We start from the raw sequence: 62,443 nt of genomic DNA, 5'->3' as shown, positions 1-62,443 counted from the left end.
CGGCAGACACACGAGTGCTGGTGTGTCACATGCTCATCCTTTTTTTTGTGCTCCAGTTGTGACCATCCCGTGTGTGTATGTAGCGCCCATGAAGGGACTCATGGGCGCCACATACACTACATTCATTTTAATTTGCGAAGCGTCGACTGGGAGCGACTGCAAGGAACAAGCAAATTCAACAAAAATATGAATATTGTCTTTGATATTATGCGGACTCATGACCGGGTTCAAATTGTCAAACAGCCCACTCGCATCCAGGGTTGATCTTGCTCCATGTTAGATTTGGCCTTTATAAACCGGGATTTTAGTGAATACACTGTCATAGTTGAAGAAGGTTTATCAGACCACTGTCTTGCATATATGTCAATTCCTCTAGTGAATTTTGCTTCTAATGAAACTAGTAGCATACGCTACGTTAGAGATTACGAAAGAGCTGATGATCCTTCTGTGATTGCACATATGGAAAATTGCCTGAAAAATTTTTACTGAAGAGCATCATAATGTATGTGTGCTATGGAAAAAGTTTGCAGAAATGTCCAATTATTGTTTGAATAAGTTCGTACCAAACAAACGAAAGAAAATGCATAAACGTACACCTTGGGTAACGCGAAAAATCATTCATTTCAAACGGAAACTAAAACGGGCTAAAAGGTCTACTCCCAATCCTATTATCATTATTGGTATCAAAAACCATCTCACACGTGCAAGTCACGAGTCTAAGGACTTCTTTTACACAACAACTTTGCCCAATTTTATGAATAATGAACCAAGAAAATTTTGGGATTACTTGAGCGATGCTGACAGGCACGTGACGCAGGCTTCGGTTGATGGCATCTCTATTACAGATCCACAAGTCATCGCCGAGTATTTTAATACTTATTTTACTCGAGTGTGTTCAAAAACAAATACAACCATGAATCTGCCTCACGGGGCGTTTTTAGCATCCCAGGTTGATTTTATTTCATATCATGGTGTAGTCGCAACGCTGTTAAATCTGAAAACAAAATCGACTTGCGGTCCTGATGGTTTGCCCAATATTTTTCTTCGTCGTTATGCCGAAACTATAGCTAAACTTCTTGTGATCTTGTTTCGATTTCCACTATTAAATGCGACGCTACCGATGAAGGGAAGACAGCTCAAGTTATACCCATCTATAAATAAGGTGACCGTTTGATATTCGAAAATTATCGCCCAATATCCTTAACATCTTGTTGTTGTAAATTATTGGAACACATTGTAGCAAAACGCATCACTCAATTTCTTGAGGAAATCTCTATACTCTCAAGCTTCCAACGCGGATTTAGAAAAACTTTCTCTGCTGCAACACAATTGGTCACTATAGTACATTCATTGGCAGCATGCATAGATAATTGTGGACAAATTGACGCGATATTCTTAGATTTTAGTAAAGCATTTGACAGAGTTATTCTTGATAAATTGCTCAATAAACTCGTCGATATTAACCTTCCCGACATTTTGGTCTCTTTGGTTTCCGGTTACTTACATAACCGAATGCCGTTTGTTTCAATTGACGGTTTTGATTTCTGCAGTCTTCCTATAACATCAAGTGTGCCTCAAGAAAGTGTTCTTGGACCCTTGCTGTTTCTTTTATATATAAATGACATTGTCTCCGTAATTACTCCTGGAACTCAAATTAGGTTATTTGCAGATGATGTTTTATTTCGTGAAATCAGAGGTGTACGTGATCAGGTTGAGTTTAATTCTAATCTCATTAATTTATCTGATTGGTGCACAGATTTTGGCATGACTGTTAACACCGATAAAACTGTTTATCTTTGTGTAACGCTTAAGAAAACTCCTCTAAAATATATTTATAACCTGAAATCTCTTCCTTTCAAACAGGTTACCAGTTACAAGTACCTAGGAGTGACAATCACTAGTAACCTCTCTTGAAATCTGCACTTTGATAAGATTTGTTCTTCAGGTTTCCGCAAACTTTGTTACTTAAGACATAAACTTCGTAATTCTCCTCCTAATATCCAATTTTTTAGCTATTTCACATTCATTCGACCTAAGCTTGAATATTGCTCTATTGTTTGGGATCCTTATACTAAGCTTAACATTAAGAAGTTAGAAAGGATTCAGCGAAAAGCTGTCAGGTTTATCTACTCCAAATTCAAGTATACTGATTCTCCTTCTGAGCTCATGAAAGCTAACAACATCGAACTACTTGAATCGAGAAGAAACAAATGGATTTTGAATTTTTTAAACTTACTTCTTAACGGTAAAATGGCTATTGATCGGACACAGTTTCTTTCCCCTTTGCCCACAAGAGCTACGCAACATTACCAAACACACTTTCTAACCCCTTACTTTGCAAGAACAGACATTTATAAGTGATCCTTTTTTTCCGCGTTCTGTATCCGACTGGAATAGCCTAACAGAACCTTATGACGCAATGTATGACTAGATGATTATGTATTTTTGTGTTCTTTCCTCTGGTACTATCATGTTTCTTTTCTTGTTGTTGTTCTCCTTTTGTGTAACACAAATATTTTGTAACTTGTATTGCCCGGTATGCAGACCACAAGAGCTCATTGCGTGGAGGAGCGCAGACCTCACCACCGATCACCAATGAAACTTTTGGTGATGGCGTCGAAGAGAACTCGCCTTTGGGTTCCAAAAAATCGAATTTGTACTTGGCAATAACAAATTACTCATGATACAAATTGAATGAATATCAGGAAAATTTTAATCTCCGGTAGAGAACAAAAAGAATAAGAAACTACAAAATTTTTTGCCGAGTATTTTAGTTGATTTGGAACGCTGCTTCAAGAGAAACCATCGGAAACGGTTTCTGAGAACCACTAACCTCAACAAATCGCTTCGTGAGCGAAGAACTACCTTAAATCTGTCAACTTCATGTTTTGCCATACATTACAGATGCCAAAATCTACGATGGTGAAATAAAGGAAAACGCCTTACTGACGTGTGACATTTTTTTATTATCTCAATACTTGTAATGTGCAATCATTACCAAGATTTCATTGCTGGCGCAGATCTTACTTGTTGACAGCGAAGTGAAATAGTTGGAAGTAGAATAGAGTTGCAAGTTTGTCGCCAGACCTGAAACTACGCAGTTAAATAATTTTTGAAGAGGCAGCTCTAGTTAGGCTGTGCTAAATCATGATGTAGCACTTATTCTTGTTCCTTAAGTTGTTCTCCATTTCATTGCCTTCCACCCTAGCGCAGCGTCCTTCAGTACATTCTGTCGCCTCCGAAATGACAAGTGGAATAGAATCACACACGGAATTCAAAGCAAAACAACAGAAAAACGGGTAGGAGGAGGATTGTACTTCATTATTATGCACAAATATCATGATGATGATGATGTACAATTACCGTAATTGTGCACTTTTCAACGACAGTGGTAGGATCCCAGTCAGTAATTGGCATTACCTGTCATTGCGGTCCAACGCATGTTTATCTTGTAAATTCTCATTTTCAGGGTATTTTCATTTTCATTCTCATGTTTATCTTGTTATCTCATTTTCAGGGTACGCTGTGAGTTATTCACCTATGCAAACGTACTCCTGGACATATACTAGAGGCTGACTGGCAATCATGAATTCATGCTTCCTTGCCAGGATTTTCTCCATTAGGTTTGTCTTCTGCATAATAATCTTCAACCCTGCTCTTACACGCTCCCGCTTAAGGTCCTCTAGTATTTGTTGCAATTCATTCCCAGTGTGGCTGAACTGAATAATGTTGTGGGTCATGCATGATCGATGTTTCAAGTGTACGTGTGACCTCAAGACAGCCATTGGAGTAAGTGGTTTATACAAAGGCTCGAAAGAAATGGTACGCATCTCTGCGAAGCGTGCGTAATGTATTTTCTCTCTCACGGTTTTATTAAAACCGAGTTTTATTTAGTGGAGATCGGAGGGGCGTTATTGGTCTGTTGTTATCGGTGTTTGTCAAAGCGTGCCAAGTATGGGATTTCATCATCTTTCGATGCGCTATCAGCACCTCCTTTCAATATTGCTTTGGTTTCATGGAAGATCTACATGTGGCGACGAGTTATGTTCTCCGGGTATCTGCGCCTTCTTATTGCTGATGAGCGGTGAAATGTTTAAGAGTGCAGCTTAATTACAACGAATCTTAGCATTAGCAATCTTAGCAAAGAATCTTAACATTGTAAGGAGAGTGAAATAAACGATATAAACCCCAAGAAATAAAGTGCCTGCCCGATAAAGGTGCACAAAGAGCCTCTTGCATTATAAGCCTCATGCGGACAAAGATGTGCATTGTTTTGTATTTTCTATGATGGTTTTTAAATAATTCTTGTAACTACGCAGACAAATCCCTTTCGCAAAGTGCCTGGCATTGACGACGATGGGTTTGTCGTTTACGAAAAATGAGCCTCTAGAGGTGGCGGAACAGTACCTCATACGCGGCAGTTAGATTGGTGTTAAAAATGCGATTGCGGCTCTATTGAGATTACATTGACATCTGAAACTGACAGTTTCCTTATACAATGAAGCGGTATTGCGTTCGCAACCACGCTACTGAGTGCTATTCTTTTAGCGGGAACTCTTAGGAAGTACGAGCCTGATGTTAACTACATCAATTTTCCGGCCATATCAGGGGCACTCGTTGGCACTTGTCCCCACTGCCACTTGCTCGTTCGTTATTCCATTCGCATTGAAGTGGAGTGCGCCGACATAGCGGGGGGGGGGGGGGGGGGGAGCAAATTTAGTGTAAATAGATCATTCAAAGGCACGACATGTCCAGTGCGACAATGCTCTCTTCCTTATTTATTTCTTCAGTGCGGCAAAAATCTGTAAATCGAGCAGCCATCGCAGCGCGATTGTTACTCGGTTATTACGATGGCTACTACTTATTCATTAAATTTTCGGGTATTAGTTGGCAGACAAGTGTGGCAATGGCATTACTACAACGGGGTGCAGCCGAAGCCTATATTAGTTTGCGTGGTTTGGTATTGCGATATTCACCGACAAAAATTTGGCCTATCGCGCCGGAAGCGGTTTTTACAGCGCCGTTAAGGGCTAGTTACCGCACTATCGTGTCCGCGTGCAGAAAATATCCCGAATCTCTGGAGTCTCTTGATGGTTTTGCTCAGGTCTTAAATGTTTCACCCGCTTTAAAGGTTTTTTCTTGTGCTCAAACCTTGTTCTGTGCGCAAGTTCCTTGTTTTCATTGTGGTTTTTTTTCCTGCATAGCGACTTCTCCTTAGCCTTAAGAGGAAGCTTTAGCTCGGGTGCTCCTATCTAAATACATGTAAAAGGAGAATTCGTTTTTCTCGGCAACCACTGCACTAAATTTGACGGGATTTGCTGCATTTAAAAGAAAACTTTAAAATCTAGTGACTGTTCGTTTCGAATTTTCGATTTAGGTTGTCAAATTTTTATAAAAATTTGGCAAAAATATCAAATTTTCAGAAAACGAAACTATCACGTTTACAACTCCGTAACTCAGGAAGAAAAAATGATATCGCAATTCTGTGAGTTGTACCTGATAGCACATCTAAAGCGGACAAAATTGATATGTCACACATGAACCTCAAAAAATGGAGTAATGTGTAATTACAACTTTTGCAGAACCTTCGTAAACAAAGTAACAAATTCACGTAAGATGTAAAATGACATATCAAATTTGTCCGCTTTGAATGGTCTAATGGATGCCGTTTACAGAATCGCGATATCTGTTCTTGATGCAGAGCTATTAGCTTGTAAACTTCGTGCTTCTATTTTTTTAAAACGTATGAATTTCTGAAAATCCTTTTAGCAAACTTCAAGCCCTAAATCAAAATTCCGCTTCCAACAGTCACTAGAATTTAACTTTCTCTCTCACATGCAACAAATTTCATTAAAATCGGTCTAGGGGTTATCTCAGAAAAACGTTTTTGCGTTTTTACATGTATTTGAATAGGCCGCGTCGGAGTTGGGCCCGAGCTAAAGCTTCCTCTTAAGCATAGAGATACCTGGCGCTGGCAAACTATGTCCGTTGAACATATCTTGTTCTTACTGCTTCCACAGATTTAGTAACCTGTTCCTAAGTGTTTTCGGTATCTTTTTTTTTTTGTTGATCATATATGACGATATCTGTGATAAATGCGATGTTACATGGCAAGCCTTGTGCGCATAAATAGGCCACTCCCGGTGCAAATAAAACCAGTTGTTAGTCTGCGCTTCCGATGCCGTTGTTGTTTCTTTGTCTCCATCCCAGTCGCGATGCGCTTTTTTATAGCCATCAAATAACTCACCCAAATCAGTTTTACTGCAATACTTTTCACACTTGTTCATAAATATTTCATGGTGCAGAAAAAATGCACCTGCGTCATCTGTCTCTGCCGATTGAAAGGCTAAATGTCGGTGAAGATACTCAACTTCTCCATGAGTCTTAATGTCAGTGGGGCTAAGGAATCGTCGATAGAAATAAAAAAAAAGTATTTTAACGCGTAAGAAATCATACACATCCTACCAAACTGTGCGAATCGGCGTAACGAAAGCTTTTATGAAGCCGGCAAGACAATATGGCGCATCACGTTAAGATGTGCGCAGCGAAACAGGCATTGAGCTGCTGCTGCTGCAGAACTTCGGGCTTGTTGCGCTGGGCGAATCGGATTCAACATCAACGATGAGGCGTAATTTTCGTGTTTTATTGGGCAACAGATCCATACTCAAGAAGACAGCCGACGACAACGAGGACGCTCCTAATTGCTAAGAGGCAGGCAACGAAAGCCTCTCTTTAAAACCGGCATCTGTCATTCGGGAAACTTGCTTATTATACTAACAGATAAACAGCAGCGACCTTTCGCGACCATCTAAACGCCCATTCAAAAGTCATGCACGTCTGACGCACTGGGCGAATCTATGTAAATTAAGCTTTCATGAGGCGACATAAGAAAACGGCAAAATATGGTGAAAGACGCAATGCGCATTTCTGTGACAAATTCATCCCGTAACTGTCACCATCCGCGATGGCACACGTTGAAGGGAAAAGGTAGGTTCCATTAAGGAGGCGATACTCTCGAGCGTTCTCATTCGGTGATACCATCAGTTGCCCAGATTTAGCGCTACTGTTCTCCAGACGCGTCCACGTACACGGCCAATGGCGTACCTGACACTGTGCGAAGAAAGCGAGCCTGGCAATAGCGCCAGAAACGCTGTAGCCGCCATGCCAAGTCCGGTGCTGAGTCAAGTGAAATCTCGCGAACGTAATGGTGTCACAGATAGCGAGGGCTTCGCGATACAGCCTCAAGGAAAGCTTCCCTCGAAATACAATCACACAAAGCAGTGCAGAAATAGCTGAGGCGTGGTTCTCGTCTGCCGGCGATCTAATAAAGGTGTCGTAGGAAAAGATATCGCATCCGCACTCGCCTTTACCAAAAGGCGTGGTAAGGGTACTTGCTTCGGATAATACGGCAGTGCCGACTGCGCTGGCTTATCTTTGCGCGCCGGACTTATCGCTGGAGAGACCGAACATCGTCGAGTGACGGACCATTCTACGAGGTTTTCAGGCGATGTAAAGCGAGGTTTTCTTCGCATGCGTTTTGGCAGCGATAAAATTGCTTTGCTTTCTTGTCGGCGTGAGTAACAGCGGAGCCTTCTTAACTTCAAAGCTACCGCCTGCACTTGAGGCCATTAGCGCAGGGTGATCTTTGAAACGCATCTCAAAAAACGCTATGCCTAAAGAATTTCTCAGACAAAACGACTATCAGTAGCAGATGACGTCACAGCATATGCATTCGTGTTGTCTTGACGATGCGGAACGCTATAAAAGCCTAATGTTCACTGCATTATAAATTTGCTACCACGCTCTAGCCGGCTACGTAATGATGGTAGTGAGCAAACGCCAAGTAGACGCTGAGAAGACGCTGTGGCGCATTTGAACATGTGTAAGGGCATTTTCGGTACTACTTGCTGAGGAGGTTACCAAGTTTACAAAACGATAGGTTTAAGAGAAGTTAAAGAAAAAAATCTTCTGGAGGCACTTTCGTGCACTGGCTCTTTTAGCAGCGTACCGGAGGGAAACGTCAATAATGTTTGAGTAAACCCTACAGAGTGATGTCTGTGCTCAGTACTGCGGGTGCAAAACATTTTTTTGAGTATCTTAATGAACACCAAACAAAAGGTTTGTCAGCTGTATTGGTGACATCCACTCCTTTTCAAGTAATAACAATATTACTATTATTAGGAAAGTTATTGTAAAGGCAGAAGTAACATCAACAAAATTGTTTGATGACATTTAGTGTCTCAGCGTGTATGAGAAACGCCGTATTGCAAATATTCTTGTAGATTTTGGCAAAGTAGCAAATAATACCAAAGAAGAAAAAAAAACATGTAAGTTTCACCCGTAAGGCGAAGCATTGATATCGATTGCAAATTAGTGCACAGCGATACGAAGTAAGGGTAACAATTTTATCGGACGTATAAAGTTGGAAACATTTGCTTACTAACTGAATTAACAAGCATATGGTGTCAGCATGCACGAGCAAACATGAACACATCAGACTCGTTGGGCGCGGACATTCGCTTTCAAAACGCCGGTGTGGGCAATGCGGCAGCAGCAGCGAGTGAAGCGAACTTCATGCGGTGTACCACTTAAACGCAAGTGTGGCGAGCACACAGCCGCACAAAGGTATGCGCAGTTTGTAGATCATATTCAATATACGGCGCGTGCGACCGCGCGTGTCCGTGCAAAGTGCACTCGTACACACCTGTTGGCGCTGCCTCGCCGCTTGCCTCGATATCTGGAGCGCGAGATTGAGCCGCGATGATTAGTTAGTGACCCTTGCGCCCGTTAGCGAACTGCGCAGTTGCTGCCAGAGCTCTATGCCGCCCCTCTCCCTTCCTCCCTCTTATTCCACCACAGCCTTTCGCGCGACGAAAACAACTCATTTGCTCTCTGCTTTCTTCGTTCGCGCACGTCAGAATGAGTCGCGATCATCGGCCGCCCTCGTGTGCTGTCACTCGCACATAAAGTACAGCACACGACGCGCGGCGACGGCGTTATCGGCCTTGGACTTTGTACGGAACATCACGGCGACAGCTACGCCGACAGTGACGGCAAAAATGCGCTTGGAGTGTCCATGTAGTTACTACCACAATAAAACTCCAAAAGAGGTGAGTGTTTTAATGCAAGACGTAAAATATAATGCCCACCATAGTGATCTGGTCCCATTTGATTGTTTCACAATCTTGCCGAACTCAGTAGAATTGTTCGAAGATTTAGTTGGAAACACATAAATATATATAACGAGAAACTACCTAATGTTATATGACTTTTACCAGACGAACGAAGCCAAGTACAGGGGTGCTATGCAGGATACGCTGAGTTTGGCGAAACTCTGGATCTTCACGAGCTCTGGCGACACCCCAAAATGAAAGCACAAATGGTACCCAGACACAGTTTATCCTTCGGCAAGTTTCTAGTTTCTTTGGTTTATCTAGATTCTCAGGGTGGCTATCATTCCTTGGGCGTTGCCTTCTGGGCGGTCGACAAACTGAGGCTCACGTGATCATACCGTAGGTGCATAGTCGTGCCTTCTTTCACTTGTTTGTCGTTCCACCAAGTGCATTACATGCAGAAGCAAGTTATAAAACAAATGTATTTAGTACATAATTATCAGTTACTTTAACGTGGTTTAGAAGCATTTTAAAAGTTATAAGATGTACACTGAATGTGTATTAGACTAATTTGCAATTTAGTACGCTTCGGATTATACCATGAGGGAACGCTGTGGTGGCGTCATCACATCCATTCACGGGGCGAGCATGCTGGCTGAACATCAAGGAGGCCCAGTATAAACGAACTCGTACAACGAGCTTGCAGTGCGCGACATAGTGATCAGGCTCGACGATGACCACTATTTCTTCGATAGTTCTGTTCCTCCGTGAGCAATCTTTTCGTTCACCACGTAAGACTGCCCATTGCTTCTGCGATTTTACAGATCGCAACGCGCACCTACCGTTCATGGCGTAATGCTGAAGAAACAACTTGTCCGCTGATGCTTCTGTGAGTGCGCTGAGTTCCTCCACACTCCGTGGCTGCGAGCGTCACGAATATCAAGAAAGGAAGGCATCCTATATAGCTACGATGCGACAAGGAGCTGGTGCCGCGACGATGGATCTCGCCACCAACACAGTGAAGGAGACATCGACAAACTACAGATAAGTATATATCTACTGTTTCATATTTAGCATAATAATAGTGCACGAATTAACTCACTTTTGTAGTAACGAACTGACTGTCCAGCATTTTAAAAAAGGCATTGAGAACCAATGATTGTGCGTACTTTTACATGCACGTGGGCCCGCGGAAATATGGAAAAGATGAAGATAACCTTCACTAACTTGGTGAGACAACAGAAATTCTTGAGTGACATTCAGCCCGCAGAATCTATGGAAGAGTATCTTTATCCAGGTGAAAGGTCAATAGCAGGTACTGACATAAAGCAGGAAACTTATACAAATATTTCATGGGTTGAACACCGCAAGGAAGGCATTACCGAATCGTGATCTCCATATCCCTGAAAAAAAGTTTAGAATCATTGCATTTTACCAGTTATGCAATATGGGACATAAACCTGGAGGTCAACAAAGAAACTTGAGAAGTCGAGGACTGTGCAGAAAGTTAAGTAGCAAAACTCTGGGCGACACAGCATGCCTACGAAGCGGCGAAGAGGCCAGACCTCGACGTCCCATCGTGGGAGGCCTAAGCTCAGCCGACTAAACTGCTGGTGCTCATTAAAGTTCACTCTCTCTCTCTCCCTTAACAAAACACGTTGAGGCGCTAGTTGGGGGTGCAGCATTCTTTCCTTTCTTAACAAGTAATCCAGTGCAACTTTTTTTTAGATCCCGATGCTATTTTTGTTTAGATTTTTAGTAATGCTTTTGTGGTTACTTCACTTCGCATAATTTACGATACTTTGTTTAATGAGACGCAGAATACTAAAGACATTACCAGTACGTTGATCCCTAATATTTGGCTAGCTTGAAATATTCGGATGTACCGAATAGTTTCTTTTCGAATAATAATTCGAATAGTAAGAATGTAATATTCGATTGTGTAGTTGAAACGTTGAACACTCACTCACTCCAAAATTTCAATAATTTGGTTACGTTGAAATTGGAGCTTGTAATGTTTTACTGGGTTTTATAGCTGCTGGAGCTCATAAAATATGCCGTCAAGTATGTAGTGATACGCTTATGCAATATTCTGCTAGCGCAGATAAGGACGCCGAAACAAATCCCATCTTTTAAAACAAGTTTCTGCGTTAAAGACCTAAGGACACACTTTATCGCGCGTATTACGTAAATGTCGAATAATGTTTAACAATAAAACGAACCTTAAATAACTTTTCGCAAATGAACTTTGCCACGTGCTCAGATGTAGTCAGCTATCTTTGTTTCTCGTGCGGTGTTTCCTGTCCTGTTTACATGTGATGGTGTGTGTGTCTGCATGTGTGCGTGTGTGTGTTTGTGCCCGTGGAAATCATTTCCTACAATGCATTATTAGCGTGACTGTAACCGAAACTTATTTTCACAAAGCCCCCAAAATCTATTTCACAATTTCCAAATTTCACAAGGTAAGCATGGCATTCGACGCTGTATTGGTCCCACACGAGCTCTGGACGTTTGATCTACAGGTTATTTCAGCTAAGTCGGGCCAAACGTTAAAATATCCACGTATGACGCTCTTCCTGCTCCTCGCTGCCCTCTTGGGCAACTCGAAGTAGTTTTTACTATAAGTGTAGGTAATTAATTAGCAATAATTTATTACATGGAAACGCATAAACTTCGATGTGGACGTTGTAGGGTCTACTGACAAATGTCCCAATAATTTTGTTTCACGGAGATGGCTGCTGTGGTTTCAATATTTGTGGGTTGAAAAGAAAGCACACGAGATCACAAAGAGTAAGTCGTGAATACTCACTGGCGCGCCGCGACATTAGCGCCGCCAAACATTCCACGGACGAATGATCGATTCTGCGTGCAGTAGTTACTGAAAGATGATTGAAGCTGGTAGGCCATTCACATCAATCGGTTTTCATCGCGCTCTCACCAGATGTAACGGCGAAAAGACTGGCTACGTGCGGTCTGTAGGCAGCAGTACCTACATTTCCCAGCAGTTGAGACGCGACACTCCAATCCCATGGTCGCCGGCACTTTTTGCCCCGACTGTATGCACTGGGGCCACCGAGTTAATGTATCGGGGTACACAGTGAGGGCAAGAACCTTTATAACGCATTGTGACTGCATTTGGTACCACGGCAATCCCCTAGCATTCACCTGTGGCGCAGAAAATAAAAAACAAGGAGGCAGCCGCTTGCTCCGAATATTATGCTTCAATCGCTGAGCGCTGAAAATTTTTGAAGCTGCTACGCGTCTTGCAGTATTAACATTAATAAAGTAACTGTTCATACGCAAGAGCTTCGTGTACCGTAGGAATTGCCTGTCTTCGCATCCGGAAATGTAACGGCCCCTGTACTTGGGCTGCCAAGGCGAACTCTCAGACTTGTAGTCTCTATTTTTGCCGCGTTATCAGTGCATCAGTTTTCTTTTAGGGTATTTTGCTTCCTCGCACTTCCCAACTTTAGTTCATTGCGGTACATAACTGTTTGCTCTGCTTGTATGGCGAACCCAAACGCACCGGCATGTTCAAACTTGCCGCCACCGGCTGTTGCCGACGCGCTAAGCTGTGTGAAATGGACCATGACCGAAGACTGGGCTATTTCTTAGACATTAGGAATAACTAAGCATTGCAAAGATAAATATAATTACAGCGGACAGAGAACGGGAACTTACAGACTCATGTGCGATAGGCGAAGCAGCTCAAGAAGCAAAAAAAAAAGGGGGGAGACGTGCATCCCCTTTTTTTCCATCATTTTAGAGCGCAGCCCTATTGCGCCCGCTCCTGAGTTCGCCGTCGGCGCAACCGAGCGAACTAGCACAGCCAAGGTTGAAAGACAAAAACGCGGAGCGCAGACCGACATGAAACACGGCGATAGCAAAGATAGAGCGCGAGGAGGAAAGCGGGGGAGGAGGGAGCAGCGGGACCATCAGGGGGAAGAGGGATGTATGGAGAAAGCGTGTGAATAAATTCGTAGTGCCGCGTAAGACGGGCTCTGCGGTGACGACTGCTAAAAGATTCCCCCAGAGTAGTGCGCTGTAGTCTGTTCACCGACGGCACGCTGAGAGCGCGTCGACCGATACCATATTTGGTAGTAAAGCGCAGCATGATCGGAGGTCCGTCTGCGGCGGCTGCTGTGAATCGCGCCTCCACGTCACCCACGCGCGGCCTCTCGCAATCACTCGATTAGCGAGTCAGTCGTACTACATTTCGCTCCGTTTGCAATGGGCCCCAAGAGACATGTCCGCGCCAGCTAATATATTGCGAAATAAGAACGCGCATAGATTTCGCATTGGGGGGTTAATTAATTGACGACAAATTTTTCGCTGTACAAAGAAATGGTACAACCTGGGTCGAACCCGAAGGCGGTAGAATGTCTCGCAGCATTCTCGTAGCATTCCGCTACGGTGGAAGGAATGGGGAATGAGAGCCGACTCCGAAAGTGGAGGTGCAGGTTAAAATGTCCCAAAACGTTAGCTTTGGCGAGGCCAGAATGGAACAAACTGACACTCCTTATTACGACCGAAGGAGGAAATTCATTCATTCTAGTGACCGAATTTAATCTAGAGCGCACACAAGTGCTCTACCTCGTGATGTGTGGGACGCGACGTATACATGCCAGCCATGTCAAAGAAATCTAAAGAAGTGCAATTCGAACGCCATTGTGACGAAGTATTTGGGACGTCCGAAGTCCTTCACTATGCAGGTGACTTCATTGTAAAGGTCGCGCAATGCACAGCTCAAAGAAGAACAGAGACAGTGTTATTCCTTCGTTATACACGTGACTCCGTTCTATAGAGAGGTGCTCCACTGTAACTGACGTCGGCATGAGAGAAGAATTCGTACGGTTTGAACATCGCGCTGCTCTGCTTGTTGAGTCAAGGGGCTCAATCGCACTGTGAATGCGTTTTAGAAGTGTATTTCAACAAAACACGATACGAACACTGAGTCACGATGACGGCACAATTCCACCAGGACGATAATATTTACAAAGTACGAAACATTATATGCATGGTATCTTTTGAAAGAAGTGTTGCCATCAACATTCACTAAGATATAACGATATAGACACACGGAAACGCAGTTACAGATATACTAATTGTCACATTATACAACATGATGTTCAACATGTGCAGTTGGTTATGGTTATGTACAATGATGATGTCACTTTACCTAATTTTGTAGCAATGAAGTGTATATACAAACAAGATCATGCATGCGATAGCATGGGGAAATCACGGACGCCGACATATTATGTATACTTAGTCACTACTTTTGATGACCTCACTACAAGAAACAGGCTGGTCGAAAATTAAGCCATACGCGTCCATTAGCCACCGACAGGAAATTACCTGACCACTGTCGAAGGAACTCCTATTCCCAAGAATGAATAACTCCGCTGACAGAAACAAGAGTAGTTCAGAGTGGAGCCCCTTTAGGAGCGGAAACAGAGCGCGGCAACGATGTACCGCGGCAACTGCGTCGCGTTGGCTATGCCACAAACAAAAGGCCCCAGCAGGAATTAAAGTCGCGCGAATCGGCCACATGAGCGGCCACCAGATGCAATAAAGCGGTTAACTCCAAGACCACGGAAACCGGCATGCATGGCCCTCCAAGATACCCTAGCTGCGATGCATTGCTGATGCACGTTTGTTGGGTTCTTGAAGGGGGCATTTCGAAGACAGCGAAGATACTATTATGCCCCACCGCTCTAGTCTATCACACGTTAGGAGCACCTGCCACAGCAGACGCCACATGAAGTCGCGTAGGTAGCCAGGCAGAAAGGACGCCCTTATGGCACCCCACAACAAATTAATGGAGCGTGAGAGGCACGCTAGAGAAATTAGAAGTAGTAAGGCTGAAATTGCGTCCACAACACGGTTTTCGCGAACGTCTACATCAGAACGTAACTGTTGTGCGTGGCGATAAAATTCCACGAACGTGGAGTAAAATGCAGGCGCGTTTAAGACTTGTGGTCCGCGATTTATGTGCGCCCCTGGTGGCATTTAACAAATTTTTGCGCCAAGGAAATAGCAGACGAGTTCACACGCGGGACACCGATCGCGCTGCAGCAGGTGGAGCAGAAATCACTGAGCAAGCAGCTGGCAGCAGACAAACACGGATGGGAACGCGAAGTTGCCGCGAGAGCGGGGTTGTCCAAACGCCGTTGGAATTTCCACTTCTGTACTGCCCGACGAGAAGAGGGAATCAATGATGTAGTAACCCGTAATAGTGACTCTACAACGTCACAAACATGACCGCAAAATACAGATTGTGCCACAAATTCTACGGAACGAGATGTAGAGCAGGTTGCGAGTGAAGCCATACCGACATCTGGCAAGACTACATCAGCTAAGGACGCTGAAACAAGCAATGACGCAAGTACAAGCAAGCAACCCACCGTAGCAACGAGTGAGGACGATTCAAGCGTAATGGACACTACGGAAACCAGCAAAGCAGCGGCAGCGGCCAAAAGAACGCACGAAGAAAGTACCGGCGAAGAGCAGAATGCGAGCACTCAAAGTGCGGGCGAACCACCTGTGAAGACAGCAACTGGTCGGAGGCCAACCTTGTGACCAACGCCAACCATACCGCCGGACAGAAAGGCGGCGGCGACGCAGCGGACTTAACAGGTCGTGCGTTCGCGTGTTTTTGCCCGTGCCGGGGGGGGGGGGGGGTCGGGAGGGGGGGGGGGGGGAAATCCTGCTGCTTCTGATCTGCCGATGGAAGACCAGTCAACAGTGCAGGCTGAACGCAGACTCGCCACGGTAATGTGAGTGATCCTTCGTCACTGACGTGAGCTCCAAATGTATTGATATCTATCGGCCTTGATCTCTTCACCGTAGAAATGGCGATACGCATTGAAACACCCTTACGCGTAGGCACGATTAACGTGCGGGGACTTACGGCAAAGGAGAAGCAGTACCAGCTTAATCGCCTGTTCATCGAAAATAATCTGGACATTATTGCTGTACAAGAGACAAAGATAGAAACTGAGGAAGGGACCGAACGCCTAGTCCAAACGTTCATGTCTAGATATTATGTGTGCGTTTCTCATGCTGTTGGTAGAGCAGGGGGCTGTGTGCTCTTTCTACGCAATAATATTGGTATAAATGTGGAAAATGTATTTAGTGATGATTCCGGGCGTATTATAATGTGCGATTTTATCTTTTGCGATCTCAAGTTCCGCGCTATCAGAAAGATACATTCTTGTGCACAGTCCTTCAAAGACGTTTGAGCAACGCGTTGCCTCAATTCGATGTGTCCTCCGATTACAGCACAGGACCTAGGCTCAGAGGCTTCCTGCGAGAAGTCGTATTGGCCTTTGACTTCCTACATACGCGCTTTTCATTGAATTACCTTGCATCTGTTAAACGCAAAAGACTGTACAAAGATTTACTTGATGTATCATTGCCTGTGCCTGTCTATCGTTCTATGTACCGCGTTGAATCCAGAGGAAGAAACGTGCTCAAGCGAGTGAAGCGGATGCCGATACGGTCATCCACAAAAACCTTTTTCTTCCATTTACACAGTGGAACGCTCCCAGTGAAGCCATGGCTAAGAGAAAGGGGAATCTTTGTGCCGTGGTCCGTAAACTGCTCAAGATGCAGGCAACCAGAGACGATTGAGCATATCTTTCTTGATTGTTCAGATGCAATGTTCTTGTGGGACATCCTACAAAGAACGTTGAAAAAGGAATTACCGATAACACCGTACGGCATCCGCTTCTTGCCAACTGAGAACGCAGATATGCCATGTGACATGTTTATGGCAATATGTTTACATAGCCTGTGGAAAACAAGAATGGATGAGCGTCATGAGAGGCTTGTTATTCATCCTGCGAGAGAGCATTTCATTGAAAGCGTGCTATATCTACGTGAAACTTATAAAACGAGAACAGAACCACCCGAATGGATGCATATATTGGATGAACTAGCGGTAATCAAGTGTTTTTAACTATTCGCAACGGCCCAAGACGGTCATTGCTTTTACCATTAGGAAGTGTATCTGTTTATGCCGTATGTGTATGTCGAAGACCGGCAATAAAGAAAAAAAAAATAAAGCTAAGTACCTTCTTTCCAATAGGGGAAAGTCATATGCTTCAACGTCCTAAACTTTTCGCCTTAGATCTTGAGACATCCCGCTGCACCATTAATAGGCGAGTTCATTAGCAGCATGGCTGCAGCATCGTGGTTGGAGCCAAATGGAGAACGCGAAACTCTACATGTTAACGCTCATAATCACCGCACTGATACTGGCAATCTTTGCAATCTTGTGACAAATACTCCGTCTTGCTGTGATGAACGCAAAAAACAGAAGAGTGCTCGAGCGCCGGTTCGGTAGCAGCGAACGTCTTTTAGCTCAATAGTCCCATGTACAGCCCTTAAAGAGCACCAACGTGATGTGGAAGGTCATATTTGGAAAGAATGCGCCTTTTGAGACTAAAAAAAAAAACATCGCCTACCCTCATTTCCAAGAAGGAAGGAAGGAATTTTACTGAAGGGGGTTGGGATGAAATGTTATGAGCTCTATGGGTGGGGCCCCAAGTCCAGGCTCCACTGGCTGCTGCTGCCTGCATGACGTGATCCAAAGGCACAAGCTGCAGCTCCTGGTGAGAGCTGGCGAATTGTGCTTCCCATTGCTCCAAAGTGTTAGATAATTGAAATTTACGAAAAGATACTTACATTTGGTGGTCTATTTTGGCAGACCCACGAAATGCGATATTGCGATAGTGAGTCGTCACACCACGGACGGGTGCGCCCATACAGCGTTGGAAAATTTTGTTTAATCTTTGTAGGTTTGGAAAGACCTCCGTTTGAATTATGCGGAGGTCTATGGCCTCCTCACCTTCTAATGACTTGGGGGGGGGTGTTGTATTTTTGTCGCGTGGCGATCTGGTGAACAAGAGCTTCGCGAGAGGCCATTCGGGATAGGTCGTTGTCCTCCTTGCTTGATGTTTGGGGGAATTGACAGTGCTGTCGAGGTTGTGCTCGGTTTGTGAGCCCTCGAGCAAAAGCGTCCTCACTCTCGTTTCCCTCCCGGCCTGTGTGCCCGGACACCAGATGAACTTGTATACGTTTGTCAATATCCCACCTAGTCAGTCAGTCCAGAACTTTATTGAGGTCCTGAGGAGCTTTAAGCCGTTGGAGATCGCACGCGGGGAGCTCCTTGAGCCGAAACCGTAGGCGACGCTCAAGTCGGGACGGGAACGTGGTGACGCTCCTCCAGTTCTTGGGCCCTCTGGACGGCCTTGAGTTGGAGTTTGAGGTCCGGGCTTTTGAGGGCTTCTTCCCATTCGGGCTCACTGGAGAGAGGGCCCTCTGGTAACGCGGTACATTGCCAAAGCATGTGCGAGAGTGAGCAATAGAGTTCTGGGCATTCTGGGAAATTTGCCGGGATTTCTGAGTTGTAGTGGCTTAGTAGGCCTCGCGACGGATACGAGTCCGTTTGCAGCATTCGAAACGCGGTCGTCTGCGCGCATTCGAGTTTGGCGTGCGGGAGCGGGTATTTCATTCTGCCTTTTCGATAGTGTGATGTTATTCCTTGATAAGTGAGTAGCGGGTCATTAAACTGAATGTCCAGCCCCTCGGAGGCCGTGGGACCGTCGCGACGGGCAATTTCTCGCGCACGGTCGTGGGCCGTTTCATTGAGGTTGGGTTTTTAAGGGTGAATGTCTTTCCCCATGTGAGCGGCGAACCCGGAGAGGCATCGTTTGCACTCTTTTGAGCTCGCTAGTAGTATATGCGCTACCTCTTTCGATACGTTGCCGCTTTCGTAAGCCCGAATCGCAGCAGGCGAATCCGTGAGGACATGGGTAAATGTGGGTAAATGAGGACATGGGTAAATCCCGCCTAGATCTTTAACTTTTATGGGGACGTGGCCGTTCAAAAAGAAACGGCACGCATCGTGCGAGTTGGAGATGATAATCGTGCGTGGTTCCTCCCTCCGTTCTTGCTCTTTGATCGCCAGGGCAATCGCAAAGCATTCCGCCTTGGCGATCGAGGACGTGTACAGGGAGGCACTGATGAACATTCTCCTGTCGCTGCCAAGTGCTGTTGCTACGGCCCGTCTCCAGTTGTACCTGGAACTGTCCACATACAAAATATTTGTTTTTTTAGGTGTTTACGGAGCCATCTTACTCTCTCCTCTGTCCGCTTTTTGTTTTGGTTTGGGTCCATATTCTTGGGCGGTGGTGTGACCGAGATGTTGCATCGGACGGGATCCGGGATTGCCACCAGTACCTCGTCCAGGTTCGGGGGGCACCCTGGCGAGTATCTCTCTCCCCGCCCTCGCCTGGCTTAGCCGACTTCTCTGCGCGGTCAGTACTGTGGTCTTTAGCTCGGAGTAGGTATTATGTATTCCGATCTCTAATAGTTTATTTGGGTTGATGTGTCTACCGGTAGCCCTAGGGCCACTTTGTAGGCGCTCCTAATGATAGACTCGATGTTTGCTTCTTCACTTTTGTTTAGTGTGTGGAAAGGTACACTGTACGTTATCTTACTCACTACAAGGGTCTGTACAAATCTAATTGTGTCCGCTTCCTTCATTCCTATTTGTGATACGTTATTGTTTGCATCATTCTGGCAACTTGTTTAGTCGCCGATTTTAACATGTTTATTGCGTGGTCTGTTCTTCCGTTACTGTGAACCCAGTAACCCAGAATATTTGCAGCGATTACCTCTCTTATTTTGACTCCCTCAATTTGTATGTCGATGTCGCCATTATCTTTGTATCTTTTTTCATGTACCGTGATCATTTTGGATTTATCTGGGGCACAAGTGAGCCCGCTGGTCCTGGAGAAAGTTTCAGCTGCTGTTGCAGCCTCTTGGAGTGTCTGCTCCTTGCTAGCCAGGCATCAGCGCGTTGCCCATAAAGTGATATCATCCGAATCTAAGGTTTATATCAACTGCGGTACATCATCCAGGGCCCGCGCGAGTCCTCTCCTGGCGATATTAAAGAGCAAAGGAGAGATAATGGCTCCTTGAGGGGTACGTTTGTTTGGCATCTGAAAAGGTTCCGACGTGACTTGTGCTACGCTTATTGCAGCACTCCTCCCTGTTAGGAAAGCCTTTATGTAATTGAAGATGTTTTCACCACATCCGATGTTGTTTAATTCGGATAGGATGGCCTTATGCGAGATATTGTCGAACGCTCCTTTTAGATCAAGGGCTAGTAATGAATGCTCCCCTCCTTTGGGTACGGAGCTCAGGACTTCCTCCTGTAATAGGAGGAATGCATCCTGAGTGGAGAGGCCACTGTGGAAACCCAGTATAGTGGCTGGGAATAGGCCCTTGTCCTCTATGAAGCTTTGAAGGCGAGTGTGAATAACCCGTTCAAAACGCTTCCCCATGCACGACATCAGAGATATGGGTTTCAGTGCCTGCAGGAATGGCTTCTTCCCTGATTTCAGTAACATTATAAATTTTACTTCTTTTCATTTATCGGGGATCTTCCCTTTGAGCCAGTAGTGTTCGTTAAAATGGTTTGTCACCGCCTCTATGACCTTATCGCTGAGTTTCCTAATCATTGGTTTGTAATTTGGACTGCACCAGGGGTAGTATTTTTTTTTGCCACCTGATCTGCCGCAAAGAACTCTCCGTTGGTTATTGGGCCGTCGAGGCTCTCGTTTAAAACACCCGTGTAGTTAGCTGGACTCTTGGTAGTATTGGTGTCTTCTCCCATGTATCTGTCTTTAAGGGCTTGTATTAATTCCTTATCCGTACCCGGAAACTCGTCCGTAATTCTGTGTAATGTTTTGCTCGTCGCCGATTTTGATTTTTCTGGGTCGACCATGTTGCTCAGGATGGCCCACCTTTTTGCAGTGCTCAGAGAGTCCTGTAGCGAACTGCAGAATTGGATCAATCCCTCGGATGCAATTTTGCTAGCGTATGGATTCGCCTCTTCCGCTAGAGCAGCAATACTGCGGAGGAGGTTCCTATTCAATCTCTGGTTTTTACACCTCTTCAGCAGAGTGCGCCCGCTCTCCCACAGGTGGGGCAGGTGCCTGTCTAATGCAGGCGTCTCTGCTATTCATGCGAAGCGTTTAGATTTTTGCTTGTGTGACAATCTTATATATTCTGACCAGTCCATCCTCGACTCCGGTACGGAGTTAGGTGGGGGACCGTGTCGTCTTAACCTTTCCCAGTCAGTGATCAACACGTCCCCTATGACCCTGTGTAGTTTGCGGGTCGAGAGGGAAATGCTGATTATGTAGTGATCACTGCCTAGATTCTCTTAGAGATTTGTCCACTGGGTGTCCTTAACATTAGGCGTAAATGTGAGGTCTGGGAACGTGTCTCTGCTTACGTTGTAACCCATCCTCGTAGACGTGGTGGGGAGCGTAATTAGGCTCAACCCTAGTTTGGATACGGCGTGCTCAAGACGCGTTCCCTTGGGAGAATCCCTCGGATAGCCCGAAGTGGTGTTGGGTGCGTTATAATCTCCCGACACCATGAGTCTGTCTCTGGCCCCAGCAATTTTGACTGCCTCCGTAAGGAGTTCTGCAAAGCTATATTTTCTGTCTTTAGGAGGACTGTATAGATTTACTATCACCGTCCTTGCCCTGAGTCTCTTCAGAGGAAAGAGGCTAATTATTTGATGATTTATCTCTAGCCTTTCTATATGTTCTACCGTTACTGCAATACCCTTGCTAACCAGTGCGGCTACGCGGGGATATTTGCGATCTTGGAGGCAGTAATATCCCTGTAGTTTGACCATCTTTGGGCCAACTTCCTGCAGGCATATTACGTCTGGCTGAATCGGAGCCGAGTTTATGTAATTTTGGAGTGCTGCTGCGCGCTTGTGAAAAGTGCGAGAGTTCCATTGCCAAATATTTCATTGTTCTGCACTTTTCGTATTATTTTTGGCCATGCCGCATGGGCGTATACGCGTCGTCGCGGGCCGTTATGATGACTTTTCACTAACCGAGGTGGAGAGGGGGCGTTTATTTATTGCCCTCTGCAATCCTCCCACAGTTTCGTTAGCGTACTGCCTCTTAATGCTGAGTTCTTGTCCGACGAAAGCTTTAATTTTAGACATGAAATCGCTTAACAGTTTATTGAAATTTGCTATACCTTCCCTGTCTTCCTGAACCTGGGTCTGCACTTGCTGTATTGCGAATGTGTCTTCGCCCATCCCGTCGTTCGTTTCAATTTTCTCCAAGTGGGTAGGACACTTTTACGCTTCTTTCATACCGTCGTTAGGGTTGCCTACCGACCCCGAGTTTTGCAATGTTTTAATGGCGCTTTCGAATTTTTTGTCCATTGATGAGATTGCTGACTGATACTCTCTGCGTACTGCGGCCATTTGATTTCTAAGCTGTATGATTTCTTCTGTAATTCTTTTATTCTCTACTATAATTTTCCTATACTGCTGGTTATCAGTTATTTGAGGACTGGGAGGCACTACCGTCACCCAGCTCGCCTGGTTGGTTATCCGACCGGCGGCTGCTGTTTCTTCCTCTGCTTTCCCGGCCTGGAGGGAGCTCTTCTCTCCGCTGCTACAGGATGTGTTCTTCAGGCTGGGTTTCTCCGAGGTCTCCTCGGGTCTATTGGTTTTGGTTGGTTCTTGCCGGCTCCTTGATTTTGACGGCGATCTGGATTCCTGCCGGCTCCGACCTGAACCAGCGATGAGGCTTTTGCCGTAGTTGCGCGAGCTGAGGGAGTTCCCTCTCCGAGTTGGTCCATTCTGTTTTTCTTCGGGGCTGCTCCACTCGCTATATTCGGAGAGGCACGTTCTTCACTTTCTTTCTGCACGATTTCTCTGTCTCATCGGGCGCTCCTCACCGCATATGGCGCAGTTCGGGGCACATTCGTGTCCTTGGTTCGAATTAGATGCCCCACACTCTGAGCACACGTTAGCGTTCGGAGTCGGGCACACGTCGGTTCGATGTTCTGTTGAACGACAGATCTTGCAAACTTGTATGGTGGGCTTCTAGGGCTAACAGATCGCCTCTGCACCGATGAAGTAGACGCACCTCGGTAGTACGTTGCCTGTAAAAGTTATTATTGCTGACTTCGAAGAGCCCAGCATCGTGGTTCTCTCTACGTTCACCCCTTGAGTCCGTATTCATAGGTTGGCCTTAAGTTCGGCCTGGGTGGTTCCGCGTGGTAGTCCGTGAACGATACCTCGCAAGACGTCCTCAGGGTCTGCTACGTACGCTTTAAAGGGGTAAATCTGTCCTCTGATTTTTAGCTGGCTGATCTGTCTCAGCCTGCCCGCCACTTGTTCGTGTGGCGTGGATAATATTACGATGTTCGATCCGGGGTGGACTCGCAGTGAAAACTGTCCCCTCCAAAACCGCTCCGGCAGGCCTCTATCCCTGCCACAAAGAGCTCTGATCGGAGCAGATTCTTGACTATGAAGCCTTTTTGCGGTTCATAATAACCTTTATATCCTCCTTTCGGAGGGGCCGCGGGATGCGGCATTTTCTACGTCAGAAACTCCGCTTGGTTTGGTTCACTCCTCCTGTGGCAGCGGACGAGTTGCCCAGTGATTTTTCATTTTTATTCTCGGTTCCCTTCCCGGGTTCTTTTTCGCTTGTTTTATTTTTGTCTTTTTTTTTTTTTGTCTGCGTGAAAGACCAGTGCGCCAGCCGTCGTCCGTCCACGCACGAGGGAGACCCGCGTCCGTGTTCTCGTTGGCGAGACTCGCGGCAGCGTTCCTCTGATTATCGAGAGACGCGTCACTCAACGCCCGCGTTTCCTCATTCCACTCGTTTCGAGACGCTACTCGCTTCGTTTGCATGGTTCTGCGACGCCCGAGAGGGGCAGGGAAGCTCCTTGTCAACTTCAATATGATCGAAAAGTCGTTAGGCCTTTTTAGGCATGCTCTCGACCGCCGCCTTCCGCCGCGCAAGGTCTACAGTTAGGCTCACTCATTTCTTGACAAATACGTGGGTTTGGACTCAAACATCCAAATGTGAGGTAGTGGTGGTGATAACTTTATTGCACACAGGGGAGTTGCGGACACGCAGGTCCTTGGGCCCCCGCACGGCCCCACTGCACTCACACGTTCATGTGCCGGAGGCTCATGACGCTGGCAGCCCGGCCTGTGGCGATGGCTTGCTTGGCCGGGTCCTCGCAACGCAGTAGGGTCTCCCAAGCCTCCCAAGTAGTAAGGATTGTGAGGTAAATATCGCTCACCTTTGGCTTCTTACTTGGCGAGAGAATGTCCGAAAAAGTCCGTTTTATGGTTCTTAGAAAGCCCACGCACACACACTCGTCGCCGCACCCCGCACATTCGAGCGTCTCCGCGCTGCGCCGTCGACTGAAACCGTTGTTAGGGTTAGCTCCGTCGCGTAGGTGGCCACGCAAAAAGGACGCCCCTATCGCACCCTACGATACATTACTGGAGCGTGCGCGGCGCGCTAGGGGAATTAGAAGCAGTAAGGCTGACATTGTATCCACAACATGGTTTTCGAGAACGTCTACATCAGAACATAACTGTTGTGCGTGGCGATAAAATGCCATGGCCGTGGAGTAAAATACAGGTGCGTTTAATACTTGTGGTCCGCGATTTATGCGCGCCCCTGGTAGCATGTAACGAATTTTCGTGCCAGGGAAATAGCAGACGAGTTCTCACGCGGGACACTGATCGCACTGCAGCAGGTGGAGCCTAAATCACTGAGAAAGCAGCTGGCAGCAGACAAATACGGATGGGAACGCGAACTTACTGCGAGAGCGCGGTTGCCCAAACGCCGCGGGGCTTCCCACTTCTGTACTGCCCTACCAGAAGAGGGAATCAATGATGTAGTGACCCGTAATAGTGACTCTACAACGTCACAAACGTACCACACACGGCCTCAAAATACAGATTGTGCTAAGTACCTTCTTTCCAATAGGGGTAAATCATATCCTCGAACATACTGAATTTCTCGCCGTAGATCGTCAGAGAGTCCGATGCACCATTAATAGGCGAGTTCATGCTCACAACGTCCTGGTTGCACGTCATTGGAGCCAACCAAAGGACGCGCAACTCTAAATGTTATTGCTCATAATCACCGTACTGATACTGGCAATCTTTGCAGTCTTCCAACAAATGCTTCTTCTTGCTGCGATTAAGGCAAAAATGAGAACAGTGCTCGAGCGCCGTTTCGGTAGTAGTGAACGTCTTTTAGCTCAGTAGTCAAATGTACAACCCTTAAAGAGCACCAACGTGATGTGGAAGGTCATACATTGCAAGAATGCGCCTTTCGATAGTCTAAAATAACATCGTCGAGGAGAAGAAGAAGAAGTCCCTCCGAGCGGCCGCTGCTTCTTCGGTGAGATATTGTTTTCTGTTTTCTTCAAGAATTAGTGCTGTGTTGAGACTTCGCTGTTGTCCAGAGAGAACGAACATCCCGTGGGATACCTGTGTGCTGGAGATCGCGCACAGAATCGCGTGGTTTTGCTGCGCTCCGCAGCCCATCTACGCCTGCCACGGCGGTGGGCGGCAAAGAACACCGGCACGAGCCATATGTCCGACAGCGCATTCCTAGGCGCATGAGTGCCGCAGAATCGGCGCCGCACTCGGAAGTGCCACACCACGCGCCTAATGTCATCAAGCCGGTGACGCTAGTTTTCAACGCTGCCCTACCTTCCAGCGCACCTTCAGTGAATATGGCTGAGACAAGCGAAAGTGAAGCCAAGAAACCACGGGTTGACGACGACAAGACATCTACCTATGAGCTAAGTGAAGATGAAGACATAGACTGCGATGACACGCCGTTCTCCTTGGTATCGTATAAAAAGAAGCGGCCTGAGGGAAATCCAGTTGTTTTTCGACCCTCACAGGAAGGGCGCAACTTCTGGCAAGTGAATCCAAACCGCGCTGCGTCGGAAATTGTCTCCGCGGCAAAGGAAAAAGTACAGTCATTCCGCGTGAACAGAGACGGAAGTTTTGCTGTCAAGGTTACTTCAGTCTCATCTGCAAGACATCTTCTGTCGATGAGCGAAGTGGCTGGTTTGGGAGTCAAACCATTCATTCCGGCATCTTATACCAAGAATGTCGGCAAGATACGCCATGTGCCAGTTGAGTATACAGAAGAACAACTGGTTGACTTCCTGAAGGACTTTGGCGTGACATCTGCCCGTCGTCAGGCACGCTACAATCGCCAAGAAGATGGAGCGGTAGAATCACGCCCTCTGAGATCTGTCATTCTCCATTTCAGAGAAGATAAACCAATGCCGCAACGAGTGCATCTAGGTTTCACGAGTCATCCCGTAGAAGAATATCACGGCCCTGCTCTGAGATGCTACAACTGCCAGAGATTTGGACATCTATCGAAGAACTGCCGCAGTCCACGTCGCTGCAAGATATGCTCAGAAGACCACGACCATTCAGAGTGCAAGTCTGTGTGTCAGCCAAAGTGTGCCAACTGTGGCGGAAACCATACAGCTTCCTTCTCCGGGTGCCCTCAGAGCAGAGCTGCCTCAAGGTTGCGCAGACATGAGTTGAAATACGGAAGGCTGCCTCCTCGAAATGCGCCCCCACCCAACCTTGATGCTGTAAGATGCACGCCTACAACTGCCAACAAAGAGAGAGAGCAAGTGGTCAATATGAACTATTCTGCAGCTCTAAAGCACTCAGGTCGACAACATTCTGACAGCGAGCGACACGATCCACCTCCAGAGAACACTACTCATCTTGCCCAGGCTTCGAGTGAACTTAGCCGACCTTCTAAACAACGCCCTGTGCCATTGACACAGCAGCCTCACCTAACATCTGAGCGACTACCTCAACATTCGCCTCAACCACATCTGTCATCCCAGCGACCATCTCAGTCAGCTCTTCAGCGACCTGCTTCGAGCACACATGGAGCTTCAGCGTCGTTTGGTGATTACGCGTCTTTACCCGTGGCACAGATGATCCTGCCCGTGCTATTCACAGCTCTGCGTGCAATTCTCAGTGCCATTCCACACGCAAACAACCTTTCAGAGGTAAAAGCACTGCTTTCTATGGAATCGTTGGTGCTTCCACAACCACCAACAGCTCCACTGCAGGCTTACAATGAATAATCGTTATAACAATGTTTTCATATTTCAGTGGAATGCTAATAGCCTTCGAAATAAGTCAGCTGATTTTCGCAAACTACTAGCTCAACATAACTTTACTGTTTTATGCATACAGGAAGCAGGCGTACGAGATGACTTTCGTCTTTCGAACTATGTTATATATAAATCATCGCGCATTGCTGGAAGTAGTAGAGCGATGTTATGCGTGAGAAAAGACCTGCCGTCCTATTTAATACAGTCGAGCGATTCAAACATACCGGAGTTCGTAGCATGCAAGATATCTTTTAGAAATACAAGCGTCACAGTGATCAGTATTTATCTACAATGTTCTAGCAAAATATCAGTAGACAGCTTGGTGAATGTGTTTGGTATCGCAAACTCACATGTGCTGGTTTGTGGGGACTTCAACGCACATAACGTCATCTGGGGCAGTGAATATAATGATTCCCGTGGAAGCATTATAGAGTCTGCCGCAGAAAAAAGTAATCTGATTGTGTTAAATGACAACTCTCCAACGTTCTTGCGGGGGTTTCGTTACTCAAGCTGTATAGATGTTACGCTCTGCTCCCAAGACCTTCTTGGTGGTGTTGAATGGTCAACGGACATAGAAACGCACGGTAGTGATCATTTTCCGATCCTGGTCAAACATCGCCTCATACGGAGTGAAGGGACCGGCCGCTACTCAAAGTATACTAATTGGCAAAGTTTTCGGCACCATTTAAGTAATTCATTGGGTGAAAATCCGAACTTTCAAAGTTTTGCAAATACATTGTGTGAGTCCTACAAGAACTGCACAAAGCAAGTCATTGTTCCAAATGAATACGCTGCAGTCGACGGCGAATATGAATGCCTAAGAGCAATTAGAAGGCGCGCAGAACGGGCTTACCGCCGCAGTGGAAAGCTGGACGACTACAAGATGGCACAGAAAGTTCAGTCAACTTCGCGCAGACGCTTACAAAAATTAGGTACAAGAAAATGGCGAGAATACTGCGCGTCGTTGTCTCCGTTTACTCCAGTTCCCAGAATATGGTCCGTTGTCCGATCTTTTAGTGGTCCAGTTACCCAGAGCCATCCCTTTCGAGCCCTTGCCGTAGCTCGAAGCACTCCGGAAACATCTGTTGCTGAAGAATTTTGTCAACTTATATCCAGACCAGGAATTCCGTTTACTTGCCTACAATTTGCAAGTTCGACAACACTACCAGAACAGAAGCTTCGTGCGTGCTTTATGTCACAACATCCACAACTTGATTGTGAGTTTAGTTTAAAGGAATTGAAAAGTGCTCTTTCGTCATGCCGTACAAAGACAACCGCAGGCCCAGATGGTGTTACGTATGTGATGTTAAAGAACCTAGGTCCAGTAGGAAGAATGACTCTTTTGGAGATATTTAATGATATCTGGATAAGAGAGACTCTACCGGATTCATGGAAATTAGCTCGGGTAATTCCAGTGCTAAAACCAGGAAAGACTCCACTTTGTCTTGACTCCTACCGACCCGTCAGTCTCACAAGCTGTTTTTCCAAGCTAATGGAGAAGATGGTAGACAGTCGATTGCAATGGTGGTGTGAACACACACATGTGTTTTCCGACCACATGACTGGTTTTCGACAAAATCGTTGTACAATGCATGCAGTATTAGATATTGCCACATACGTCGAACATGAAGGAAGCTGCGGAAATGTGACAGTAGCAGTATTCTTAGACATTCAAAGAGCATTCGACACTGTAAGTCACATACACGTCCTTGCTGGTATGTTAGAGCTTGGCCTACACGGTCGAACGCTGCGATGGGTGTCAAACTTCTTGAAAGTTAGAAAAATATTTATGGAAACAATAGAAGGAGAAAGTAATTATCACAGCATCACTCAGGGCGTTCCGCAGGGCAGTGTTCTTAGTCCGTTTTTATTCAAGTGTGTCATGGCAGCCTTGCCACAAAAGCTCCCGTCTTGTCTACGGTATTCTCTGTACGCAGATGACATCTGCATATGGGCCTCTGGTTCTAATATACAAGACATTCAAACAACGCTGCAAGAGGGCCTTGATAGCATCGACACCTCTTTAAAAGAAAGAGGCATGGGTCTTTCATACGCCAAGACAGCCGTACTTCCTTTCACTAGACGACAGTTGATTAATTTCCAACTTAGGCTTAACGGGCAAGCTTTGATGTTTGTGAAAGAGCATAAATTTCTTGGAGTTATTCTTGACCGCCAACTTACATGGGCTTCACACATCCGCGCAATTGAAAAACAGACCAATGCAGTAATAAACGTACTTCGGCGACTCGCAGGCACAACGTGGGGGGGATCAGTCTCTTCGCTACTACAAGTTCATAACGCACTCATAAAACAAAAAATTGCTTACTCGGCACCTATTCTCCATGGTTTATCGCAAACTTCTGAGGAACGTCTTCAACGTTTACTAGCAAGGGGGCTGCGAGTGTGTCTTGGGGTTCCGCAGGCTACCTCGAGTTCTTTAGTAATTGCTGAAGCTCGACACCCCCCATTTCCAGTCATACGAACGGTTGAAACATGCCTACATATTTATCGCATCTTAACCCAACACGAGAAGCATCCATTAAACCTCGCGCTCACCGAAAGAAACAAAAGCAAAATTCACGATGTTGTTCGAGAACATAAAACATTATTACCAAGATTTGAATTATGCAAAGTGGATGTTAGTTGCCCTCCCTGGATGTTAACGTACCCTAAAATAGAGTTATCGGTTGACGGGATTATATCTAAGAGAGACATGTTCATAGTAGCCGCACAGCAACTGGCACTCTATCAAATTTACTCATTATATCCCCAGTACATCCACGTTTATACAGATGGTTCGTGTCATAAAAATTCCTCAACTTCAGCATTCGTCATTCCACACTTAGCGCTAGAGCAAACATTTAAATTATCCCGGGAGACATCTTCCACCATGGCAGAACTATTTGCAATCCTGTGTGCTTTGCGTTTCATAACTTTAGAAAAACATTCGCGTAAATGGGTTATCTTTAGCGATTCGCAAGCCGCTCTCACATTACTACAGAGCAATAAGAAAAATTCTTTGAACACTTCGATATTGTATGAGACGCTCAAAGAACTTACAAAAGCAAGCGCACTAACCACGTAATTGCATTTCAGTGGATTCCTGGGCACTGCAATATTCCTGGTAATACTGCAGCGGACGCAGCTGCGCATCGAGCGCACAATAACGCAGAGACAACCAATCTTCCCCTATTGCGTAGTGAAGTCCGTCTGATCCTGAGACAGATTTCTTGTCGTCTCAGCAAAAATACCTGGTTTGACCAGCAAACTAAGAACTCGGAGTTATACTCAATAGACCCATATATAAACTTATCAATGCCGGAAACTCTAAGAGACAACAGAAAATTTGAAACTTTGGTACACCGGCTGCGTCTTGGTACTGCATTTACGAGACACTTCTTGTACAGAATAAAACGTGTCTCTAGTCCGCAGTGTTCTTGTGGCCATCCAGACGAAGATGTGCATCATCTTCTTCTCGAGTGCTCGAAATGCGATACACAAAGAGCAGTACTGCAAGCTAATTTGTTTATATTAGACAGAAGACCATTCACTCTAAAAAAGATACTTGGCCCATGGTCAACTGCGGGCCTTCAAAAAAGAGCGCTTCTTGCTCTGAAAAGTTTTTAGAGGAGACCAACATTTTGGGAAAATATTAGGTATTGGATGATCCGAATACGCTAAATGAGTTACATAAACGTTGTTCGTGGTGCATAGTTGGTTTATGTGGTGATCGCAACTTTTACGCAATACGTATAATTCTGTCCTGTACTTGGAGTGTATTACAAGTGTTGTTGTGTGTTTTGGCTGTTCAAAACATCGGACTTCATATATGCGTACGTGGACTGAACTCATGCACAGAACTTTGCGACTCATGTACTGTTGGACTGTATATTTTTTACTGATCCGGTGTTCTACTGAGTGTTATATTTAGTGTCGCTATCTCCCTTTTTGCGCAAATTTGTTTCGTCTGCCAAGTGACAAGGAGTAGCCGGTGCCACCACATAAAGGCGCCAACCTCTCCTAACATTCACTTCAATAAAAAAAAAAAACATCGTCGACGCCGACCCTCACTTGTAAGAAAAATCGCATTACGTGAATATCACCGTGTAGGTGTGAAGTTGTGATACTTGCACTGACCCAAGTTGATGTCAAAAAAGGTTCATTGATGAGCGCCAGATTCCTATAGTGGCACACAACCAACAGCCCCGTGATAAATACCCAATAGTAGGTACTTTATTAATTTTTCTTTCATCGTCGGCGAATTTTTTGTAGTCTACCGCTGTTTAAATGATCATGATCAATGCCCCCGTGCAGATCAAAGTACACGTGGTACATAAATGCTGGAGCTACGCGTCTTATCTTAGCGCGGTGAGCTCTTATGCCGGGGTGCACTTGAATCGCAATTCGCACTAGTTTCCTACATTATAAAGTACCTGATGCTATGAATCTGGCCTGCCTGCACAAGTAGCGAACTTTTTCAAGAGGAGACATCAGAAAATTCGTTTACCAGCAGGTCAGGCCTTAATACCTGCAGTGCAAAATCACTGGAAGCTCTGTCAGCGCCTTTGTCCCGTCGTCTGCTTCACATGCCAGTGTGTGTTTGTGTGAAGTGATTTTAGAAAAGGAAACAGAAGAGATGAGTGCAGCGCCGTAACTGTCTCTCACAGGAGGACACCTCAACAGCACTGCACGGGGAAGGGGGGAATGGGAAGAAAAATGAAAGAGAGAAAGACAGGACGAACGTGGCAAGAGGAGAAAATGTGAGTGCGGGGCTCAGAGCCGCGATCTCAGGTGCGTCGCATTGCAGTAGTCTAGCAGTGCCGAAAGAACGTGCTTCACGATGGACGAGTGGGATGCAGAGAATAGCAGCGCAGTCGCCGTATCGCAAGCTAGTCCCACTCGCCGATAGACTGTACACAAGTCCGTGCGCTCCACATATAAGGCAGGGCAGTGAAGTAGCAAGTGGTCGAGCGTCTCCAAATCGGCGCAGTCGCTGCTCTGAGTTCTGCCGTTCGCGGCGCTATCCGCCAGCATGTCGCTGACGTGCCGCTGGCGCCTTACGACGGGCACCACGTACCAAGGGCTGCAGAAATGGCTGTAACGTCTTTTGTCGAAACGATCCCGAAAGAAATTATGCTAGAGTTTCATCTACTTCTCATTATACCTTAGTTTACAGTGAAGTAGCAAATTTTCTAGAATTCCCGTCTGCGGTCGATACATGCGTTACGGGAGGGAAACAAACAGCCCTATGTTTGTAATAATGATATTGTCATTATAAATAATAATAATAGTAATAATAATAATAATAATAATGATAATAATACCTATATATAACTACACGCGTGGATTGAGGTAAAACATGCCATCTCGTCGCTGTTCGTCCTTCTTCGCGAGCGCCACAACCACAGTTGAGGCGGCAGTATGGCCGGCGACAATTCTGATAAGCAGGAGGAGGCCTGGAATCGACATCGGACCGATATGAAGAGGAAACGAATCGCCCAGGAAACAGACGAACATCGCTCCGAACGACTGGCTAAACGCCACAATATAGCTAGACAACCAGACTGACCTGAACTTGCCATCAAGATTAACCAAGGCTAACCACGCTATGCCTTAGATTTGGCTACGTGTACCCTGGCATAGCCGACCTAAGCCACTGCCAATTTTTTTTATACGACGGCCTGCTTGCGTCTTCGGCTTGTGTCTTACTTCCTTCTTTGTCTATTCGTGGTAGCTCTTGCACTCCGCATTTCGTTCCCGGTTCAGATGAGGTCACTTCTTTACCATTTTTAAATGGTTTGAAAACATCAATGATATGGTATGGTCAAACTTTAATGAAGTCCTGCAAATCGTGAGTCTTCCGGAAGCGGGCCGCTCCCAGGTTGGAACCGGAAGGCCGAGCCTCTCGGCCGCATCGTGGGCCTCCTGGACAGCCCAGAGTTGGTCAGCCAGAAGAGGGCTGCCGAGAACCGCCTCCCATCTGGCAGAGCTGTTAGCGATGACAGAGCGTGACCGGACACACCGCCAGAGCATGTGGTCTAACGTGGCTATTTCTCCACAATCGTGGCAGGTAGCATTGGTATAAATATCCGGATAGATTTTATGTAAGAGCGACGGATTGGGATAGGTATTCGTCTGTAGTAGACGGAGCGTTAATGCTTGAGCTCTACTGAGGCGCGGATGAGGAACAAAGTAGGTTCTACGGCTGAGATAGTAGTGTTTAGTAATCTCGTTGTAGGTGGAGGGCGTGTCCCTGTTCTCTGGGGAGTCGGCTTCCGATTGGTCGAGTGTAGCGCGGTGGGCAAGTTCACGCACAGCCTCGTGAGCCGACTCGTTGAGTTTGGGAGGAGCACCCTTTATCTGATCCTGATGTGCGGGAAATAAATAAATGAAGTGGTGCGTGAATGCCTTGCCCCCAAGAAGTCTGAGGGCCTGTTCGGAAACGGTGCCTTTTTCAAATGCTCTGACTGCAGCTCTTAAATCACTATAGATGACATCCCGTGAGATATCCAGCAGGGCTAGTGCAATAGCCATTTGTTCAGCTATTTCGGAGTCCCTCGTCCGAACAGAGGCAGCATTTATGATTCCTTGCCGACCATCGACAGTGACGGTTGCGAACGCCCGACGTCCCTTACAAGAAGCGGCATCCACAAAGCTGACCTGTCGCTGATCACTGTGTATTTGCCTAAGGAGGTTGGCCGCCCTGGCATTCCTTCTACCGCGATTATGATCGGGGTGCATGTTCCTAGGTATTGTCGCGACCGTAGTGTTCTCATGAATCGATGGAAGAACGTCAGAGAACTCCTCCGCTACTCTATCTGGGTGATATCCTAGTTCCTGCAAGATGGATCTCCCTGCCTTCGTTGTTGTGAGGCGAGTTAGCTGTGCGCGCTCCTAGGCCTCTGCTGCAATCTCTTCAAGAGTGTTATGAATGCCAAGCTGCCTTAAGCGCTCTGTACAAGTGTATACGGGTAACCCAAGAACCCGCTTGGTAATCTTCCTAAGCTGTGCATTCAACTTATCCCGCTCTGCCCGTTTCCATCGATGCATGGCTGACACGTATCTAAAGTGGCACAGAACGCAGGCATGCATTAGTCGAATGAGGTTATCCTCCTTGAGTTCACGCTGCCGATTTGATACCCTCCGAACTAAACAAACAGCACTTTCAGTTTTAGCAATTAGCTTGCGTATACTCTTGCCATTTGTACCCCCTGACTCAACGATCATGCCCAACACCTTGATTGAATCGACTCTGGGTACACGGTAACCATTTCTTGTATATAGGTTAATGTCTCTATCTTCTAACGATGTCCACCCCTTGGGCCTTGGAACGCGTTTCTTGGGACTATACAGCAAAAGTTCCGACTTCAAGGGGGAGCATGTGAGACTGGTGGGTTCGAGATATGCTTCGATAGTGTCTATGGCCTCCTGCAAGGCTCCATCAACCTGACCGTCATTGCCTCCTGTGCACCATATAGTTATATCGTCAGCATACATAGTCTGTTTGATGCCTTCAATCTCAAGAAGCTTTCTGCTTAGGTCGACCATGGCTATATTGAATAAACAGGGGGAAATGACTGACCCCTGTGGGGTTCTCCTCTCGCCAAGTTCCAGTAGTTGTGATTCGAGATCGGCCACCTGAACGGTAGCCTTCCTTCCCACGTATGGAGAGTGCTTAACGCCTGTTTTATCTCCACGGCGGAGGATCATCCCGTCATTACACTATGTTCGGAATTGGCCCACGTATAGAGAGCTTCGTATAGACTACGGGTCTCATTGAGCAAGGCTAAGGTTAAGGAAGCAAGGTTAATATATCTAGAGCGTGCTACGTGCGGCGGTGCTGGCTAAGCAATTCTAGAATTCGTTGACTGTTTGTTCAATGGACAAATCTCATAGAAACCGAGGCAAAGCAAAGAAAATAAAAATGTGACTATGACGCAGAAAATAACAAGGTTCTGCATATTCGTGGAGGAAGGAACATGAAAACGTACTCGACATAGACGTTTTTAGATAGGTGCCCAACTTTTTTTAAATTATATCTGCTGAAAAGCAAGACTTACAAAGCGTTTTCCATTTCTCTCACTTTCAACACATCTGTGTTCGGTCCTCTCAGCCCTTAATATGAAAACGCCAGAATTTCCACCAGTTTAGCAAAAATGAATTTACCGAAAAGTTTTTGAAATTTGTGGTTTCTGCTTCCAGGCCACCGGCGTGGACTAGAAACGACCATCACGCTGCCGCCCGTCGAAAGTATCATGGCGCACACATATAGCCTCGTCTCCCTGAACGCCTGCGCATGCACAATGGCCGCAAAGGCCGCACGCCATCTGTCCACGTCAATTTGAATTCTCAACGGCTGCGCCAGCCGCCAGGCAGGTAAACACTTGTTGCAGCGGTGTGAGCTGTCTGCCCGTGCCTTGGTGTCTGTGTATCCGCGTCTCCTGTGTTGCATCACACGTTAGCTACCCTGAACTGTAAGTTCAGTGCAAGCAAACATTCTGTTAAATTTTTACATTTTAAGCGCTGACTCGCTAGATCAAAGTAGGAGGTAACCTAAAGCATTGTTTTAAATTTATGGAGAACCAACCCTGGTTTTATCAAAGAATCGGCTTAGAAGGCTTTAAAAGGTCGTTTTTTGTGGCACGGTGTTGCACAACCTGCAGCATGGTGGCGGCGCTCGCTTTACCACCCTTACATGGGAACGAATCGACAGTTATGGCGCCACTTCCACAAGGAACAGTTCATAACCACGTGAAATATCTCAGACGACACGGTCTACGTCTTCGACCACAGGTGCAGCATCTCTACAAGACCATCGCAAAATCATAGCTCTCACCATAACAGAACTCGAGATCGTGTTCCTTACCACCGTGCCGCCATGTGCTGCCACTACGTTGTAGTGAACAGTGGCCCCACCGGTACGAGCTGCACCACTCGTACTACCGCATGGTGGTACCGTATCCGCGTGTGTGATTTACTGCTGTCCTAGAGGGCAATTTTTTTCGGCGCCGGCCTAAGAAAATGGTGAGACAGTCACCAGAAATCTCAACTTAGTTCAAATAATACTAGATGCATTAGTAATTTTTTTCAAGGAAGGTGTGTAGCAACAATTAAAAATTTTATAAGACAGAATTCGCAGCATATAATCATCCGCGTGTCATATTCACTTCGCAAATTTTTACAAAAAATGTTTCTGTCCTTGATATGGCGACTTTGAGACATCAAAATTTACCAAACTTAACCGTACTTCAGAGGCTGCATTACAGTCATGCGCACTGTTGCAATGAGCCTCACGCTGTTCAAAGGTTTCCTGTGCTCCGCAATTACGTTGAGTTTCCGCTTTCCCACGCCGTCTACTAGCCATGCTAGCAACCCACTCCACGAAGGACCTGAAGGACCTGACTTAACCTGGAATGAGCTGCATACCGAATGCGTCATGGTTCACACACGGTTCTCGAAGACGAAAAGTTAACTGTGCCTTCCCAAGCAGCTGTACTAATTTTGACTACAGCAGGAGACTCTCTTAAAATCTTGCAGATTTTATGCAATCTGGTTATGCTACCTCAAGGTCCACAAAAAGCTTTATTAGGGTTTAATGGTATTAGAGATTTAAATTATGCTTTCAGGTTTAATACGTCATCTGTTCATGAAAGGTCATTCTTGCGCATTAAGGTGCGGAAACGATGCCACTTTTCGAAAACGTGTTTGTGTTACAAGCACACAGACACAAGATATGTCTTACATGTCGTAGGCGAGAACATAGATATGGTTACTTTTTCATACCAGTGTCACATGTTTGGTGTGTGTATGTGTGCGTGCGTATTTGTGTGTGAGTATGTGCGCGTTTATTTTTGTGCTTGTTTGTGTATGCAATCCAGGGAAAAGACGGGGAATGCGGGAGATGGAAATTCAACAAGATGAGCAGAGCGTGAACAAGGTGAATGCAGGAGCCGTTTCGACAAGTGGACTTGTCTTCTTCAAGGCCTTGAAGAAGACAAGTCCACTTGTTGAAACGTTGGCTCCTGCATTCACCTTGTTCACGTTTTGTGTATGTAAGTGTTTCTGTGTGCATGTGTGAGTTTGTGTGTGTGTAGTGTCTGTGTGTTGGTGTGGGCGTGCGTGTGAGTGTGTGTCACCGTTTGTGTGTCCGTGCTTCCATATCCAACGCCGTAGTTCCTTGCAAACTGATGGTAAAGGAGCCAATATATTCCTTGATCCCACGCATGCTTGGCGCGTCTCCACATCATTCATATTTTATACAACCGCAGCCAGCACTGTCTCGGAACGATTATCAAAACATGACAAAGCCAACAGAGCGATCGGCATTACATTGGTCTCAGTGATGCTCATTGGTCTCATTGGTCTCAGTGCCTTAATATTGGGTCTAGTTTAAGATTGAACAGTTCAAAGCCACTTGAAACAATGGAAACGCACACGGCTATCACACTTGGACAATGCGGTTCGCTCTAAGTACTTCCGACCCGACGCCACACGTCCGAGCTTGACACCCGAGCGCCAGTATCACTCTCTTCGGCGCACCGTCGTTGTTTCCGACCTCTAGGCGAGCGTCTGCAAGCCAAAGCAGCTCTTCACTTATAGGTTTCTTCACTCGCTATCGCAGCTAGACAAAGAGAGTTGCCTATCTGTCGCTGTATACATGGCGCTTCAACAACACCGCCTCGCAGTAGCGCCGAGATACGTGAACACCGTCCACTCGGCTGTTTGCATAGCCCTCCGCTACAAAGCGCACGTCACTGCATGGTCCTCTGTATGCCACTCTCGTTCCGTTAAGCCAAAGAGCAACCCACCGGAGACGATTCGCAGACACCATGCCTGTCACTCTGTACAACATGCCCGCCAGCCCGCCATGTGGCTTCGTGCGCTGTATTGCCAAGCACATAGGTGTCGAACTCAACGTCATCGATTTGGACTTCACAAACAAGCAGCACCTAGGTGAGGACTACCTGAAGGTAAGTGAGGGTTTTATGAAGCCCTTTCAAAGCTATTAATTATTGTTCTTTGTTTTTTCAATGCCATTTTAACAGGCGCCCAGGATCTTGTAATTTTAGCTAATCTTTAGTAAGAAATATCGTGGCCTGCTGCACGCGAGAAGTCGGGTGCTGTTGCAGGACGTTCGCAGACAGGCCATCGTTCAAATATAGCGCCTTATGTAAATATATATATATATATATATATATATATATATATATATATATATATATATATATATATATATATATATATATATATATATATATATATATATATATATATATATATATATATATGTATATATATATATATATATATATATATATATATATATATATATATATATATATATATATATATATATATATGTATGCATATATATATTCTGATCAACGAATTTGCTCTTATATATTCAAAGTGATCGTGCATTCTGTTTGTTCTTACGGAATTGATGGCTTTAACCCAGTACTGACGTTAATTAAATTTCTTTGCGTGGTTAAGGTTATTGCAGATTTTCCTTCTTGGTGGTAGTTCTCATGGTATATTCCCATTTTACACCGCATTCTTAGTGTTCTTAACTGCCGTGTTTCACTTGTCTATTTTATTGAAGCACGGACATGTTATCCAGGTGTTTAGTAGCACACTTGTTTCATGGGAAATTTACGCTCTAATACGAGTGCAAATCAAATACAGGAGCAACAACGAAAATTTACCATTGTATGCGCAAGTGGAAAGCCGATAGCGTTGTTTACCTCTCAGCTACTTTCCTGAGAATGGTGGAAACGCTATCTTTAAGTGTCAGTCAGTTTTCTATCTTTTCATATCTAGTTCTCGCTAACATACGTAATCGCGATGAGTTCAATAAACTCCACTATCAATCTGCTCACTTCTTGCACGTATCTGCCTCTTGATTCTGGCGTGTCATTTGCTCAGTTGGTATCGTAATTTACATGTTCACAAGCCTAATTCCTATTAGTTAATCTTGAATGAGATTTAAGTCCACGTACTTAACAACCTGCTGCTTTCAAAAATTATTACGGAACTACTCACTGTGGCGTGTCTGATAGCCTGTGTCGCTTTAGGCCTTTAAGCCCCATATTTTTAAATGAGCTCTTCTCCGAAAAAGGCGTTAATGTGTTCGATAACCTTTATTAAAGTACAGCTAACAACCTACAAGAGAAAGAAAATGTATTGTTTTTTCAAGTCAGTATAGAATTCATTTGCTGATCACGGAGTCCGCTCAGTGCTTTCAATAATGCGCGACTACAAGAATTACTAGGTATACAATCCCGAGCAGAACAATGCTTCGAATCCAGAAATGCCGAAAAACAAACTGAATTTTTTACCGTCCTGGCTCACACCATGAAATCAAAACGTATACATGACGTGGTCATGTTAAACGAATTAAATCCACTGCCAGAAATCCACATTCAATGGCTAAGCCAGAAGGAAACTAACATTATTTATTACCATTATTTCTAAACTGTTGCTAATTAAGTATGCGTAACCCCGATCCGCAATAAAGAAACATGAATGGTTAAACTTATGCATTAGCGTTCCACTATTAAACATATGTAATAGCCCAGTGTGCGTTTCGTAGCCACCTTTATCAGTGCATTCCTCAAAACCTGATGCACCGTTCAAAAATAGTTTTCTTCAAAAGCGAACAAAGTGCAGTAATCCTTTCTCAAAGAGTACCGGTTGTTTGCCATGGTCTCGTCGGAGTCGCCCTAAAGATTCATTTCGACATAATCGAACAAAGCAATAGCGCAGCAGTAGCCAGCGTTTTTTTGTGCCAATGAAAGCGACGACTTGCATGCAATGTTTAGAACAGCGCCAAGCGGCGATGCAAATAAGAGTTCCGTCCTCACCTACCTTGTGACCGGGGACGCCTTTTGCACAGCATGGCGCACGTCAGCACTGTCACTGGCATGTTTCTGCGATAGTGATCTTCAGTCAAAGCTGTAAATGCGCTTTCGAAGAGTGTTGGTCTATCTGATTTTTTATCGCGAGGGACGTACAAGACACTCACAAATCCACCTCTACACAGCTCGCTCGGCTGTATTGCATCATAATTTTCACTTCCGAAATGGCCAGATCTTAGACGGATTACACAGAGACACCCCTCCACTATCAACGCTCTGAAATTTTGTTTCGCTCTTTCCACATTGAGCGTGCGACACCACCCGCACCATCCAGAACTTCTTTCTACTGAGAGAGGAGAGGGGAAAGGGGCATGAGAAAGAGTAGCTGTAGAGCACGGCTGAAGCAGGTTACTCATACCTCGATGAAAATTATTCGATGTTGAAGCGCTTGTTGCTCCGGCTTTTCCAGGACGTTTTACTCATTTGCACAGACACCACTTGAGCGGCCGCAGACCAAAGACAATGAACACGTTGGTGCTGGTCATTAGCTGTGTTGTATGCTTCGCCATTACGGGACTCTGTGTCGACACCTGTGAGCAAGTTTGAGCGGCACTTAAGCGCCAGTTCTGGCGTCGTGCGCATTGCCATCGGTTTGGAACGAAGGAAGCTAAGCAAGTGCTCCTCACTAGTACCTAGACGCAGCCCCACGTTTCTCTCTCGCAAGTTACACACGCGCACTAGCGCGAGGCAGTGATGGAAATGCGCATTCAGGTGATAGATGTTTGGCGGATACTACATTCAACGGCCTAGCGTGGCAGATTGTAAGAAGAGACGGAAAGAAGTGTGCAGACCTCATGAAGAAAAAGTGTAAAAATTGTGCCCGCCGCGATTACGAGGCTGGTGTCGTCATTATGGACTGCAGTGCTCACCGGAATTCTTCATTAATATCGCCTTAGCGCACGCAGAATAACAAGAATCGTTATAGTGGGATTCCGCAGCTGAATAATACCTAATTGTGGTGTTTTCTGTGCCAGAATCAATAACTTATTAGCGGACAAACTGTGAAGGATCATGCATCAATGAATCTGCAAATTTTAAACACCGCTTCAGACAACATGAGACTGACGTGGCCCAAGGACACGTAGCCTCTAATCCATTGGCCGAACACGTTGTGGGCAAGGGCCTCATAGACTAAAAATGAGCGCAAATCATCGCCACTGGATGGTCATTATGTTCCAGCCTTTTTATTTAGTTATTTTATTTTGTTTATTTATTGAAATACCTTCAGGGCCCGAGGGTATTAGAGAAGGGAGGAGAATGCATGACAAACAAATGTATATATCAACGAAATGCGGCAATACAGAAGACAAAAATAACACAGGAATGCGGAAATATAGAAAACAAAAAGAGAGACAAGTTAACTATGTTGCACCAAATGCAGAATGCTTAAAATAAACAAGAACTTTAATAGCAGATTTAAACAAGTCAGTGTCGCTAATTCCTGCCATTGAGGAAAGCAGGTGGTTCCAATCGTTATTTGTCTTAGGAATGGGTAAATAAAAATAGCAGTTCGAGGAATGAATTTGCAAAACACAAGGACAATGAAAAAACAATGGAAGCTCCTTAATGCGTTCGTGAACATACCTAAGTCCGGTAATACTGCTAATAATATACGACACTAAAACTCATACTCATTCTTCTAGCAGAGCAAATAGTTTGAATGACTACATCTATAACATATACGGCAGTCGTCATATGACTACTACTTATCCCATTTATCGCTGCAATCATTCTTCTTTTCTCTTTCCCATAACTGCAGATGAGGTATGTTCCATGGTTTTAGCTCTTACTCTAAAGAATGATAGCACTGGCATAGATAACATTTCTGTATATCATCTAGAATTTGTTGCACCACTTATTACTGATACACTTTGCATTATACTGAGCATGTGCTGGTGGGCGAGTTGGTTATGCATGATTACAACGAAGGCACCAAATAAAACCACGGACGTAGGAAGGAGACGTGGTTGTCTCGTGTCTCCTTCCTACATCCGTTGTTTTATTTGGGGCCTTCGTTGTAAACCTTGTATTACGGTTAATAATATTTTTGAATGTGGTATTTTTCGCACTTCGCTTAAAAGGGCTAAGATTATTCCTATGTATGAGAAATGTGATAAAACGGAGTTGCTTACCTATCGTCCTATTTCTATTCTCTCGTCGATTAGTAGAGTTGCTGAGAACTTAATTTGTAACCGCCTGAATATTTAAAAAATTGTATTTGTTGCATTTTTCTGAATTTGGTTTTCGCTCAGGCAGTTCGACTAACTTAGCTTTAATATCCCTAACCGAGTGCATGCGTCCCTCTATTGATACGGGAAGCTTCGTTGATTCGGTATTTTTGTACTTCACTAAAACATTTGATACGAAAACGCCTAAATGGTTACCTGTATGACAGAGAACAAAGAGTATATTTTGAAGGTGCTTATTCTGATACTAAAGTTATTAACCAAGGTGTACCACAAGGCTCCATATTAGGTCTCTTACTATCCTCCATTTATGTTAATTATTTACGCACGTGTCTTGAACCGGCACATTGTGTACTATGCGATGACGATACTACTATATCAATGCGTGACAATTATTTAACAATGCTAATCCTTAAACTAAATAATGAGCTTGACCATATTTTTGCATGGTGTTCTTCCACTCACTTAATGATCAATCCTTCGAAAACTCAATCCATCTTTTTCCTTTCTAGCGAAAGAATACTACATTGCTTGCCTGAGATAACTCTAGATGATCATCACATTCCCCTTTCCGGCTGTGTATCATTTATGGGAATCAAATTCGCCTTTAACTTCAAGTTTTCTCAACACTTTGCATTCCTTAAGCAAAAGTGTACCTTCGGTATTAGGGCATTAATCAAATCAAAAGCGTATTTCTACAAAGGCCCATTATTAACATTATATTTAGCTTTCAATCACACATTAATTACGGCATTGTTTCCTGGGGAAACAGATATCGCTGTCGTGTCTCGTCTATTCAGCACTTACAAAACCAAGCAATGTGCATTAACACTAACAGTGGGTTTTTCACGAGTACTACTCCATCACTTCGTCAAATTAGCATCCTTGTTGCAACGAACTTGTTCAACTATCATATAATAATCATGTGTTATAGATTACTTACTAAACAGCTTTCATACCAATTGATTGATTCTAGGTACCTCAGCAGTAATAATAATACGAGGTTTCCACGTAACTCCAATTTTCTACTGCCTATGGTTTATTCTAACTATGGAAAATGACATCATTATTCGCTGCTATAAAACTGTGGAATGGCTTACCGAGCACCATTAAATCTTCATTCTTTCATGAATTTAGTCATGCCCTTAATCTTTCTTATATGTATAACTAAGTTTACGTCATTCATTGCGCTACATTTGCCATTTGAATGTATTGACCGTTTATTACGCACTATAGGCTTGTATACAACCAACTTGTTTTCGTTAATTTAATTTTTCTTTGTTGTATTTTCGCGATTGTGCTTGTTTGTTTTAGTTCGCTTGCTCATCTTTAATACATCTCTCCTTTGTTATTATTAACGGAGGGTCCCGTTGCGGTCTTCGACTTTGGGACTCTCTATATATTGTCTATATATTACCCATTCATTGTATGTAACGAATAATAAACTGAAACTGCAAGTGAAACTGAAACGGGACGCCTACTTTATGAAGGTGATGTCTACGGGATGAAATGTACTCTTCCTCAGATAGAAGGTCTTCTTTAAGATGACTATGATGACAAATATAGCGAAAGAGTGATATTTGAGACACTTTCCTTCGTAAGGAAAGAAGAGGAAAGTTCAAAGTAGCTTTCATGGTGGACACACTAGATAGACGACAGTAGTTGCTAAGTATGAATCTGTGTTTTACTGTATGTTTTACCAGAATCAGTCTACATTCAGTCTACTGATCACACAATAAATCATAAACGTGGCAATATGCCAGAAGTTTATCCAAGGAACACGCACAATATTGTCACAACTTAAAAAACTGCATTCTGTGCTTTCTCTCCATATTGAACAAGGGACCCGTACGGGTCACGAAACGTAGTTAATTTTTCTTTAATTTTCTACTTTGGCGAATGTTATTTTTTTCTGGCAACCATAAGTAACATCATCGGAGGTAAACAAGGAGCCCACAGTGTGTGGCGAAATGTCACGATTTCCTTCTTCTACGTGACCACATACTGCGTCGCGACGTCACTGCACAGGAACCTCGTGGGTGAAAAAAACGAAACCAAAACTGGCAGTAGGAAAGCTATTATATTAGGTTATTTATCGGATTCAAAAGTTCGCTAGTAATTTTCCTGGAGTGTCCAGGTCTAGGGCCTCCGTTTAACGCAAGAAACGTATAGTCGGAAATATCATGTCGCTATCCCTTTACAGGTTCATATTGTAAAACTGACTGTGCATCCACCATTTGGAGATGGCAGCGGCGGCCGTATTTTGATGGGGGCGAAATGCGAAAACGCCCGTGTACTTAGATTTAGGTGCACGTTAAAGAACCCCAGGTGGTCTAAATTTCCGGAGTCCTCCACTACGGCGTGCCTCGTAATCAGAAAGTGGTTTTGGCACGTTAAACCCCATAATTTAATTTTTTTTACCATTTGGAGATTAGTGGTGATGTTAATATGATTAGCATTCTTCCTTGCGATGGGCCTGTAATTAGTCACGATTTCTAATGATGATATTTGGGACGGTTGAACTAACGACACACATGCAAAATTGTGTAATATATTGTGCAAGAGGCCAAGGATGCCCGTCCCAGAAGGAAGCACGTGACGGGGCGCCTCTCCAGTGACGTGTTTCTGAATATTGCGCTTGTCTACAAACTCCTGCATCAGCACCGTGATCATATGAAGCACATGCTCGATGAGTCCGTTCATTTTGTAAACGAGACGACGTCGTGTGCACATTCCTACCTTTGTGTCAGATTTACGCTTAGCACCGTTTAATACCAGGTCGTAGATTACTTCTGGGGGCAGAGCACAAAAATGCGATGACGGTCACTGCTAATTGCATTTACGTGGACACTCGTCTTAAACTTCGAGTTCCTACTGCTGCTTTCGCATATAAGCGCCACCTTCCCAAGTTATCATCAAAGAACTTCACTGAAGAGTGCCATATAGCCATTATCACATACCCAATGATCCAAACTGGTGGACAGTTTATTTCGGACCCGGTTTTCTCGGCACAGCAGCCCTATGATCAGCCCAGTTGACTTCGACTGCTGTTGTGATCTTGTTCTGAGGTCCGTGGTTTGAAATCAGGCGTCACTTCAGGGTCACATGCCTTTACCGCCGATACGCCTAAAACATGGTAGCTGACCTGCGCTATACTGGGGCGTCGCACAAAGCTGGCTAAGCGGGCCGACACCTTCGTCCGTATCTATCGCTGAGAGTTGCTTGTTGGTGAAGAGATGAGGTGGTGAAGTTGAAGGAAACGAGACACGGTTTATTTAACATAATTAAACTTATTACACCACATTCAATGTCGGCGCATGTTACATGTCTGATCACTACACGCCGGAGCATACATACCAGCGCACACGTCACTGTACCAAAGGAGTCCACTTTTGAAACAGTTGTTATGCCTATGCAACGTGACGAGCAAATCTGATGACTTGGACGCGGCCACTCATAATGGTCGAACTCTTCTCAAAATCCAACCCATGACGTCGCCCCGTTCCGGCAGAGTTCGCCTCTGATGCTGCACGATCACAGCGGCATGCGTTGCAACCACGTGGCAATTGGGGATCGGAAGTCGACGCCGCTCCCTATGTAGTCCTCGACGTTGGTGCCTCGCATGAATTAGTGTGCCGTTTGTGATGTTCAGCTTTCAGCGAGTTGGGAACCTTGGTGTTCATGGTTCTTACCGCTTCGACAGGACCATAGGGTCGTCGTCACCTCGAAGGGAGCTTCCTTGTTGACCCATCAGCAGTCGGTGCCGGGGCTCCGTGGACGTTAGGCGGGTATGCCTTCGTGGGAATCATCCAAGGAGTGCCCATTTCCGTTTTGTGACATAACACTACCAAGGGGCCGAAGCTGGCGGACAAACTGTGAGTGACATTCACAGAAAGACCAGAAACAGACAAGCAGAGAGACACCGGAAAATGTTCGTAGTATCGTAAAAATTCTAATCGCAATATTGAGTTATGTCACATATCAGTGCATTTCGTAGCCTACCACTAAAGCAAACGAGGACCTTCTCTGCAAGGAAACCCTATACATATATCAGATGTTTGGATGAGTTGTCGCGTTCTCTTGCAGATAGAACAAAATTTATCAATCTTTACATGCCCAAATGCAACTCTGTTTTTCATTACAGGTAAACCCATTCCACAAGGTTCCTGCCATTGACGATGAAGGCTTCGTAGTTTACGAAAGGTATTGTTCGATTGCTTTCTATTAATATTGGTCGTACGGGCTATCCTTTAAAAAAAGAATGCTAGGATTTGGCTTAGCAACTTCGTGCCATGATAGTGCGTTTAAATTCAGAAAGTCCTGTGCAGTTTCATTATGAAATATTATAACCAAAACGTTCATTGCCTGTTCGCATCTGACCGCGAGCAGGGATGTCAAACTGTGTTCGCCAGAATCTCTAAAGTGAACGGCAGCAGGATTATAGAAGCAAAATTTCAATAACATTCTGAGCTATTCTACGCCATGGGTTCGCTCGCCATGGGTTCATGCAAGCACCGCGCCGGGGGGTGGTTGAGAAAGTGTATAATGCACATGGCAGGGACGCTGGAGACGCGTCTGCGGGCCCTTTCGTGCGAGAACCTCGTGGACGTCGCCACAGTGCTCTCTGGTCACTGTCACAATGCCCTGTAGAACTTCCTGGCCTAGGGAGCCTACATGCAAGCGCTGTTTTAGGGTGGTTGCAGCCTTTGTAAGGGCACTTGCCGCCGCCAGCTAAATTGGTTGGCTAAACTTTCCGATATAATATAGGATGTGGTACACAATATGGCAAAAGACCATCCGACCGATCACATTTTCAGCAACCCTTGATGACTAAATAACCAATTAATATAATCAAAAATAATGAAAATTTAATCTAAATACCATTTTCATACCCTTTGGCCTCATCTGCCAGAGATATATAGCGTGTCTGAGCACAGTACACGGTACTAAAGTGTTTTATTTCAAAAGGCAAGTAAACGTAGTATTACCACAGCACACTTCGAAGAACAACCTTTATATATCATGTACAAGTGGAAGGCAACGGCAATGCTTAATGCAGTTCACTTTCTTGGTGCGAGATAAGGGCTCATTCACACCGGCGACTGACAGTGGTCGCGCGACCGAGTTGGTCGCAAAGCGACCAGTCGCAAATGGTCGCAAAGGGTCGCTTTTCGAGAAAAGCCACCATCTTGAGTCAGTCGCGCTCTGCGCGATTTTTCAGTCACATGACCGTAGTCGCAAAACTGATAAAACAATCAGCGGCACATTGGAAGTGAACTTTCACGTGTCTACATCCGGCCTCCTCCCACGTCGCGCCAAATTCCGCGTAGATTCCGAGAGTTCTCGCTGAGAACGATAATCTCCGGGATTGCGACTTGCGGGTCTTCTCAGCGGGGCTTGCCGGTGTGAAGGTCAGTCACCTTCGGTCGTTTTTTGGTCGCGAGTAGCAAATCGCCGGTGTGAATGAGCCATAATACTACCACGAGTACGCCGCCATGCCTCATAACTTTTTGCTTTATATGTGACGCACGACATCCAATAGAAAGAAATATTTGATGTGTAACAATAAAAGGAAAAGGTGACTAATATTTTAAATATTTATGCAGGTTACGTGTGTACATGGGCATAACACTAAATTAAAGAAATTTAGACGGCGTGCCAACGCGGGTGCATGAGACGATGACAAAAAAAAAAGCAGGAACGCGCCGTGACTTCTAGCGACATTGGGGACGAATATGGGTACTCACCAAGTTTGACGGTAAGTAGCGGTAAAATTTTTGATATTGTCACCACCCTAAAACAGGGTTTGCATGTATGTTCCCTACCCTGGCCATCAGCACAATTTCCCCTGGAGGGCTGTAATTACGTGTCAGCCCCCTGCCAAAGCATTTCAGAACCTGCAGCGCCTACTTTGGTACGCAGGTGCAACAACCCCGTGGGGATATAGTATAGTAGAAAGCGAAGGCCCTGATGAGACGGGCCAATAATAGCCACCCTTAATTCGTGGCAACTTGCATACGTGGAATGATTGCGGCAGAAACAAATGCGCCGTCAGAGAGCATGATTCGTTTTGGGTCTCTTCAATGAAAGAAACGCTAATACTAGACATTGCAAGAGGTGCAGATAAACTACGCATTCTAATTCAAGGTATGGTGGGGCACGTGCTATGTAAAAAAAATTCGCACCGTGTAGGGTTTTACGTGTGGACGACTGACATAGGACGCGCAAACGCAAAGTCGCTCTAAAGCACCACACCGTCAAGACAACACGAAAGCGTCTTCAGTATTTGAACACTCCAGCCACGATGGGATACGCTCATGGGAAGGAATTACAGTGCTGACTTCCTCGCAAGGTAGGAAGAAAGACGCACGACAGCGCTTCGAGCAAACACGTCTCGCTGGGTGTTCTGTGTACTACGTAGACAAACACAAGTGGTACGCGTAAGGTAGCATTTAACATCACGTCACCACTCAAGATCACCGCCAAATATTGTCAGTGAACGCAAACAGGACATGAAGTTTCGCTTACATCCATTCCTACAGTGCGTGGGATCTGCATATTAACAGCGACGTATTAAGACCAAGCCTCTCCCCCGGAACATGCAGCCGGGGAGGAACGACGAGAGACGCTCTGCGCGGGCCAAGGCAATGGCTCGACAGCTAGAAAAGGACCCAGAGGTTCTCTACGCGGACGCCTCGCTTCCCAAGCACGGAACCAGAGCAACGGCGGTCGTCACCACCATCGATAAACTGGTCACAGGCGCGTCGATACGGACGACGAATATAGCCGAAGCAGAAGAAGTGGCCGTGGCCCTCGCACTCTCACAACCGGGAGTGAGGACCGTGGTCACAGACTCCCAGACCGCCTACGCAAGCTACCGCAAGGGGAACATCTCTCCCGCGGCACTAGCGATCCTCACCAAATGCAAATCACCGGGACGGGCCGTTGAGCTCGTGTGGGTCCCGGCTCACTCGCAAGTGGAAGGCAACGCACTCGCCGACCACTATGCCCGAGAACTGTCAATCCGGGCCGAGGACGAGCCAGAGCTACCGCACCCCGTGACAAGCTACAAAGAAATCACGCAAATGTACAGAAGCGGCAGATGTAGGCTTCCCCGTCCGCATCCGCAACTCAGCCGACAGCAGCAAACGATCTTGCGACGCACGCAAGCGGGGTCGCTAGCGCATCCCGTGCTCTTGCACGGGATGCGCTAGCGACCAACAGAGCATGACACTTTATGCCCTTTTTGCAGACGGTCAAAAGGCGCTCTAGCACACATCATTGCAGAGTGCACTAAGCTCAAGAACCCCCCACCATCCCTACCCCCCACCCTCCCCAGCCCCAACCCCCCCCCCCCCCCCCGAGCGATGGGAGACCTTGTTGTCCAGCCCCGACCTACCGACCCAGCTCGCGCTGGCGGCTAGGGGCCAGGAACTGCTGGACGCATATGGGACCTGAGAATAAGGTTCCACCCCATCTGGTGCCAGCGCGCACCAACCGTCACTAAGCGCTCAGTTCAAAAGTTGATTCTCTCTCTCTCTCTGTTTAAGCAGGTGATTAGGCCTGCGAACGTGCGCAGCATAACCTCGACGAACGATGATGTGATCGCGTGCGCGAGCACAGATTCACCGTAGCTTTGCCGCCCCGTACGGAGGCCGCGCATGCGCAGATGCGGATCTAAGCCGCGACGTCACCACGGGGGTATAAAAACAGCTCCGCTCCATCGCCGCGCGAATAGACCAGCCAGGTCTCCGACGAGACGAAGTGAGGCGAGAGAAGAGCGTCACTCCGGAGAAAGAGGAAGCGCGGCGGGAAAGCCACCACTCCGTTACCCGAGAATAGATGCGACAACTTCGCTATAATTCCGTATATCGCGCCGGTGAAGCTGAGGCGAAACGTCAGAGAGTTGCAGAAGCTGCGCAGTTACAAGTTATCACACGATCGACTCGTGTGATACGTTTGTAGACAGAGTAGAGCACAAGTCAGTCGAGGTACTCCTTGACAGTACAGAGGTTTCAGGCGGGACAGGTGAAGAAGTGGTGGAGGTTTACCGAAGTAACCATAACCACGCATAAATTTAGCTGAGCCAAGAATAACCTTGGGGGAGCCGCCAGCTTCGATGTTTTGCCGTCTTCGCGCCACTAGTGCGAAGCTGCCCCAAATATTTTTTTTTTACTTCTCTTACCTGCTGCTGCCCATAAATTTGAATCCAGTCCGTGGTCGCTAGAAATATAAAGTTGTCATATAAACTCTCTTTGTCTTCCACAAAGGTGCTGTAAAACTGCAACTCAAGCCAATAATTAGGAATGATCAGTATACGAGCACTCCTGGCGAAGCCGCAACTATTCTAATAAATTTTCAATTTTACGGCGCTTAATTGCAATCTTTCTGTCGAATAACTCCCCGTATTGTTCTCGCAATGTATGTAGCTTATAGAGCCACGAAGTCAGCTTCTTTTCGAAAAGCATTAGCTTTTCAGCGTCAGTTGTTGAGAGCTTATTCGCATTTAGAGCGCAGCTCTTAGACGACCGTTCCTTCGTTGAGCGTCGGCGTGATTCTGCGTATACCTCGTAATAAAGCGAACAAGCACAGCGAAAAAGAGAACAAACTCAGAGCGCAGCGGCAGATGAAAGAAGAGAGCTACAGAAGGAAACTGGAGGAGGAGGCTACAGTGAAAACATGAGGCGGAGAGTGGAGGAGGAGCGGAGGAGAAATGGCCTGCGCATCAGCTGTGTTGGCGGCGGCCTTGGCATCCGCAGCCGCGTCGGCGATCTCATCTGCGCTCTCGAGGGATGGAATGGGGGGAGGGGGCTTACGCGCGTCCGCGGCGTGAGCGGCGGAGGTCAGGCCGCAGTAACAGCTTGTGTGACGTGATCCCTTCTCCTGCAAGCGGCGATGGCGAGCGGCTACGAGTAAGACTCGATTTGATGCTCCATTGGGTGTTGCCTCCGTTGACACTAGTGGCACAATTTCGCCGCGACGAAGGGCAGCTCTCCTCGTTGGTGGAACGAAAGCGAAAGAAGAAAACCGTAGTACCACGCAAGACGGGCTGTCCCGCAACGAGGGCTACGATATGGCGCCAGAAAAGCGCGTCGTCTCTATGGAAACACAGTGTGCTACTCACAGCGTTCTCTTCCTGAACGGTGTACCTATATAATCACAATGCAATATATGGACGTGCGAGATAAAAACACGTATTGAATTGCGCTCAAATTTTGTCTTAGGGAGTATCTTAATCGTCGGTGAATTTTCCAGGCTCTGGTGGTTCGTTCACCCTGTCTAGTGTGTGGCACCCAGAAAAGTTATTTTCAAACAATTCGCACCTATAGGCGATAGATGCAGATGGGTAAAGTTCTCAGATAGTTGGGTCATACTATGACGAAGGTCTTTTATGAAAATTGGTTTTCCTCAGGTTAGTTTATTGTTAGTTGGGCATAAGTTGTCTGTTGTTCACCGACGCCGTGAGGTCAGGTATGCATTCGGACAGCAACATGAACATAACAGACAAAAACGATTCAGTGGCTTCGAATTATAAAGGAAGCCGGGGTGCAATCGAGGCATGCCTTTGGCTAGCGATACACTAGCATATGTGAACAGCGACCGACCGCGCACATCAGATACGCTGCGCACAGTAACGAAGTAACACTTCATAATCGTTGCACCGATACAACAATGTCATAACAATTTTGTATAGTATGCTTCTTAATGTAAAAGTTTGTATGTGTCTGCAATTCATTATTTTGTGATATACAAATGCCTCTCATAATATAAAATATCCCCACAGCACCAAATTTGTGTTCTAAGTCCCTGCGGGCTTTGACGGTTCCCTCTTAGCAGACCTCTTGTTTTCGGCTGCATAAAAACGAAGATATTTGTACACATTTAATGTTTTCAAGTCCTTGTCTGATTTGCGGCCACATTCTGTAGGGTATTATTGACCAAGCGGCAGGATACATTTAGTAAGTATTGCTTTCTTTCATCAAGGTGGTACTTCGCGTAAAAGAACATCTGGAGTAAAGAAATAGGAAAGGAGAAGCGGCTGCCAATTTGGCGTGTGAAGAAATGTTAAGTCATGGTTCTTAACTCATTTAGCAATGTTTGTTTTTTCTAAGTTCAGTAGGGATAGAAGTAGCTGACTTCAGAAGGGGAGGTGAAAGCTTTAGGGACAATCAAAAGCGAGAACTTAAGTTGATATCGCAAATATTGCCCCTGCGAGGTGCAATAACGTGGGTAAACATTAAGGCCACTCTGATGAACAAAGAAAAAAAGTGATATTGTAATATGATGGTGGGTCCGTCAATATTCTCGCTCCTTTGTTCCTTTCTCTTCTTCCAGCTCAGCCATCGCCTACTACCTGCTGCGCAAGTACGCCCCCAAATCTGAGCTGTACCCCGATGAAATTAAGACACGGACCCGCGTAGACCAGGCACTGGCCGCACTTTCAGGCACTGTGCATGCTGTCCATCCCCTGGCAGCGGTTTTCTTCGTAAGTGCGCATGCTTTTTTTCGAGATCTTGGCCGCAATGCTTGACAATTTTTTTCGGCACACGGTCAAAGTAGGCTGTCTTTTAATGCAATTAGCGTTTCGTGTGCAATTCAGCTATTTTCAGTCTGTCTGTCTGTCTGTCTGTCTGTCTGTCTGTCTGTCTGTCTGTCTGTCTGTCTGTCTGTCTGTCTGTGTCTGTCTGTCTGTCTGTCTGTCTGTCTGTCTGTCTGTCTGTCTGTCTGTCTGTCTGTCTGTCTGTCTGTCTGTCTGTCTGTCTGTCTGTCTGTCTGTCTGTACTCTTACGGCGATGCAGTGGCCTAAGTTGTCTAATTCACTGGGCCACTATATATGTGCTGGTGTTTTGTAAGTGCTAGGTACGTGTTCGTTCGTTGTTGTCATTCAAGCTTTATCATCCGACGTTTGTCATGCCGTCATCGCCACGCCCCCATAGTCGCACAGTCATCATGGATTCCATTTCACACCAGCATCGTGAGGCCACACAGGTGATTCCAACGTGACCACCTCAGCTTCATCAACCAACTCTCGTTATGCCGTCGTCACGCCATCGTCGTCATACAGGCTTCGTGATGTAGTCGTCGTCACGTCATTGTCCTTATACACTTGTCGTCAACTCATTGCCCTTATTCATTGGTCATGTCATCAGTACTAGTTGTGATATGGGCTCTGCCATAATTCTTGATGACTAATCACCGAAAGCGCTCCGATGGACTGATGTTTCTCCAGTGTTTATTTTAGAGTCTCCTTATTTAGCGAACCATGTTTCACCCGGTAGGTTCAGCTCGCTCTACGCAGCTCATTCATATTCTGCCGGTTCTCCGGATCGTGTGACGCTATAACGTAATTTGAATTCAGGCGTTAGGATTCTGCAAGAATAAAAGAAAAAGCGTACGCAGGTGTACTATACAAAAATAGAACGCGTTATAAACGTAGCCATGAAAATCGGCGAAGAATAAGCCTAAATAAGAGCTTTATAGTAATTATTTACTCACATAGGTGGCCAAGCTGCACCAAAGAACAAATCGACATCAACCTTCGCCAACTACACACTTCCGTAGTGCAACGGTACACAGGCAACAGTGTGGGGCGTGAAAGGGTTTCCTGAAAGCCGAGTCGTAAATTAGGCTTAGAGCTATATTGCTTTTGCCGCCGAAATTTTATCGTGTGGAAACATTTACCTACTGGAGTCTGTCTCCAAAAATCATCTTAACGGTTTCTGGGAAAGTAGCGAGTACATCTGAATTTCGGCAGCGCTTGCATGCAACCAGAACACTAGTTTCAGGCTCTTACGCTCATAAAACCACCTTTATCGCAACGTGCATGCGACTTCTTGTAAATATCTATACGTACGTAGCAAGAAAATCTAGTAGATAAATTGCACAATCAGCGTCCAGCAAGCCTCGGCAGCTACGGTTGAGGCCACGTGAGGCCACGCAGCCACGGATGAGGCCAACATATGTTGACGTGCAGTTGACCGCACAGCACATACTATTGACTCACGGAGCTTTATGTCGCGTCGTAATGCTACAGCAAGACAATGAGGGCAAGCCTAACCTAAATCAAAGCACGCGATCGCATTCGCGATTTCACTCCGGTTGGAATAGGGATGCTACTGCCTGCAGACACCGCAACAGCATCGTGCTAAGGCCGCCACCCAACACCACTGTTTTTGATATCCGGAGAGTTGATGAGCTCGTTTAGGAGGGGGCGAAAAAGGCTGAGTGCATCGGTTAAAACGACATCCTGGGCGTTTCTCACGCGACTGCCGAGAACATCTGACCAACCGTTGAAGCAATGACTGCATGGTAAGTAAATGTTGTGAAATGTTTTATTTTCTCTTAGGAAAGAAAGCTGAGGAAATGGTGAGTAAAATATATTGGGGAGAATGAGCTGAAAAAGAAAAACAAGAAGTAATGATGTATGCAACTTAGATGTAATTTACATGCAAAATGTAAAATACATTTTGCATAATGCAGTTTCGTGCTTACAATACCGTACGGAAATCCGTGCCGCTATAGTATCAGTGCTTGCCGGCAGTAAAGCATTTCATCCAGTGGCAATGTTGTGCGGCAGCGTAAACATAGCTTTTACTATTCCCTGAGGCTATGTTTTTCTTTTTATAATATTTCACTTTTTTTGTTGTATTGAAATGATAAGACTAAGAGAGCCTCTAACTTCAGCCATCATGGCTTTATCGAAACCGTTTTTAATATCAACGGTGCCCTCAAAACAAATTCAAAAGAATATTGTAAGCAGCAGATTTGTGCGACCTTGTAGGATTGCACCCAGATTTCCAGCGAAGGTGTTTCTTTCGAGCTCTTGCAGCAACAATTCCCTTCAACACTCATATTTACACCACACCTTTGGCTGCGCGTCTTTCCTGACATTTCTTTTAGCTTTCTCTGTATTTATTAGGTAAATCACAGCGGATGGAAAGTTCAGAACCCCAGGAAGACGATACACAGACTATCAGCTCATTTATTTGCAGGGAACACACGTACAGTCGCGATTAAATGTTTGAGGACCAAATGTGCCGCGATCGTTTTTTTCGCAACCTGGGCATTCCGGCGGAAATCAAGAGCGCATGCGCACGCGCTTGTATTAAACGAATTCTATTACAACATTGTATTAAACCAATTTCAAGCTGCGGGGCTGTGCTTGAATATATATTAATTTTTTTTACTGCAGGTGCCGTGTTTTCCAAACTTTTGATCGCGACTGTTGAGGATGTTAAACATCTTGTTGATGATGGAAAACAACAATGCCGAGCAATATATCCACAGAGGTTTAACGTAAGCACTGAAAACCATATTTTTTTGCCTAGAAGTAGACGGGAGGAGTGTTCGTATGCTGCTCTCCTTCGCGGTCCATGAAATCCGATTCAATTATTTCTCTGTATTACGTTTTTCCTTAAGCCCAACCCTAATGTTGCACTCGTCATAAAAGGAACGCAAGCAGGTCATTCGCAATGATAGAATAAGTTCCCTGCTTCAACTGTTCCATGTCTAATGTGCGTTGCAGGCGTGCTTAAGCCTTGCACGCGTTAAGTCTCTAGGGTTATATAGGTTGTTATGTCTGTTGTACATCCGGTATGTCGTGTGCGTATACGCACATTTGCACCGCGCCAATAAGGCCGTTGTAACTCATATGTCTGTGTGTCGTCTTTTGGGGAAGTTCAATGTCTAATGCGCTATGATTTACCTTTGATGAAAGACTGATTCGTATTTCCTTTTTACCGGATTCATATTTGGTGCCACATTTGACGCTTCTAGGCTACCAGACAAATATGCGCATAAGACTTGTATAACACGTCCTGATACTACAATAAGCAATTTACTGCAAAGGGTGTGATTAATTCACAAACTGAAATTTGTCAGTACATAACCCCTAACATACACCCCCGCCCCCCCGCCATTGCTTCCAAATGAGGACTCGGTCGCACGTACACTTCTAACGGACGGCGTCAATTTTCTGAATTATTTGACCACGAGGTATTTTTTGTCATTGTCATGCCAGAAGGAGATGGAGACGCACAAATGCGTGTGGAATTTACTCCTTGGCTTTGTTTAATATGACCTGTGTACTACATACTATTGCTACATATAAAAATACATAACGTAGCAACAACGAAGTTGCTTTATCACATACATGCTAAAACTACACCACCATATTACGAAAAAACTCCCAAAGTAGTAATGTGAAGCACAATATCACATAAGAAAGAAACAATCAAGCAGCAATGGGAACCCTGTATATATTGCATATACACAGTGACATAGGAGTGAGGAATGTTCTTATAAACACAATGCACATTTTTTTTCATGGATCAATACCAGCCAATGATGTTACAGTCTTCCAGCCTTCTTTATGCTAATAAAGCGCACTTTTACACGGCCCTTGTTTTTCACAGCCCCAATAATTTCTTTAAGCTGAATGGTCTGGGGGTTAATGTCATAATTGACGATTTAAGTTGGCATGTTCGTGTGTCTTGATGCAGGCACATTTACATGAAAACTGGCCAAGCTACAATTCCTCATTGTTAATTTAGCTTTGTTGTCAAAGACCCATATCACCATCTTCTAATTTGACAAGGTATATATATTTCGCCTTGTTGACACCCGATAACTTATTTTTCCCGCTAACTTTCTGCGCAGCGGCCTGGCTTTTTTCTCGAGAAGACGCCCACAGCTCCAGAAGTTACCACTTACGAAGAAAATATTCTCAACAACATTCAGCACCTAGTCGGGGACAGCAAGTATGCCGTCGGCGACAACGTCACCCTCGCCGATCTTACCGTACTCTCCCACCTCGCCATGGTTCTCGAGGTAAGGGGCGAGCAAGGAGGTTTATAATACTACGCATGAGGTTCAAACACTGGTGTTTGTGACTGTTTGCGAAACAGTGGTTTGAGCGACCATTTTTTTGTTTTTGTTTCTAGACTTCGCATTCGTTATTCGGCACGATATAGTATTCACGGGTATTACAGCTGGGTTACGATATTTTTATTGCTATTTGAAACAAACATGCTCTTTAGAAATTAGTATCATCTTGTGAGCGCGTTTTAGGCTTCCTTCGCATGCTACTCAGAAATCCACTGAATTCACACCATTTAGCGCCTCGGTTTGCATAGCGGCACGTATGTACACACTGCCACATACTCAGTGACTACAGTTGATCCGACGGTTGCTTTCGAACCCTGTTCCCTCATCACAGCAGCCTGATTCGCTACCCTTTCACTCGTGGACTATCCTAGGCGGGATAACGGTTGAATACAAACACACGCACATATATATATATACATACATACATATATATATATATGTATAATATATATATATATATATATATATATATATATATATATAAAAGAAATAAAACTATGCAGAGTGTGTATGTCGCACCACGAAGAATTACCTTTGTTAACAATTTCTCTTTGTCACCCATGTAAGCGAAACCCCTTAGTATGTTCTTAAATATTTAGATTTTTCTCATATTCTTGAGGAGCTTGACGCAAGCAGAACCAATATCAATATCGATGGCATGCTGTATCAAATGCGATAGCTCAACTGATTTTCGCCTCACAGCACTTTCAGAATGTCCTCGTTCTCATTCACTATAACACAGTCGGCAGTGGAAGACCGCCGGAACGCCCTTCTTTCTTATCGGCATCGTGTTCAAGCCGTAAAGAAGCCCCTTCTTTAAAAATAACGTGCTTGGACATAAGCACTCTGTCATGACGCCAATCTTTTTGTGTTAATAATTGTTTCACGGTAGAAACTAGGTCGCAGCAGAAGCATCAGCACCAGCTTGTCTAACTGTAGTTTTTAGTATTCTTACACTTTTGGGTGCAATACAACAAGCCGCCCGCATATGTACTTCAACAAAAAAGTAGATGCAAAATTGTTTCCATAGTTACAGCCATTATGAATTTAATTCACAGTGACGACACAGATTCTGGGCAGAAAGGGTTTGAATATATTTATGTATATATAAGCAAAATAGAAGTAGTTATTATGTGTACACCATACATAACGCCCTTACAGCACGCCGTAAGGTGTTATTCGAAGTGCCCTAAGCACTTTTTGAGTTTACCGCGAATGCCGCGAATAAAGGTACATTAACTGGTACAAAATGGTACATTAAGAGGTACATTAAAAGGTACACTAAGAGGTACAAAATGAAGGTTGTACAGGTCTACGCTCCTACATCTAGTCATGATGACCAGGAAGTCGAAATCTTCTATGAAGACGTGGAATCGGCGATGGGTAAAGTCAAAACAAAATGCAGTATACTGATGGGCGATTTCAATGCCAGGGTAGGCAAGAAGCAGGCCGGAGACAAGTCAGTGGGGGAATATGGCATAGGCTCCAGGAATAGCAGAGTTATTAGTAGAGTTTGCAGAACAGAATAATATTCGGATAATGAATACCTTTTTCCGCAAGCGCGTTAGCCGAAAGTGGACGTGGAGGAGCCCGAATGGTGAGACAAGAAATGAAATCGACTTCATACTCTGCGCGAACCCTGGCATCATACAAATGTACACGTGCTCGGCAAGGTGCGCTGCAGTGACCATAGGATGGTAAGAACTCGAATTAGCCTTGACTTGAGGAGGGAACGGAAGAAACTGGTACATAAGAAATCAATAAATGAGTTAGCGGTAAGAGGGAAACTAGAGGAATTCCGGATCAAGCTACAGAACAGTTATTCGGCTTTAACCCAGGAAGAGGACCATAAAAGCAATGAACGACAATCTTACGGGCATCATTAAGGAGTGCGCAATAGAAGTCGGTGGTAACGCCGTTAAACAGGAAACCAGTAAGCTATCGCAGGAGACGAAAGATCTGATCAAGAAACGCCAATGTATGAAAGCCTCTAACCCTACAGCTAGAATAGAACTGGCAGAACTTTCTAAGTTAATGAACAAGCGTAAGACAGCGGACATAAGGAACTATAATATGGATAGAATTGAACAGGCTCTCAGGAATGGAGGAAGCCTAAAAGCAGTAAAGAAGAAACTAGGAATAGGCAAGAATCAGATGTGTGCGTTAAGAGACAAAGCCGGCAATATCGTTACTAATATGGATGAGATAGTTCAAGTGGCTGAAGACTTTTATAGAGATTTATACAGTACCAGTAACACCCACGACGATAAGGTGAGAGAGAATAGTCTAGAGGAACTTGAAATCCCACAAATAACACCGGAAGAGGTAAAGAACGCCTTGGGAGCTATGCAAAGGGGGAAGGCAGCTGGGGGGGATCAGGTAACAGCAGATCTGTTGAAGGATGGTGGGAACACTGTCCTAGAAAGATTGGCCGCCCTATATACACAATGCCTCATGACCTCGAACGTACCGGAATCTTGGAAGAACGCTAACATAATCCTAATCCATAAGAAAGGGGACGCCAAAGACATGAAAAATTGTAGACCCATCAGCTTACTGTCCGTTGCCTACAAAGTATTTACTAAGGTAATCGCAAATAGAATCAGGAATACCTTAGACTTCTGTCAACCAAAGGACCAGGCAGGATTCCGTAAAGGCTACTCAACAATAGACCATATTAACACTATCAATCATGTGATAGAGAAATGCGCGGAATATAACCAACCCATATATGTAGCCTTCATTGATTACGAAAAAGCATTTGATTCAGTCGACACCTCAGCAGTCATGAAGACACTGCGGAATCAGGGTGTAGATGAGCCATATGTAAAGATACTGGAAGCTATCTATAGCGGTTCCACAGCCACCTTAACCCTCCACAAAGAAAGCAACAAAATCCCAATACAGAAAGGCGTCAGACAGGGAGATACGATATCTCCAATGCTATTCACAGCATGTTTACAGGAGGTATCCAGAGACCTGGAGTGGGAAGAATTGGGGATAAAAGTTGATGGAGAATACCTTAGCAACTTGCGATTCGCTGATAATATTGCCTTGATTAGTAACTCAGGAGACCAATTGCAATGCATGCTCACTGACCTGGAGAGGCAAAGCAGAAGGGTGGGTCTGAAAATTAATCTACAGAAAACTAAAGTAATGTTTATCAATCTCGGAAGAGAACAGCAGTTTACGATAGGTAGCGAGGCACTGGAAGTGGTAAGGGAATACATCTACTTAGGGCAGGTAGTGACCACGGATACGGATCATGAGACTGAAATAACCAGAAGAATAAGAATGGGCTGGGGTGCGTTTGGCAGGCATTCTCAAATCATGAACAGCAGGTTGCCACTATCCCTCAAGAGGAAAGTGTATAACAGCTGTGTCTTACCAGTACTCACCTACGGGGCAGAAACCTGGAGGCTTACGAAAAGGGTTCTGCTGAAATTGAGGACGACGCAACGAGCTATGGAAAGAATGATGGGTGTAACGTTAAGGGATAAGAAACGAGCAGATTAGGTGAGGGAACAAACGCGCGTAAATGACATTTCAGTTGAAATCAAGAAAAAGAAATGGGCATGGACCGGACATGTAATGAGGAGGGAAGATAACCGATGGTCATTAAGGGTTACGGACTGGATTCCAAGGGAAGGGAAGCGTAGTAGGGGGCGGCAGAAAGTTAGGTGGGCGGATGACATTAAGACGTTTGCAGGGACAACATGGCCACAATTAGTACGTGACCGGGGTAGTTGGAGAAGTATGGGAGAGGCCTTTGCCCTGCAGTGGGCGTAACTAGGCTGATGATGATGATGATGAACTTCCATGTTCCTTGTCTAGATTCTACAACACGCATCTCATATTAAAATAAAGGTACCTAAAAGCGTTACATAGATCAGCTTTCACGCTTAGTGTGTCCGTTCGTTTTTTTTTCGTGATGCTGTCATTCCGCGATTCTCGTATTCTGTCTATGACGCACTTGCTTTGCACTGTAATAAAGGTACCGCTGACCTCAATAAATGGGTCTTGGGCATGTGTAAACAACAGACGACCATTTATGAAATAAATATTAGGAATTAGCGGTCCAAATACTCTTCTCCTCAGACCATGATTGTTAACGTTGCCTTTGTCGGAGACAGAACATTTTACTACGAGAGACTGTAAGAAATATTCCAAGTCTTTCTTCCTATTATTCAAGTTCTACAGCGTTCAGCTCCTTGTCATCATCGTAACTTTTTACTTTCCTTCCACTCAGATCTCACCTTACCCACATGGAGAATAATTGATCATACTGTAATTCATACTTAGTTGCTATTCAAGTAGTGTGGTCATTAGAATTCTTACTCCGTGGGTGGTTCTGTGAATCTGTTTTTGGTGTGTAATGTTCCTGCCCAATAACTACTTTACACAATTACAGCTACGAGTTGTGGCCGTAAGACTAAGTTAAATTCATGTATTATTTGACGACCTTTATGCTCTCAGTGTGCAACGCACTATGTTCAAGGGTTCGCAGACGCAAGCAGTGTGCTGAGGCAGCTGGTCACACGAGCCTCACAAATGTCCCATATATCGCCACATTCAAGTATGAGACTGAATTTACCTTAAATTACATGCCACATGTAAACGCATTTCTTTATTCTGTCACGAGTTATTGTTTGTCCTGAATGCGAAAAGTGAGTGACGTTTGTTTAGGCATTCTCGCGTTGCCTTCTATATGCAAAACCAGGTATAAAACGCATTCATTCGAGTGGACCACTCAGCTTAGATATTATGATAAATTTTTGCATCTTCCAGTCTGTCTTGCGCCTTCGTATTAAGATAACCGCTTGTTCTTCTTGCGTAATTTCAGATCGACTGCGTCGACCATTCCAAGTACCCGAAGCTTGTTAGCTACTACGAAAGCCTGAAATCTCAGCTACCTTATTTTGAAGAAATCTACAGGCCCGTCATCTGCTACGTGAAGCAGCACTGGGCTTCGCTGCAGTGAAGTATGGGATTTACATTAGTGACTTAATGAAGAAGAAAGTTGAACACATCCTGCCGCCAAAGCCGGTCAATAAACGATGCTATAAAACGCTCATTCCATCGAAGCTCCAGTCTTCCTTTAAGTTCACTTAGCTGATGCATCATAGGGCTTACGTCGAAGAAGACATTCCTAGTGATTTGGTTATTTGGTGCACATGGCTCCAGCGCTTCTAATAAAACCCTCCAGGCCGCGCCCACACTGTGACGCACATAATATGGTCATCACCTCTGCATGTGTGCCATCACGTGCATGTTGACGCGTTCACGTGCAAAACTATGACGCCTTACA

General features: G+C 45.3%; 1 protein-coding gene across 1 annotated transcript; it reads left to right on the top strand.

Annotated features, from left to right (window-relative positions):
• The first annotated feature begins 37,848 nt into the window (after positions 1 to 37,848).
• LOC129380057 (glutathione S-transferase 1-like) lies at positions 37,849 to 62,209 on the top strand. The gene is made up of 5 exons (XM_050173267.3): positions 37,849 to 38,116; positions 46,394 to 46,452; positions 52,585 to 52,735; positions 56,908 to 57,078; positions 61,979 to 62,209. The coding sequence occupies exons 1-5, from the start codon at positions 37,976 to 37,978 to the stop codon at positions 62,114 to 62,116; spliced, it is 660 nt and encodes a 219-aa protein (XP_050029224.2). The 5' UTR covers positions 37,849 to 37,975; the 3' UTR covers positions 62,117 to 62,209.
• Positions 62,210 to 62,443: the final 234 nt, after the last annotated feature.

Source organism: Dermacentor andersoni, chromosome 3 (assembly GCF_023375885.2).
Source record: "Dermacentor andersoni chromosome 3, qqDerAnde1_hic_scaffold, whole genome shotgun sequence".
NCBI lineage: Eukaryota > Metazoa > Arthropoda > Arachnida > Ixodida > Ixodidae > Dermacentor > Dermacentor andersoni.
Note: the sequence above shows the minus strand (reverse complement) of the source record. Positions and strands in the feature narration are given on the sequence as shown.

Coding starts and splice junctions, on each gene's coding strand:
- LOC129380057 (XM_050173267.3), top strand. CDS start 37,976: ATGCCTGTCACTCTGTACAACATGCCCGCCAGCCCGCCATGTGGCTTC. Junction 38,117..46,393: donor TAGGTGAGGACTACCTGAAG/GTAAGTGAGGGT, acceptor TTTTCATTACAG/GTAAACCCATTCCACAAGGT. Junction 57,079..61,978: donor ACCTCGCCATGGTTCTCGAG/GTAAGGGGCGAG, acceptor GCGTAATTTCAG/ATCGACTGCGTCGACCATTC.